Genomic DNA, 71,079 nt, shown 5'->3' on the forward strand with positions numbered 1-71,079 from the left:
TAGAGAAGAATAGGGACCATCCATCCATTTTTGGAGTGAGAAGAATGCTACCTATGCACACATGAAGCTTAGCACATCTAAAGCAGAAGCATCAAAAGCCAAGAAGGCTGACCTTGGGCTTGGCACTTCCAGGTCCTTCAGTTGGTGTCTCAGTGCAGAAATACTTTGTTTGGTGAGATATGGGCTTAGGTGATGATGGAGGGACATGCCTGGTGCCTTGCATGACTTCTCACTAGCTTGCAATACAATCCTTTCTTCCATTGTTGGGGACATGCTCTGTGAGGCTGAGGAGCCAGAATATACTTTACTAGAAAAAGTTAAGGATTCGCCATGAGCAAATCAAGCTGTGGGTGGCAGGATTTCTATGCCTGGCAGACATACTACAGCAACAGGAGGATCATGAAAAAGGTAGTGGTGCTGGACAAAGCTGTCAAAACTGTGAATCCTTCTGAGAGAGCCTGTGCTGGTCACCTGGAATCACTATGACCTTTCTTTAGCTTCTGGAGAGCTTCTAATGGGAGGGAAAGAAATGTAGAAAGACAGCTGCACATTCTGTGCCATGATGGTGTGACTCATTCAGACTACAAGGCTGGTCTACTAGCTAAGGCCACAGTCTTGATATTGGTTCATGTTTTTTTCTGGTGACAGTCTAAGGGTCCACAGCAAGTCCTTTCAGAGAAGTCCTTGCTGCCATGAAAGGAAGATTGCACTTCCTCTTTTCCAGGTACAGTAGCAGGAGACATCCATTAAACATTGAATTACTTGAGTACTCTGGGAATGTGGGCTGTCTAAGTACTAAAAATAAGATTTGACATCAAATAGCAACTGCAGATCCCCACAGCAAAGAAATTAAATAGTTTAAATTCTCTGCTGTGCCCTGCAGCAAAAACATCTTTCTGTTCCCTGTTTCGGGAAGGAAGAGAAAAGAAAAGTCCTGCAGATTGCTAATCTCAGCCAAAGAATCTCAATCAGACACTCCAAATTATGGATGCTTCTGAATTTTTGAGTCTGAATGTTCAAATAATCAAGTTATGACTGCTTTTGGAATTGGTTGGAAAAAATAATGCAAGAGAGCACTCTATTTCCACACTTGCATTTCCCCTTATTGATTTATTTGTACATGAAATTTCCCAATTTATCTTTGCACCAAAATTATTTAAAAAATGCTTTTTAAAGAGTAATTCATTAGGATTAAGAGTTTGCAGCAATTGAGATTAATTGGCAGTTTGCATCACTCTTACAGCTGTTTCATCCTGTTTGCAGAAGCAGCAGGGAAATGTATGCCAGTAATGGTTGATGTTTTCAAGGTTTGTTTTTTCTTCCACAGCCTTCAGAAGGCCAGACATATTCCCTGCTCAAAATAAAAACTGATTCCTCAGTGTCTATATCAGCCATAAGACTCAAGGGAAATAATCCAGGGGAACTGATCTGTCTGGGAGCTGGTGCCTGAGACTACAGTGCTAAAGAGCAGCTTGTTTTTACCTCCTGGGACTGCCTGAGTAAAGCCAGAAATCCTGTGCTAACTCTTTCTTTCCTGTATTATTTCTACATTTTTCTTTCAGCATCTACCAAGCAAGAGAGTCTTAAAAAACCTCACTGCTCGCGGTAGAATCATGGTTTGTGTGCCAGCCTGACATTCAGATGATCAGCTGTGTGCGTGCAAGGGAGGCATTCTCCCCTTGTTCTCTCCGGGTAATGCTCATGAATGGTAATGCAGTTGTGTGCAGCAAGCTGGAAGAGAGCAGAATCCACTCTGTGAGTGGGAAAAGGTTAAGAAGATCCAGTTAATCAACATAATATGAAATCACGGATGGAAGCCTTGACATAGCATCTTCACAGTCTTGCAGTAAATGATACTATGTTAATATAGTCCTGCTGTGTGGTGTGATCGTATTTTTCTCTGTCACATAATGCTTGCCCCATCTAACTTACCCTCCACAGTGCCTGTAACATCCTTGAACCTGGTAAATTAAATAAATTGTTCTTCCAGGGCATCCAACACAACAGTAGTATAGATATGACTTAGTCACATCTGGCACCCAGATTTGATACTAGGGGATTACTGCATGGGCACTTTCAAGTTCGCACAACCTCGAGTACGTAACAAGAGTTCAGTTACCTTAACATGTTGGAAAAGGAGACATGGACATAGTGGGTTGGGACTCAGAGCATCCCCTAAACTTGTCAATACTTGATAAATGAATAGTTCAATCAAATCATTGCCACTTCCCCATGACTGTTGCTTTTTTTAGCCCTTGTTCTACCAGTTTAGTTTCATGCTGAGCTCTCTTGGAGGCAAAGAAGGACGCCATGGATTATGGCAATGATATTAAAACACATAAGCTAATGCAGAGGTTGGGAATAGAGCTTCTGTCAGTGGCTGATCAGGACTGTTTACCTGGAGCGAGGCTGTGTGTTTTCCTCCCCCGTGGCATCAGCAGTGGGGCAGATGCAAGAGTCTCAGCAACCTTTGCAGGAGAAATCAGTTTTCTGGAGCTTCTGTGGGTATCATACTAATGGAGTACATGAAGGCTGGTACACCAAAGGAATTTAGGTACCTCTCACTGAACTGATTTGGAACATTATGGGGCTGCAAAATCTGTTTCTAAAGCTAAATGTGAAGCTAATATTCAGACTGCTCCAGACATGGATCTGTGTCACCTTGTGCAATTCAGCCATGGTCAGAAGACAGTTCATAGTGCCAGGTAAAAGTCTTTATGTTACTCTTAAAAGGCACCAGTAGTTCAACTTCTGGATACAGCCAAGACTGGGAATTCCGCCTTGGCAAAGGAGCAATGCAGTTCTTCAAGGGTGAAGCCCATGTAAGCTGGAACCAAAGCATTTCCTCCACAGGTTGTGGCCATGAAACACTGCTAGAGGGGAAGGAATGGGGAGACATCATCAAACTGCAAGTTAAACCAGCTTTTTTTTCTCCATTGAGGACTTCAACTCTCTTCAGAAAAGCAAACAAAAATGGAGGGAACTATTTACCTTGTTTTGCTTTTAGTAAAAGGAATTTTACCTCCAGCTACTCTACTCTGATGCTTTACTTACTCGGAGCTGCACCTGCTCTCTGCAGCTCTCAATGTTTGTGTGAGTGATTTCCGGTCCTGACCTCAAGCTCGTTGCTCAGTGTTCACTCAGGTTCTTCAGACTTCCTGTTTTTCTCTTAAAGCTTTCATTTTACCAACAAACTGTTTCCTGCTGTAAGACTTCTTGTGACTGAAATCCTGGAATTTATCCTCAGCAAGACGTAGCTGGTAAAGTCTTTGAATGATCTCCCTTTTACTAACACTATCTTCCTTTCTGTCAACTTTCTGGATGGATGATGTGAAGGTCTGCAAAAACTGCAACAATGTTTCACTAAGGTCTTTATATCTTACAGATTCTCTTTAGAAAACAAGGGGTTAACTGGCTCTGATACAGACAGCTTTTCAATTACATTCATGGAAAGTATTGTGCTTTCTTCATTAACTTATCAGGGACCAGTGAGCCCTCTATTACTTTGGCTTTCAATCATTTTCCTTCAGTTGTTGTTCAAGTGCTGTTATAAATGTATTAGTGAGTTCAAAAGCAATAGCGGGTGTAGATAGTCTGATCTCAAGCCTGCCATCCTGTCTACTGCTGTAGGTGAATGTGATCAGAGAGACTGAAAAGCTGGCAGCAACGGAGAAACCAAGATAACCTAGTGAGGGACTGCATTCAAAGAGATGCTGTGGTAACAGAACCATTTTAGCAGCAAATTTCTTTCTCTTTTATATGGAGGGAAAACAGTTTAAATGATTATGGATGTGATTTCAACTTTCTCAACTATATGGCTGTGCTGAAAGCTCCATTGCTGTCTAATGAAGACAATTTTGGAAGGTTTCGTTTCAGTTGTTTGCAAAGCAACCATGTTGGGTAACAGTAAATTTCTCATAGAAGACTTTCAAAGTCAGTGTTCTTAAACTCACTGTTTTCCTCTTGTATATATTTTTATTTATTCTTATTAATGCTTATTAAAATATTTGCATTAAACGCAACTATTCAGTCGTAGCCACTTTGCTTATTCATTCACCACTTAGATCAAAGACCATGATATAACTACTGGTTGTTGCTGAGTGTTTATATAGGCATTAACTGATGTCTCCTCCCTGCTAGTGTTGAGTTTGATTTCCAGTGAAAATACAGGTCCAGGAATCTTGCGTCTGATTAGGAAGATGTGTGGGAACTTTCCATTGAGAATATTTTGGATTAAAAAAATGCAGTTTGTGAACAATCAATGCACTGATTGACTGAAAACGTTGCTTCTGATAAGTTGATCTGGAAAAACTATTTCCTTCTTGTGTTGGGCTGACCGAAATCAGAACATTTTAATATATCAGACTGAATCAAGTCATTTTGTTCCAGCTTGGAATGGAGAAGAGTTTGCCTGAACATTTGGGAGGTTGTAATTGGCCATCTTTCTTGCCCTCTGTGGGCTGGACTTGGAGGCCCTGTATCTGAGACTGCGTCTGTAGTACTTTGTTCAGCTGGACAAATCCTCTTGATTCAATCGCTTCCTTACCATACCTTAGTTTCCTCGTCTGTAAAATGGCCATAATGTTAATCTTCTCTTGCAAAATGTCTTGAGGTCCTGCAGTGGTTTAAAGCTGGACATTGTGATTTCCTCAGGTGGTTTTTAGTCATGTATATCATAGCCATTCTTGGTCTGTTGAGAAATAAGTTGAGCTACATAAGCAACGTGAGTGGGAGAAGTTGTTTTTCCTCTTCTTAGACTGAAAAACCAACAACTTTGCACTTTTAACTAGGGAGAACTTTTGCATGCATGCACACACCTGTTATTAGCAAATACTTGCTAATAACACACAGGAAGTGAATACAAACATGGCAGTCTGGAGGAGTAGCTCCAACTCCATGACTGAAGCTATACCTGGGCTTCTCATTGCTTCTGTATTACTTCCTTCTAATTTCATATTTATTAGCTGATTAGTTTGGCCACAGAGCAACTTAAAAGAGCAAGAGAACAGGGCTTTCCCTGAGAATTTAGGAGCTGCCTGCTCATAATATTAATTTGCTAATGAATCAGAAAGTGGGTCAAACTTGGGAGGCATCTCCTCAGTTCTGGCTCTGTGCGCTTTCCACAACTGTCTGTTGGCTTTCCAGTTTCACACTCTGCATAGACTACAGTCTTTGCATGGGAGAGGCAGTACAACGTCCCTTGCTAGGCACGTGGCTGAGGCAGTGAAAGTAGCCCTAGGCAGAAGCACTTGCTGCCTTTCCCTCCGTGCCCAGGCTGCCTCTGCAACCTTGTGAGCCTATCTGAGCCAGGGTCATCCAGGCAGGAAGGCCTGGTGAGGCTCATCTGGAATAATCAGGGCTCTGCTTTCGCTCTTGCAAAGCTCTGGGTCCAGCACCACCCACTGTTTGGTGAGTGTTGTGTCACAGAGTTACAGATCCACAGAATAGTTGAGGTTGGAAGGGACATGTGGAGATCAACTACTCCAACACTTCTGTTCAAGCAAGGTCACCTAGAGCATGTTTCCAAGGATTTTGCCCAGACAGCTTTTGAAAATCCCAGAGGAAGGAGACTCTACAACTTCTCTGGGCAACCTGTTCCAGCACTCTGTTACCCTCACAGTAAAGAAGTTTTTTTCCCATGTTTGGGTGGAAGAGATATGCCTGAGCTGCTTGAAAAGCAGAGAAGGTTGCTTAGCTCAATTCAAGCTGCAGGCAGCTGGGCTGGCAAGCTGATTTGACCTCTGAGGGTTACTGTGCATTTCTGCTGAGTTAGAGCCCCTGGAGTCCTCTAAGATGCAGGACACCCCACAGCCATGCTCCCAAACCAGTGCTTCTGTGCCTATTTTCTGTAGCCCAGCTCCAGCCTTCCCTGCTGTACTGACTTACTTGGTCATGGTATGCCCAGCATGTGCTGATTGCAGGGCACACCACCTTTGTTTGAGCGTTGTGCTATTTCACTCAGTAGGGTGATTACTTAAGCTGTAAATGCTGGTATGATGTGTGCCAACAAAAATAATCACATAATGACTTGCTTGTAGCTGATAATCTGTTTGGCCTGCCAATGGACCTGATCCTGTTTCTCAAAGTACTTTACTGAGTTGGAAACAAATATTCTGATTAAAACTTTTTTTCCCCTTTGGAAAAAGCAGCTCTCTTTTTAAAGAAATAAGAATATATGTCAACTTTCTAATGTAACGTTCATTAAAGATAATAGCTGATGTTTGCTCTAGAGCTTTTCAGCTTAATTTTTTAAAAAGTCTTTTTCTATCACCAGTTTTGATATTGTTTTCAGTCGTTGGAAATGTTGGTGTCTCCAAGTCCCACTATACTGTGCAGCTATTCCCAAACAGACTAATTCAGCCTTCCTCCATCACTCACAGCCATGCCCAGGAGCAGCCAGGCCTGGCATACATGTTAGGATTCAACTGACCTCCTTCCTGCTCACATTTGATAGCAATGTAACTGCACTGGTCCGAATATCTTCATTGCTGATATACAGTCACATAAATGCCACTGCCAGTCACATAACAGATGCCTTCTGTGAGAAAAGATTCACTTTTGTCAGTGAATTGACATGTCAGGCAAGGGTTTGGAGCATGCTAAAATATGGACCCTGTATCTTGAACAGGAGCCATGTCTCTTCAGCAAGCTGAACTTTGAGGTCATTTCCTTCAGAGTTAACTGAATGGAAAATTCTCCAGGATCTCCAAGTGGTGATTTGAACTGTGATACAGTTTCAGTCTTACTTCAGGCCTTCTGGGCTGTTTGCACAGGACAGAGGGCCTCCTCAGCAAGTTTGCTGATGATACCAAGCTGGGAGGAGTGGCTGATACACCTGAGGGCTGTTCTGCCATTCAGAGAGACCTGGACAGGCTGGAGAGTTGGGCGGAGAGGAACCTCCTGAGGTTCAACAAGGGTAAATGCAGAGTCCTGCACCTAGGGAAAAATAACCCCAGGCACCAGTACAAGCTGGGGGCTGACCTGCTGGAGAGCAGCTCTGCAGAGAAAGACTTGGGAGTGCTGGTGGATGACAAGTTGACCATGAGCCAGCAATATACCCCTGTGGCCAGGAAGGCCAATGGTCTCCTGGGGTGCATTGGGAAGAGTGTTGCCAGCAGATCGAGGAAGGTGATCCTGCCTCTCTACTGAGCCCTGGGGAGGCCTCATCTCAAGTACTGTGTCCAGTTCTGGGCTCCCCAGGACGAGAGAGACATGGAGCTACTGGAGAGAGTCCAGTGTAGGGCTATGAAGATGATCAGAGGGCTGGAGCACCTGCCCTAAGAGGAATGGCTGCGAGAGCTGGGCCTGTTTAGCCTGGGGAAGAGAAGACTGAGGGGGGATCTTATCAATGTGTTTTAAGTACCTGAAGGGAGGGTGTCAAGGGGACGGGGACAAACTCTTTTCAGTTGTCCCGTGTGGCAGGACAAGAGGCAATGGGCAGAAACTGAACCACAGGAAGTTCTGCCTGACCGTGAGGGGGAATTTTTTCCCTGTGAGAGTGACAGAGCGCTGGAACAGGCTGCCCAGAGAGGTTGTGGAGTCTCCTCTTTGGAGATATTCAAAGCCCACCTGGATGCAACCCTGTCTAACATGCCCTAGGTGACCGTGCTTGAGCAGGGAGGTTGGACTAGATGATCTCCAGAGGTCCCTTCCAACCTTACTGATTCTGTGATTCTATGAGTGTCCTGCTTGCATTAGGCAGGAATTCTGACCAGGCTCTTTAGTCTCAAGTCTGTGAGAATTGCTTAACACTCATGTCGGCTGTAAGACAGGATGGGGGTGGCAGTAATATGTTTTACCAATGTGCCATGAACTTACGTGTGAATCAGTTCTCCAGCAAGTTTCTGTTTCTCAGGAGCTGCTGCACAGTGTGTGGTGACTGGCAAGCATCAGTGTGAGGCACATAACTCTAACTTGCTGTTGCATGCATACATCGCCATGACTTCTCTTTGGACCTCACTGGAAAAAGATGTGTTCAACCCTCAGAACAAAAAGCTGCTGGAAACAGTTCATGTCTGGAAGACGGGGAAGAAGAAAAAGATGTCTATTCTCTGTGTAGTGGGTAAGTAACCTGGGGATGGCTGGGAGACAGGTTGAGTTGCAGAAGCATCCATAGATGCTTCTTGCAGCTATATTCAGAGACTTTGATCTCTGATGAGTCTTTTCCTAATCTTGGAGAAGATGTTTGACTTCTATTTGGAATGCTGTATTTTAAGATTTAATTAAGGAAATCTGAATCCAAAGACAGAAGCTTGTGTCGTATCAGTATAGTACATCAAGAACTGGTAACAGAAGCACAAGCTTCCTTTTGGACACATTATGACCTTTACCTACCTAGAGAGAGTTAGAATCTGTAGGAGAGCCCCCTCCTCTATTGAAAGATTATTTTCATTTACATTTGTATTAAATCTGTCTTTAGAGGTCAGGAACAAACCTCTTCTAACATAATACAAAATTACAGCTTCATTCTCTTTCTACATAGTTTTGCTGGAAGTTTCAAAAGGACACAAATGTCTCGGAAATATATAGCTATTTGATCAGGATCCAAAGTGCTCTGGGAAATTTTACATCTCCTTTGGTCTATATATTTGTAGTTTCTTCATAATGCTGCAGTACGTGAGAAGTTCTTGGTGTAGCTTTTTTTGACTAACTTATAGGGGAGATGCTTTCCTGCCAATGAAATTCTGGACAGTATAGTCACCTACTGTAAGATTAATTTCAAATAATCTTAGCCATAGCGTTTGACCTAAGTGACTTAACTCCCTCTGTAGTCAATGAAGGACAGGAGGAGTCTCTCTAAGGGGTGATACAACTACAGTATGAGCAGCATCTAAAATATATGAATCACCTCTGGAATTGCTCATGTCTCTCCATTAAAGCCATCTAGTTCAGAAAGGATATCTAAATCATAATAAGCAGAATTAGGTGCAGGGAATCCTTCCCGGATGAACCAAGAGGTGACTGTGAGCTCATTGACACCGTTATTGAATTTTTACCAGTCAGCTCTACCAGGAGGGCAGGCTTCATTGATGGTATAAATCCGTAAGTGTGGGTATCAGTCAAGCAATGCAGTGACAATGCAGAGAATGTGGTATGCAACTATCATAAATTCTATTGCTAGGACTCTCTTTTCTAGTTACATTTGGACCTTGCTGAAATATATGCCTTGCACATGGCACAATGGCATAATGTAAAACTCATTGGAATTATCGGGAATCCCTCCACTGACTGCAGTGTACTCTGTATTAGACCCTAGAGACCACTTCCCATATGGAAATATTCAACAAATAGAAAAGTAGCAGAATTCTCGTATCATCTCTCAATACAGTGCCCTTTGCCCATCTGGCAGTCTCAATGAAAAATCAGTGTCCATGTGTCTGTCTGTACCTGTCCAATCACAGTGAACAGCTGTGTAGTGGGCTAACAACAATACCATGCTCTTGTTTTTTTTTTTGTTTTTCTATCCTCATCCTCAGTGGATGCCTTTAGGCCAGTGAAGCCGTTTCTAGAGAAGGTCAAGGTAGACCGAGGAGAACAATACAAGATAGCCAACAGATGGACTTTAGCAGAGCTGAAGCTGGTAGATGGCAAGACTCTCAATCAGGTAGGATTTATCTTTTGCATCAGGGGCAGAACTGGTCATGGTGGGAAGGAGAAAAGAATATGAAGCTAGAGAGACACAGGCCCAGATCCATAAGGGGTTCTGGGTACCCAAGTCCCCTGGAGGTCAGCCCATGTGTTTGGATGGAGGGAAGAGGGCCAAGAGGGTCTCATGTTTAATCTAATAATGAACTAGACTGAATGACGCTAATCTTGAGGAAATATTCACCAAAGAAAAATTTAAAAGCCCTCTGCTTTTCCTCAGAGCTGCTTCCCAAACCATCAGGAACAGAGGTATCTCCATCCCTGGACAGTTCCTCAATCCTACTGCAGTGCTCGTTTCACTCATTTGCTCCAGGGAGAGATATGTGCCAAAAAAGGGTGGAATGATTTCCTCTCTCCCGATTCATCCCTGTTTTTCTCTAGGTTAGGAAATGTCATACTGGCCGGATGCCAGAGTAGGGAGATCAGTGAGTGGGTGACTGTTGTGTTGACATAGCTTCCATTAAAATCAATGGGAAGACTCTCCTTATCTTCAGGGGCAGCTGTCTCAGGCAGGGATCTTCCAAAGCTCTTTGCAGCAACCCTCATTTAGAGACTGGAGAGATGGGCTGTGTACAGCACTGTTCTTGTCAGGTCTCCAGCATTTGCAGAGCACATTGTTAGGCCCATCTGTCGATCCATGTTGACAAAGCTTCCTGAGAGATATTTGCATAGGGTATTTAAAAATTAAATGAAAGCATTTAGTGAAAGAAGGATTATAGAGAGATGGAGTGAGGGAGTGCTATGAGTTTGCACTTTTAGGATGACATTAAGTTGTTTGGGAAAGAAAGCATGGACAAGATATCCTCTTTCTCCTGCTGGGGCTGGCAGAGTGTCGTTAAAGTTGTTATAATTAGTTTTTTTTATTAGTGTGAATGTTCTGGGGCTTTGGCAAAGTGCCTGGGGCTTCACAAGCATAGAAATAAATGAGTAAAAGAATAGCGTTTCAGCTCTACATCCAGGACAAATAAAGTACATCCGCACAGCATGCTTGAAAGGAAAATCACTATTGCAGGTTTGCAGGGCAGATGCTACAGGTAGAACTAAACTGATACTCCATTGTCTTATGTCTTTCCATGCACAAAGAAATAGATACTCTAATCCTGCCTGAGCTTTCTTTCAGGAGATGAGTCTGGCTCCATCAAGTCTTTTAAACTACCTGGGCTCCTGAGAGATTTACAACAGATATCTCCAGGTCTTTCAGTCCTCTCCCCCTTATTTGCAAGCTTAATAACATAAAGTGATCGTATTTTATCTTAAAGTGTTTTATATTTTTGAAACCCCTCCTACTAGGAGGTAAATGAATAATTTTGATGTCCTGATGGCTAAAGCCTTCCTATGACTTCCAGCCTGTATTCCTAGCTACATCATCCTTATTTGTTCTTGTGCCAGGGTTGTCCTTTAGATTAGAAAACCCTTCTCCCTTGCAGATGTATTTTTAGATTGCAATCACCTCCTCTATTAACCTTCGTTCTGGTAGGCTAGGCAGACCAACCTCTTAGTCTCCTTGTCTGCGTTAACTTCTCTGTTTCCTTCATCAAGACAGGAACCCTCTTCTTTGCTTCTTCCAGGCTAAATTCATCTTTCTTGAATACAGACAATCAGAATGGTCCCTGTTATTCCTCAAATGAGATCTACTCTCCAGCTGCAGCTACTGCACAAGATCCTCAGGTGGAGGAGAGGCTGGAGCTGTAGGCTACAGCCAGGATGTGTTGACATCTCTCAGGGCCCCAGAACAGAAACTCCAGTGCAAAGCAAACTCCCCAAGTTAGCATAGTCCCTCCCACTTGCATGACTTGACAGGTCCATTAATGAAATAAGGGCCCTCCACTGCTGTAACGCAGACAGTAAGGACTACAGCAAAATGCCAGTTTATGGGTCAATATTCAATACGCGTACATCAAGGGCTCGGTCATCAGGCCTGCTTTGATGTACCGGGAGCTCTCTGTCCCCTGGGACCATCAAAGGCCTGATGCTGCAAGTCAAGAACTATTTAAAGCTGCAGCTCCCATGACTAAAACAGTATTAATATTTATGAAGCAATTAATAGATGCCTCCCTGCTTTAATAGCTCCTCATAAGGCATGCTATAAACCACACTCACTATAAATTCCTCCCCCAGACATCACAGCTCCATGCTGTTCCAGGGGCTGCTACCAAGCCTGCAAAGCAGTGTGGGAGAGAGATGTATTGCTTTAAGGTGTTTAGAAAGTAAGCCTCAAAGCATTGTAGGACTGCACAAATCCTCATAAAGTCTGTGTCTGTTGTTATGATTAGTATCAACAGTAATAAGAAGTGCTGCTTCTAAGTTCTTCAGAGGAAGAGATCAGGCCATGTCGCATTGCAAATGAGGTGGTGTGAGAAGGCATTTCTTTCTGTGGGATGTTCCTTCTTCAGCAACCTCCCTTATTCTCTCCATGCACACACCAGTTAGTGGCAAATCCTAGGTCTCCCATGGCTGGGGTTTGCTTGCATGGGGCCATATCCTTTGGGCATAGATACATAGATATCAACACACAAAAATGTAAATGTAAACGTAAAACAGTGTAGGGAAATACCAAGGGCACTCTTTTTGCAGGCCATGCTCCTGTTCTTTTAGGTGACCTTCTGGAGAAGCCAGAGCTGGGGTGCAGCTGCTGCAGCACAGAGAATGGGGCAATTTCCATTGTAGCAACTTCACTGACTGAAAGAGGGTATTTTGAGGGACTGGCTTGCTTTTTCCTCTCCTGCCTTTTCTTCAGTGAGGCCCATGCCAGACAAATGCCTCCAGAGTAACTCTGCCACTATAGAGAGAAAACACTTTCCTACAAAACTGCCCTTCTGCTGGTAGAAATGGTACCACTGAGAGATGTTGTGTGAAGCACACATGTCAGGACAGAGCTCGTGGAGAACGGTTTCTGATTTTTCTCTGGATGTTCTCAATTCTTTGGTGAAGAAAAGTTTGAAATTCCAGGTTGGATGAGGATTGTAGAAGGGAATTTCTGCAGAGGCAGACAAGGTGTGTCTTGGGTTTACTCTGCATGCTTAACTCCAAATACTTTGAGTTTTCTCATTCAGCACATCATTAAACTGCAGAGCTTATTGCCACAAGATGCTGTAGATGCCAACACTATGTATGAGTTCAAAAAACCATTAGATGAAATCAGGGACAGTAGGCCCTTCAAGGGTTGTTGAACAGAATGCTATAGATACAACCTCTGGCTCAGCAAGCTGCTAGGTCACAGGCTGCTGGAAGCTGGCAGGGAATCGTGAGGGCAATATAACTGTGGACTCGGCCTTTGAAAGCATTTCTCCCAAGCATCTGCCACTGTCAAAATACATCAGTGTTCATTCACCAAAACCTGCTGTAAAAGGTGAGAGATTTATATAATCTGAAAAGAATCCAGCATACTGGAACAGGATATTGGGACTGGTTGAATGCTTGGTCTGACACACTATGGGTGTTCTATTGCCCACTTCTAGTGTCAAAATTTATGTGCATCCTTTTATTGTCAGTGCTTTTATCATCCCTATCATTGTGTGCAAAGTGCCGTGAACACAACTCTCAAATCCTATTCAGTTACCCTGAGATACCCTGAGTCCAGGGAAAGAGGACTTTATCTGCAAGAAAGAAACACAAGAATACAGTTAACTGCTGTTAACTAGAGAAATCATCTGCAGTCAGTTGGAAGTACAAAACATGTCAGCGAATCCTTTATTTGAAAGAAATCAGATCAAACATTTGCCTTCAATTACACTGAGCATAATGCAGCTAGTGTCTGTCATATCTGGTGTTGCTGGGGACACTAAGGACAATATCTCATTTTTGCCTCCAGCAGATCTAGGCCTGACTAGATCTGACCAGAAATGCTAGCCTTTCTTCCAGCACCTGATCTCCCTGTAGGCATCGTCCTAACACGTGTGGGCCAGCCTCTGTACCAGGTAGCCTCTAGGAGGTGTCAGGATTGTCTCTGTAGCTGAAGGGGTCAGAGCATCATCGAGCTATGCAGACAGCTGACTCTCCTGTAACAGCTAAACGCTGTGCCAGTCTCCATTTGCAATGTGTCCTCCCAGGGCCACTGAAAACCCCAAAGCTTGAAACTGTAACTTCAGGGTGTTGCTCACCCCCTTCCACCTCCCTCAACATACAGGTACATTTCCTCCTGATGCCCAAGTTGTTTTCACAATATTTAGTGGCTGCCATTAAAACGGGCTGCAAACCTATTAAGTCTATGCAGTGTGGCAAGTGCCTTCTAATTGCTGAAGTAATTAACTGTTGACATCTAGGCAAGTCTGGATTTTGATCTGCAGTTTGATAAGGTTTACAAGTGGACTGCCAGCAGCTTTGATGAGAAGAAAGCCTTTATCAGATGCTTGTGGAAGCTGAATCACCGATTTCTCTCCAGTCGTATCACATTTGTGAATGTCCCATCCTGTACAGTAGAAGGTAATTACATTTCCTTATCACTTTCACTTGGAGTGGGCTTTTTTACATCATCACTATATCCCTCTGTCCTGTCAGTATATTTGACTGGAATTGGATTTGATTGATTGTCTCTGAAATTTGTATCAGCTTTGTTTGGCAAACATGCAAATGTGTCCCTGCATACACCCCCTGAGAGGTCCACAAATGAAAGCATAGCCAGAACTCAAATTAAACATCCATTTTGTGCCTCTTACAAAGCTAACCCTTTTTTCCGTCCACATCTTTGCCTTGCTTACTGCACGCCATGATTTTTTTCTAACTGATCAGCAGACTGAGACCACTGGACTCACATCACTTGTGACCCAACCAGAACTTGATGAGACTGGGACTGCAGGACTAATAAAAAAGTCATAACTAGAAGTCTGTGGTCACCTCTGTCTCTTCCCCATCCATGCAGGGAGACAAAGGCATCAAGAAGACAGGAAGGACACTGCAGAGACTGAAAGTCAGGAAGAGCTCAGCGCATACCAGGAGATGACCGCAAAGGAAGCAGCTGACATGTTGAAGCTGATGGAAGAGTATGAGCCCATTGTGAACAATTCTGTGGCCTTTGCAGAGCAGCTAAGCAATGATCTCCATGTGCTGGATGAGGTAAGGGGGTCAAGGACTATGATTCAACAGGAAAAGATTTGTCTGGCCTAAAGGGAAACTAGACTGGTCACTGGCTGTCAGCAGCTCCTGTGTTTAAGCATCTGATCAAGAGAACGTCATCCTAGTGGTGTAAAATTTCAGCTCAGAAGGCATATCACACTGCAGTCCGGAGGACACCACTACTCACTTGAGGGTCAATTCTGTTCCAGTGTGTACTGCACTGGGGCTGCCTGTCTCTTGTGGGAGCTAAGCCAGTAACTTTTTAGGGACCCCACAAGCCTGCAGCAGAAGCCATTCAGGATTCAAAGGCACGTCTGCTGTAGCCTGCAGCTCCCAGCAGGAAAATGCTGAATCTCAGCCTGATCTCAGCATCTGTATTGCAGAAAATGAATGCAAATTGCTATAAGCTATCAGATCAACATTGGTGAGCTTTTGTTATATCCAGCAGGGAGATTTTGGGGACATACTTCCCAGACACAGCCATCCAGACAAGTCTAGGGGGGGCTCAGGAAGACCTGAGTGCATTCTGTAGGAGGTAGCCAGGTAATAAGCTGGGGCTAACATATGCTGCAGCCTGGCAGCCAGATACCAATCTGTCTCTCTCTGCTGAGCTTAACTGTCCTTGGACACTAGCTTGAGTGGCCTCTTCCCAATGACTGCAGAGGGAATATAGAGACTGTCTGACTCAGCTGTGGACATCTCAGGCAGATGAAACTACTGTCACTTTTGCAAAGAAGGAAAACAAAAATAGTGGCACATACCCAGCTGTGGGGCAGGATATGAGCACCAGTCTGTACACAAACATGTGCATGAGGACATCAGAGTCTTTGTTATGAGAGGTGACAGAGAAGTAATACATTACTGAAAAGAGAGGAAGAGAGACAGACAGACTTTTGCTCAGCAGCAGTTTTTCTCATTTAAGAGTCTAAACAGAGGAAGCCCAAGATGTAGAATCCATGAGATGAGGAACTGTATAGAATTATAATTTCTGAGGGCTGTACACAGATGGGATAAGGACTAAGAGTGGAGAAAAATGACGAGGAGCTTTCTGGGGTTTGCTGAATAAGGAAGATGAAATTGGGGAGTTCTAAGATCTCATTCTGATTGCAAAGAAGGTGTAGGCAGCCCACTCAGGCAGCATGAATTAGGCCCATCAATTCTGCAGTCACCAGTGCAAAAGGAAGCTGTCCTGGGGCACTGCCCCTGGTCCTTACTGTTGGATCTACAACTGCGCGTCCAGCAAGGTCAGTGTTCAGCAGGAGCTGGAGCAATCCAACAACCTTAACCACATCTGGAAATAATACACAGATACTGCCTTTAGGTGAAAATGTGGTGACTGTATCCATGTTGTGTGTGTTCTCCTTCCTGTCTGAAAAGCTGCAGTCCAGCCCGCAGGTCAGGGTGTCGCCTGGGGAGGGCTAGCCTGCCAGACACATCTGGCAGCTCCTGCCAGATCCCTGCTGCCTGTGTCCTGCTCCACATCCCTGGGCTCCTGCCAAACCCATGGCCAAGTCTGCAGCTCATGGCGCATATGGTCCAGTGCAGTCCTCAGCAAGCAGGATGCATGGAAGCAATGGGTACAGTCTTTGACTTTGCCATGAGGAAAAAGAAATGAGGGCTACCACAGATATACCAGAAATTCTTGTCTTATCTGTGCTCTGCTTGAGCTTATGCACATTAGTTACCTTGGGAAGCTCAGGACAGAGATTAGCTGGGTAGGAAGGACAAAGCCTGCTGAGCAGGGAGGGAGGGGATGAAAGTGCATGTGAAAAGTGGGGGATGATGAAGAGCAGAAAGTCTGGTCTGACAGGCAGGAACTCTTTCGAAGAGAGGAAAGCAGCAATGATGATCCCTGATGAGAGAAAGTCAGCAGCTGGAGAGGAAGAAAACAGGAAAAATGAAACAGAACCAGGAAAAGATTAAAAAAAAATAAAAGATAAACTGTAACAGAAAGGGACAATGGAGAAAGAGAGAGAACACATTATTTTCAGACTAGTGAGCGCTCTTACCTTTATTGGAGTTGCCATAGTTTATTACATTTTTCTGGAAGATAACTTGCTTCTTTGAGTGATGGAGCAAAGCTGCTTTGAGATCTTATGTTATGTTAGTATAACTGGTTCTAGGATTTTATCGTTAGACCACTAAAGAACAAAGGGCAAAAATAAATACCCTAAAGAGGAAATACCCTAAAATGTACTAGAAATCATAAACCCTAAATCGTACCTCTTTCAGTGCCAGTATTGCTCTACCCCCAAAATGTACTTTTATATCCATTTGGAAATGTAGTAGCTAATCTGAAAAGCCAAACTCATAGCATCTGTTTTGAGATGGACTTACTTCTTGCTCTCAGCAAGTCGTACAGGCACTTTGCAGCTTGGTTTCCAAATTGTAAAATACCCTATGGGGGTAAATAATAAATCTCTTTTAAGTTCTTTGAGATGAAAGGTATTGTCAAATACATTGTTTTAATGCTCTCTAATGAACAAATGTCACTTACAGTTAATACAAATTAATTAATGAGACATTTCTATTTCTGAAGATTAATCTAGGATATTAAGTGTTATTAATGCTAATACATTAGACTAGGACTTGCATATATTTAAATATTTTTCACTACATCACAGTGATAACACCTAGCCTTCTTTTACAATACTAATAAGCCTCTGCTAACTGATCTCTTCTGGGGATTGCAAAACATTTTGCAAACAGTAAGGAAGTGCTTATTTGCTTCGGAGTCAATAAAAGCATGGCCTTTGCACCTGGGAGGCCTGGAGCACTGATTTTTACATTGGTATTCCTATGAACTTACAGGTTCCCAGCACCCGCTGAAACGCACGCAGATTTCTGCAACTTTGCACCATATCCAGCAGGAGAGTTATTACCATTATCTGAGCCATAATTCTCCGGGGAGCCCTTTCTGCTAGCAGTTGCCCTGCCAATTTCATCGGTGCTACTTTGCTCTAGGCAGACCCCCCTGTGGGTCTGTAAAGCCCTAATAAGACAATCCGAAGGCATAGCAGTGACAGGTTTGTGGCAGGTTTATGGCTATAATTTAGGAGCACTCTAACAAAACATGGAGACCCAGACTGAACTTGTGGTCGTGGGCCAGAGTCCCTGGTATGAAGCTGGAAGGCAGCAGGATGGGAACAGAAACTGTTTGCACCCTGGCAGGTCCTTCATGATGACCTTTATAAGAGCTGGTTGAGCTCTGAGCAAAAGGAACATTTACTTAATGTTGTTATTGCTTTTTGAAATAAATATCTGCATGGATAAGCAAGTCCAACTTCAAACGTGACTGCTGATGCTGTTGGCAAGTGAAAACTCTGCCTGCTGTCCTGCACTCCTTGTAGAATACCTGTATGTACCCTTTTATAGTGATCAAAATGTTTGCTAGATTTCAGGCTTTTCTTTTCTACAGAATTCCTCTGACCTTTCCAGATGTCTTGTGAATCTGCCATTCTAAGGCTGAAGCCATTTCCTAAGGCTGAAGCCACTCCCCCCAGTCCTCTCTCCATGCTTTCAGCTATGTCTTTCCTAAAATGGCACCATATTTATCATGGTAAAGTGTAATCCACAGTTCTGGGCTGCAGAGCAACTCTCACGTGCTCCAACAGCATCTCACCTGGGGCCAGCCCTCCCCAAGGCATGGCACTAAAGAGCCAGTGGGAGCTCTTTTTTTGTGAGACTGTCTTTGTACCACCTTTAGATCAGGGGCTACCAGCAGAGCAGCAATGCAGGTGGTGTCTGAAGAAGAGAAACTTGTTATCACAGGGATTATAGATCCCCAGCATCTATTCTGCAGAAATCCTGATTGAAGGGATGGAGATATATGCTTAACTTAGAGCACAGGGCTAGATCCAAGCCACGTTAGCCAGGCAGTCATGAACGATTCTTGCGAATCACCAGATCATCATGTCAGTTATGATAGCAAATAACCAGGTAGCCACCTCAGTGAGCAGAGGTTACTTGCCACGGAAGCAGGAGCCTGTTTCAGAGAAAGGCAGATTGTCTGGTCAATAAGCCCTCTTTTTTTCCCTTTGGAAGTGATGAACTGTGTCTTTGTCATCATAAGATGCAGCACTTGGAAAAAGAGGCCTAACTTGGGTTGATAGGACTTTACTTTCCTTCCAAGCATTCTCCATCGGAGAGCTGAGCATGGGATTTACTGAGAGTACAGATGCTTCTGTTGGTGTTGTCTTTCATTTAATTAAAAAGTCATCAGCTAATGGAAATATCAGCAAAGACAAACTTGTTTAAAAGCTTTGTTAACAGAAAGAAAAATAGCAGACTGGAAGCTTCAAGCCTCCCAGGCCCATGTCTATTGATTACTTTCTTTGATATCCTGCTTGGTACTTAGGCTCTGAAATGATACAATTAACGTTTGGAAGTCTTTAGTGGAGCCTGTCAGCAGTGATTAACATGCAGTTATATCTCTACTACAGGTCAAAACAAATGTCTGAGACCTCCCTCAGCAGATAGCACCTTCAGTTTTATTATTTGAGACATGTATATGTGTATGTTTCATGCATGATTTAACTGTTTATTAATTTCACTGCCAGAGCTCAGCTGAGCAACAAGCTAGCAGCAGTCTCAATACTTGCGTTGACTGTTTAGTGTGCTGTGACAAGCATTTTTATGATCTTTGGCTTGGCTCTGGCCCTGGTGTTGGTAAAAAAATTTGTTACATATGTCTTGTGATTGACAAACAAATGTTAGATCCCTCTCCAGATTCCTTACAGGACTTCACCAGTTGTGAGAATTAAGGGTCAGAGACTCCATCCAGTATCCTCATGGTACGTCTCCAATGCACAGAAAGAAAGGCGGGGGTGCAGAAGTCAGTGGGACCTGGTACCCTTTCCAAATCCACAAAGACTGTTTTCTGTTCACAGCGGGATTCACCTGGAGACTCAGCAGTAGCCTCTCTGTCATGTCAATCAGAAGTCCTCTGAGAATACATCTTACTCTCAGGGAAGGGTCTTGTTTTGACCTGGTGCTTGACTTGCAGACCTTTGCCACTGTAGGGTTTAGCTGAGTGCCAAGATAAGACTGATCTTTTGCAGGTAGCAATGCAGAACACGTGCAATTGTAGTAGCTTCTTCAGCTTTACAATAACAGGAGCTCTGATTTGACTTGAAAGGGTGATGGTCAGGATCTTTGGCTCAGTTTTATATAACAGTGAAAGTCCTGTGGGAGATGGCAGTGATCAAACCACGGTATGGTGCTGGAGCTCTCTTTTTCTGCATTTTACAGGCCAACCTTAGGGCCATTATCTCCTCTGAGAATCAGGTGACACAGCTGATGCACTCCATTGATGAGGCCCTGGCAGAGGTAGCCAGAGTGGAGGACACCCTGCAAATCTATGATGAGCTACTGGGAAGCGTGAAGCAGCAGATGGATGACATCTACCAGGAGAACTCCTTACTACATCGTATCATCTCCAACAAGACAAAACTGATGGATGAGATCCTCTTTCTCACAGTATGTGGATTTGCAAATGCACAAATCTTCAGCCTGTTGAATCTATCAGAAAAGCTTCCAGTGAACCTCAAACACCCTGAAAACTATTGTCTGTCTGCAAAGGGTGTACAGCTCCTCTGGCCTAGAAATGAGGAAATTTTTTCTCTTGATACTACAATGATGGCCACATAGGTGGAATGGGCTGCAGATAGACTGGCAGAAGACATGAAGTATAGTACCCTCACTGTGGTCCTTTGCTGTCGAAGGGTCCCCCAAAACCATTTTCATGGGTATATAAGCCTTAACATATGTAGCCAAGGACCCTTCATCTTCAGCTCTGTCACCTTTCACTTGTGATCCTGCAATCCACCTTTCACTGGCATCATTGTGACTTTCCTTTTACACCCACTAAGGCTGCTGGTGCAGTGCTTTTATCCTCTCATCCAAACTGCTGATACCCTCATGGCCTCGTACCTGCCAATTCCCAGACTCTATGTCTATGTTCCCATGTCTGGTTCCTGGGGTTTCTTGTGGGAAGCAATAGCCACTGATGGTAACTGCTTTCTTCCTCGTTTTGTTTGGCAGCCTTGAGTTTATAACATTATACTAGGGAAAAACAGCTTAGTAGATGTTATTAATAGATAATAGTCATTTCAATAGCCAATAAGCATTACCTAATAATATGATGTACAGAACTTAATGGGCAATTAGAGGTAGAGCATGCAACATCTCTCCCTGATGAAAGGGTGCTGCAAACAGAGCTGCATAATAAAGTGCATCATGAGCAGGAACATCTACTGGGGAGTTTGAGTGGGTTCTGATAAAAACTATACAGTTACTATGAGAAAAACATCCTAGGGACTCCTTGCTGCACTGGAGAGGAGCCTGGGAGAGGTTATTTGTCTAGGGACCTCATTGCTTCTCTTCTTCTTGCTTCTCCTGCTGATGAGAGTTTTTCCTTTCCTTTTCTCTCTTTCACTTTCTTCTCCTTGCCCTTTAAAAGTAGCATTATGGTTAAGTCAGTCTGCCATCAGCTATGGACCCTGAAAATAAATCTTTGTGCATGTCAATCTGTCTCAGCAGCCTTCATGGTACTTTTCTTTGCATCACCTTATAATCATAGAGACAATGGCCCAAGGATCAGTTAGTAGAAAGACTCCTGACAAGCCTTGGGAAGATAGGAAAGCAACTGTTTTCAAAAGAAATGTGCTATAGATGCAAAAAATGTGTTACAATAGTACAGCTAACCCTCACTTCCCCTTAGTATGGTGATTGCTATGCCATTAACCTTTCCATTTCTGAGTAGCACAAGCTGCTTTTTCCTTAACTTTTTCTTGGAACATTTTTCTTATTTCTAATGGGCAATGCTTATATTTCCTCATCCTTATGGGCTGCAGCTGTCTTTGCCGAGTTTGTACCATATCCAGAATTCTGGGGTTATAGTATATGGATGGGACCTTGAAAGTGAAAAATTAGTGTCCTCATGAGCTAGGGTGCACCAGTAGGCTGGTGTTGGTGTGCAGAGTTACAGTGTAAGTTACAGCCCCTGTGGGACAGAAACAAGATGTTGGCCTCACGTGGGACATCCCTGCCCAGGTCACCACATGCCTGTTTACAGCTAGATTTTGGTGGAGGATGAGTATGGAGTGAGACTCAACAGTCCTTTTTAGGAGCCACATCAGGACACTCCACATGCTCCACCTCTAAATCCTTTCTCCTCCCCACCACTTTGCTTCCAGCTATGATACCAAGGATGCCAGCCCTTTGGGAACTCATGCTGAGGTTCATCATGCTCTAGGATCTCTGTTATTGTTGCTGTGTAGACCTTTGTTTTGGTGGGGAAAGAGCACCCCAGTGTTCTTGATGGATAAATGCAACCCAGCAGCTTAAGGTAGCACTTGGCCATTTGAAGCTGGAACAGTGCCTGGAGATCCTCTTGCACCCTTCCCCTGCATATCTGCATCCTCACAGTGTGGGACATCCCGCAGAAGCTGGAGGGAGGATTGAGAAGATGGATATGCTATATTTACTCTCTTATGGCTTTGTTGTTAGACTCACCTTGATCTCAGCAAGGAACACTGTGAGGCCCTGAGCCAAGGAGATCTTTCCAGTCCCAGCAGAGTAAAAGCCTGTATTGCTGCAGCAGAAGCTTTATCTGCCTGCATGAACATTCAGATACAGCCTGGTAAGTAGAGGGCAGATATTTATGTCTGCAAGCAGCAGAGCCATAGGCTCATCAGCCAGCTATACTGCACACACAGCACCAGTACTGCCCAACCCTTGCAGGCACTCACTGAATCATTGAAATAAGAGGTCTTTGTGGAGGTGATGTTTCCAAGGATTATCTCACACATTTCCTAGGCAGCCCTAAAGGTTGCCTGAGGCAAAGTAGAAAAGAAATAGAAGGAACGCCTGCATCTGCAAAGTAAAGCAGTAGCTGTGATGCCAAGTGCAAGTTGCTCCCTCCCTTCCATGTCAGTCTTCTCTGATGGGAAACTTGCTACAGGGAAGGACCTTGCATCTTAGCTGGAGTTTCTGGCTGCTCCAGACTCCCCCGACCTGCTATTTCTCTCCTGATCCCATATGGAATACTATTCACTATTCTGCTCACTTTCTTTCCTGAAGACAGTGATGCAAATTTGTCTAGGCCCTAGGGCACTAACAGGCCTTACTGTCCACGATCAGTCCCACCTGGGACTCCCACTCTCACTCCCTGCCTATTTCAGCTCAACTCTGGGCCTTTTGTCCCTGCCTGAGCTTCTTCATAGGTATACATGCCTACAGCCCTTTCTTTGGTCCTGTCCCCTTTTGCTCCTAACTGGGCTCCCTGGTTGTCCCATGGACCTGGTTCACCATCTGCCTTGGTCTGGGCAGTCAATGGATGTTGTTATCAGCACCTGGCTCTGTGTGCTGCGTTAAGACTCTGCAGCACTGCGCTTGGTGTGGGCATGGCCTGTGCTGGGGTCACCCTCAGCTCCCTGTTCACCTTCCCTTATGGAACAGCTGGCTCTTGCTGCTCTGAGAGGGTTTTGCTTTCCCACCTAGCAAGACCTGAGCAGTGGCACTGATCTAGGGGTACCCAGGGCATATGCTGTGGACATATAAACACTATTTTCTTGCTTTGTATCTGGGGGTGCTCACAACCTCTGTTAGCTGGGAAAACAAGCTTGCAGGGACAGTTCTTTTCTGAAAATCCTGCTGAAGCTTTCAAAGTCTTAAGTAGCCACACATAGAAGCGCATTCAAGTAGGATTGGGAAAGCAAGTGTAAGATTACTTCTGTACATCCATGGAGAAAAATAGTTTGGAGAGACTGGCTTCATTCTGAGAAAAATTCAATTTATGCTGCCAATGACCAAGTGGGCGCATTCATGCTCTATCAGCAGGTTCCTCCTTGCTCAGGAGCCTCCATGCTCAGAAGCAGCCCCATGGCAGGCAGAATACAGTGCAATGTATCTGGGCACACAGAGTGCTTGTTTCCATGCCCGGACCTTATGGACCGGCTGGTCCAGTTAGTCTTAAAGATGAGGCAAGTTTATGGTAAGCCTCTAAACTCTTCCTCTAATTACATGGGTTTAAGGCATGCTTGTGAGCCATTCCTGTACAACAATTTACCTACTCTTACAGTTAGGGTAGGAATTGGTGGAAGGATGTGGAAACTATGATCTCTTGGGACAGCCCAGCTGTCTGTATTTAAATATGGAAAAAATATCATTCTTTGTAGCAGTATGCACTGTGGATATAACACTGTGGGTGTTGTTGGAGAGCTGCCTGGGTACAGGGACTTGATTTGGGCATGAAATTCCAAGCTTTTCTTGTGCAGCGACTGGGCATTTGGACTTGACCGTGGCTGATGAATGCTTTGCTATACTTTTTTAATTTAAACTCCCAGTCTCTCTAAGTGTAGTTCTATAGCAGGTCTTTCCCTTTGTTGGCTTTAAGTCATAGTATTTCTTCTAGAACTCACGCCTTGAAGAACCATCTTATTAGTTAGTGTGCTGACTGATGTTTGTCTTTGAGCACAACAGTCTGCCGCTCCATACAGTGATACCCTCTCCTTTACTTTCAAGGTTACCGGAAGCTACAGTCTGTAGCTGAGCAGCTGATCATGTTTGAAACACTGAAGCAGAACTTTGAAAACAGTTTCATCAGTCATATTACAAACATCTTTGAGCTGCAGGTAGGTTTCACGTTTTATACGCCAAACCAAAATTCTGAAAGATTTGAATATTCTGGTCACATAATATCAGTAATATAGGAAATGCTAACATAAAAGTACACCCCAAAAAGCCAGAGAGACTTTTCACATACCTTCACTCTGCAGTCCATCTCAACTTTCTGATTGCTTTTGCAGGCACACAGAAGAAAACCTAAAGTGGTTCTTTCACTTCAGCATACTTCTGCATATAGTAGGCTAATCTGAAAGGCTTCCCTCCCATGGCAGTTATTAATCCTCTGGTTATGCTGAAAAGAAAAACGTTTAGGCCTAAAGATTTTGGGGTTAGATTATCTTGTTTTGCTTTGAGAGTGGTGGTTGTTGTTTGTCCATTTGCAACATAAAACACCAGACTAAAAATCAGTCCTTGGAACCTTTGAATAAAATTTTCAAGTCTTCACCTTGGAATTAAAAAAAGATGATAGACAATATCTCTGTGGAGAATAATTTGAAAGGAAAAGGTTACCTTTCTTGATTTCAGAAGCATTTAGGTGCCAGCCTGATGGGATTGAGAAGAAACTACGTGCCAGCTGGATATAAGGGTCTGCTATGAGAAGGTTTGCATACTCTTGCAGACTGTTGGAAAGAGCTGTCCTGCAGCTAATTTCTTAATGCCAGTACCTGATGCCCTTGCTTTGTGTTGCAGCTGGTCTCATATGTAGTGTAGGAGCTTCAGTCTGGATACAGCAGTAGAGTTTGCTATTAAATGTGCTCTTGGTTTGCTGTGTGGTTCTGCCATCATCTCTCTCTAACGTGTCTAAAAGATCACAGCAAATTGCCTCCCAAGAAACCTCACCCTAACATCCTGGGCTGTGATACTCTTATTTCAGATATGTGGCCTGCGACAACAGCACAGCACTGATTGCTTGATCTGTGTCCCCTTATGGACTTGTACATACAGACTGAATTTCCACCTCTTCTTCAGCAATCCCTTCTAAGATGAGATGTCTGGCTTTGTGGACAAGGGGAAAGCAGCGGATGCTGTATACTTTGAATTTAGCAAGGCCTTTGACATAGTCTCCCACCGTGCCCTTCTAGCCAGACTGGTGAGACTTGAAGTCTGCCTAAGCAGATATTAAGGTGGAAGGAGAATTAGCTGGACTGCTGGGCTCAGAAGGTTGTGATGCAAAGTCCAGCTGATGACTGACTATTAGGAGCATTCTTCAGGGATAAATACTGAGGACAGTACAGCTCAGTGTCTTTATTAACAGCCTCAACACAGGAGAGTTCTGCACTCACCAATACATTTGCAGATGATGCCAAAGTGGGGCAGGGGGAGTGCTCAATATGCTGGGAATGACTTAGACTGGAAAAATGGACTGGCAGCAAGTGTAAGGAGTTCAACAAAGGCAAATGCAAAGCACAGGAGGTATGAGGAAAAGCCAAAGGCATTGGGTCTATTCAGCTTGGAGAAAAGAGAGCACTTAGTACTGCCTGCAGCTGCCTAATGGATGAGTGGAGATGGGACAGAGCCTGAGCTTTCCCAGAGGTGCCTGAGGACAGAATCCTGGGGCAACAGCACAAGTTGGAAGACAGGAAATTCCTGATACAAGATCAAGAAAACTTCTCCTATGATGGTCATCAAGTGTTGAAACACAGGCCAGAGAGGCTGTTGGATCTTCAGCCTCAGCTGCATATGGCCCCAGGCAACTTACTGCAACTGGGCCCTATGTGAGCAGACGGTTGGACTTCAATCTGCAGAGTCCCCTTCCCACCTGCATGACTCTGCTTCTGTGAACGTTATGTCCCAGCATAGCCAGGCCCTGACAGATGCATCACATCAGGCTATTTTTTCTGTGACTGCTCAGCATCCTTCCCCGACTCCATTGCATCCCCATCCAGAGGCACACTCACCTCCCAACGCTTGGAGGGACAACTTTTCACGACTATGGTCTGTTTAACTCTTTCTGCTATTTCTGTTGCTTTAGGGAAATGCTCAAGTCTCAGCTCTCGTCCAGCATGTTGGCAAGTTAGCTGCGCCGAGCCATAGATTCCATCATGAGGAGCTGGTGCACTATACCCCACTCATGGCCTGGCTGAGGAATGCCAACCCAGTTCTGTTCTGCGATCTCCCCAAGGTATGACTGAAACCTTTCAGCAAACCACCACTAGAAACAGATTAGTCAAACCGGTGGTGAGTGCTTGATTTCATGAAACCCAAACTGCCTGCAAACTTCCAACACTGGGAACTTCTAGGAGAGAGTCAGTCAGACCACCTTGACAACCTGATGCTGGGCCTCTGCGCTTGGTAGAAATCACCAAGAAATGGGACTTGCGGCAGACATTGTTTTGAATAAAAAATCTGAAATTCTAAACTTTGGTCTTTTAATACAGAAATGCCCAGATGAAAACAAAATGAGAGAGACATAAATATGAAATGAATATGGTTAATCTTGTATTTTATTCAACACTGCTTTATTTAAATTGTTCTGAGGAAGTGTTATCTTAATGTTCTTGTTCTCTGTTAATAGGCGCTTGTTAAGTAATTGAGATTGTTCTTTGTATTTCACTGAGGTTTGATTTCTATTTTTCATGCTGGTTTTTGCCTTTTCAAAGGTCTCACACACAAAGACCAGCAGGTCTGTTTCAGTTGCCTTCTGCTAACTTTTGTTGTAAGTGGGAGAGTGGAGAAAAAGCTATGAAAGCAGTTGAGGTGGGGGCTGTTCACAGACAGATGATGTCTTCCTTGTTTTTCCAGGTCTACACCCAGAACCTCGGCAGACTCTATGATAGGGAAATCAAAGCCTTTTTTGAACAAGCCAAAACCCTCTTGTTAGGAAGAAGAAAGACCAGTAAGTAATTCTGCAGATATGACCTTTGTGCTGCTGAGCAGTGTTTTATTTGTAAGTAGGCAAGAGTTCCCCATCACATTTTCTTTCCCCAGATTTTGTGTGATGAATTTACTTTCTCCTCTATAGATTGAGCCTCCAGCTGGCAGCAAGTGACAAAGTGACTCTGATTTACACCAGGCAGTGTGTATGTGTGAGCCTTAGCTCCATGTATTATTCAACATAGTTTATATGCTTCTCAGAGCTGTAGCTTTTGTGTGACTTCCACTTTTAGGACTCAAAAAATATGCATGGGTAGCTGAGATTATGTCTTGAGGAGTCATAAGAGAGGGGGTAGGTGAATACCAGTTTAATGTCTGGCCTTATTTCATGCTAGCAGAGCTGGTCACAGACTCCTTAGACACTCTTTTCCCCCATAAGGAGATGGCACCAAACCTGTCCCTAACGACACAAGTGTATTCATAGCAGTATTTGTGAGAGCAGGATGATTTCATAGTGAGTTGACTGTGGGACCATGTTGTCCCAAGCTGATCATTTCAACAGTAATCTCTGCATCTGACTCAAAATATTCCGGTCAGTCTTTTCTGAAGATAAAAAGAGAAACTGATCTGTTGCCTCTGGAAGTGTTTGATTTTGCAAAAATCACATTTTTCTTTAGTAAAACAAAGTACTGTAATGCAAAATTCCCTGCCAGCTTGGCCCAAGTTGAATGTCAAAAACCGATTTGCTTTGTGTGTTTAGTCTAACAAAATGCTATCATTGCTTCTTCCAGCTCTTCATCTATTTTATCACTGTGTCTATATCCCAGGAAACACTGTATGGTCTGGCTGGAGCTGGAGGACTAAGCCTAGGGAAGGAAACAGGACTTATGCCTAACGACTGAAGGATCCAAGCAAAAGGATCTGCCTCACTGTAATTGCTGGGCTGATCACATAACAGTGATTTTACCAGTGGCCCCTGTCCAGCTGACACATGGTTTTCATGATATTTGCCCCATCTTTTGTCTTCTGGGGTGAAAGACATGCCATTCCTGTGGGGTATAAAGGATGGTTATTGAGCCTGGATCACAGGAAGCTGGATCAAGCTTGCCTGAAACTCACTTGGCTGCAGGATCAGATCATTGTAAATCACTTCCACTTCTATATGCCTCCTAAGGCATTTTTCCTCAGTTTCCGAAATGGCTGTAAAGGACAGTGGTAATATCTGGGTGTCTTGCTGTAATTTGCTCTCTGCTCTGTGGGTCTCTGAGGAACTTGGTGAGTCCCAAGCAGAGACAGGGAGAACCTATGCTAGAAGCAACTTGCACAAGAAAGGATACAGGACAGAGCTTCTGCCAGCAGCTTTTCCCACTTTGAGGACTACGCAGGAAGCTTCCATTGTGTCCCAAGTTTTGCTGTTGTTGACTGGTGCTGTGTTCCACCCGGTGGGGGCACTCATTTTGTTCTACCACTCATTTTACTCTGCATCATGGCTGCAGGAAGTCATCCTTACAGTGATAAAGGGTCAGAGCATTGAAAAGCACGAACTGGACAGAGTGCTGTGTCTACTCAAACCCCTTGCTACTTTCTCAGTACTTCCTTGTGGGTTCCTGTCTGGGGTGAGCCCACAGTTTCAGGCTGCAAACCTGAGGTGCTAGGCAGCAATGGTCCAGACAGCAGCCTGCAAAGTCCAGTTTAAATTCCCTAGAGCTTCCTGAGGTATCTCCAGTCTTTAGAGCAGAGGCGATTTAGGTCATTTCTAAGGGCTGGTGTCATTTTTCCATTCCCAGGATTAGCAGTCCTATCTGGTGTTTTTCTGCAGAGCAGCACAGACCTGTCAGCCCATCTAGGAGAGGTTGTATATGAAGTGAGGGACACAGGAGCACCTCTCAGCTCCTCTCCTTGAGTGTACCTCAAATCTGTGCTAGAATGACCCAACATACCTACCACTTTTTCAGGCTCCCCCTGTTCTCTATCCATTGCCCAATTCCCCGGGAATGAAAAACAACCAGAAAATATACCAGAAAATCAGGGAACTTCAAGACAAGGGGATCAAATGATGATGTGCCGTAGTACTTTAGGACTGCAATTTAGACACAGCTTGTAGTTTAACAAGCGATCAGCAAAGCTGAGACTTGAAGAACTTATACCAAAGTAATTGCTTGCCAAGGAGGTATTCTCTCTATAGCTGCCTAAATGCATTTTGAGAGGGGGGATTATATCACTACAATATGCTTGGTTTAAAATATAATCCTTTTAACTATTCACTAAATTATAAGTAACATGTAAAAAACCTGCTGACATAGTTCTAGTTGGAGCACACAGTCTTGCTGACTATGAAGGGTGATATTGTGTAGAAAACTAGCCTGGCCGCTGCCACGGAGCACACACCAGCTGTTTTATATTTGGGCTCAGAGCTGCATTACCATTCACAAGAGTCAGTGCTAGAAGTGTACATGTACCTGCAATGGAGCACAAATGTCCTGAAGCCTTTTTGTTTAAAAAAAAAATCACTAAAAATATTTTTCCATTGGAAAGAGGAGGAAGGGAAAAGGAAGATAAGTGGGACTTTTTTCCTTTTTTCTATTCATTTATAAAAATGTGACCCCCCTTTTTTTTGGGAGGGGGGGGAAGAGAAAAGTGGAAAGAAGAGAAACAGAAGAATTTTACCACATGCTCAAATACTAATTCTTAATTAAAGTTTTTCATTTTGCTAGAAATAGAGAAAATTAACAACCCCAGAAAAACTCTTTATAGTCACCAGAAACCTATTTTTCCAGGTCAGAATGATTTGCCAAACTAGGCAGACAAGTAAGGGATAATTATGATGAGACTCTGAAAATGGATCAATGACTCTCTGCTATTTCCAGCAGAAAAGGGATGATATGATAAAAAGCACTAAAAATGAGATATATAGGAAAAGTGAATGGGACATGTTTACTCCTCCTTGTAATTTAAAAACAAGGTTATAAAAGGCAATAATAAAGGTAATAATAAAAGACAATAATAAGGCAATAGAATCAAAGGGATGCTCTGAAAAATTATTAGGAAATTTTTTCTTTGTAATGCTGTTTTGTATTGTACCAATTTACTTGTTGCTACAAGTTGTTACTGAAGCTGGAGGACTCAGGAAAGACTACAGTAAAAAGATAACAGAAAAATAAAATCAGACTGTAACAGTAATTCTAGGCTAATACTGGGATAATGAACTATCTGATAAAGAAAAGCATTTCATAAGAACTATAAAGTAACATACTTCCCCCATGAGCCTGTTAACAGATTGTCAAAATAGATGGTGATGGGCTTGTGTTGGGTTGTTGCACCTTGCAAGGATTTATTGTCCAAGATCGAGGGTCCAGAGGAGGACCAAGTCCTGTCTGTATGCTTCCTGGGAGGCATGCCCTTCCTCTTCCTCAGATCTCCCCAGGTTGGTTATGCAATAACAGATCAGGGCAGGCCCCAACACACAGCAGACAATTACTCAGTATCGAGAATCCACCCTGTCATGCTCCAAATGTGTACCTGATCATCACCTTAATTCACTCTCTAGGACCACTTAGTCCCGCAGATAACTTAGATTTGACAAATTCATGTGGCTCTCCAGCGCTCACCTGCTTTTGCCCTACCTATGCCGACAGTCAGCTGTGGGTGCACCATTGGCATTGATTGCTCGTGTAGGATGAACTCCACCTCCCCAAGTACTTAGCATCTTTTTTCTCATAGATCCACCCTATTTGGAAGAGGGGATCTGTGTACCAACAGAGCAGTCACTGTAGCGAGCAGAAAGAGATGGTAGAGTCACGGACTCACCTTTGCAGTGCTTGGATGAACCTACGAGAGGACACTCATAGAATCACAGAATCAGTAAGGTTGGAAGGGACCTCTGGAGATCATCTAGTCCAACCTCCCTGCTCAAGCACGGTCACCTAGAGCGTGTTAGACAGGGTTGCATCCAGGTGGGCTTTGAATATCTCCAAAGAAGGAGACTCCACAACCTCTCTGGGCAGCCTGTTCCAGCACTCCATCACTCTCACAGGGAAGAAATTCCCCCTCACGGTCAGGCGGAACTTCCCGTGCTTCAATTTCTGCCCATTGCCTCTTGTCCTGCCACACGGGACAACTGAAAAGAGTTTGTCCCCGTCCCCTTGACACCCTCCCTTCAGGTACTTAAAACACATTGATAAGATCCCCCCTCAGTCTTCTCTTCCCCAGGCTAAACAGGCCCAGCTCTCGCAGCCATTCCTCTTAGGGCAGGTGCTCCAGCCCTCTGATCACCTTCGTAGCCCTGCACTGCACTGTCTCCAGTAGCTCCATCTCTCTCTTGTCCTGGGGAGCCCAGAACGGGACAGAGTACTTGAGATGAGGCCTCCCCAGGGCTGAGGAGAGGGGCAGGATCACCTCCCTCCACCTGCTGGCAACACTCTTCCCAATGCACCCCAGGAGACCATTGGCCTTCCTGACCACAGGGGCATATTGCTGGCTCATGGTCCTAGTTTCCTGAAGCTTGTACTCTGACTGTTCTGATACGCACCCCATTATTCAGTTTGCCCTTTGGTGAGATAGCTATTTGGGAAAGCTGGGCAGACAGCTGATACACCTAATATTGTGCTGGCAACCTGTGGCAAAACTGCAGTTACAGCTAAGGACTCCAAAGTCCTAGCCTGCTTTTATCACTGTAATTAGTACTTTAGTCATCCTGCCAGGCTGCACGGCTCCTTGCCCCATCTGTCTGCAGGACAGTGTTCCCTCAGTGTCCCCCAGAAAGTGTCGAGGAGATATTCTAGTCAGAACCAATTTGCCTCCAGCCGGTTGCATAACCCGTTGCAAGCTGTTTTGTGCCTCACAAGTAAGGATACAGATTCACAGTGTGGTTTCTGCACTCGGCCCAGCAGAGACAGGCATCTGGTTTGGCTCACCTGCCACATTGTGTAAACCAAGTAAATAAAAAAGGCAATGTTCTTCTCAGGACTCCCTGATGCCTGGACACAGCACTTCCTGGGGAAATGTGCTCTTTCTTGCTTAAAAATAGGAACTCCTGATAAGCACTAATAACCGGAGTGGCAGCAAGCAAGCCCTGGGAATCTGTGGTGGGGAAGCAAACTGCGATCCATGGCTTACAAAATAATAAAAAAGACAATAATAAGGCAATAGAATCAAAGGGATGCTCTGAAAAATTATTAGGAAATTCTTTCTTTGTAATGCTGTTTTGTATTGTACCAATTTACTTGTTGCTACAAGTTGTTACTGAAGCTGGAGGACTCAGGAAAGACTACAGTAAAAAGATAACAGAAAAATAAAATCAGACTGTAACAGTAATTCTAGGCTAATACTGGGATAATGAACTATCTGATAAAGAAATGAACTATCTGATCAGGTTCCATTTCCTGAGGAAGAGTACATGCTTTTATTTAAATAAAAGGAAATAACAAAGACTGTGTATAGGATAAAGAGGCCCTCGTTCCTAGCTCACAAAGTAATTAATGGGCTCTGAGCAAGGGACTTTAATTCTGCTGGGTAATAGGAAAAAAAAAAACCCACAAAATTTGTCTCTCTGCCAAAGCACAGCTGGGTTTGCTCAGAAAGCTATTAAAACGGAGGGACATTGCAGGTGCAGAGATGGCTTGGCTATTAAAGGGTCCCTTTATGCAAACAGACTTGTTAAAAATGAAAAAGATAGTGAAAGACATGTGTTGCAGCAAGTCTGCCTAATCCTCTTTTGAATGTTAAACCAGTGATTTCCTTTTAGTGCTTTGTCTGTTTTTCTTTCATGTCTATGTTGGTCCCATAAAAAAGAGAGTAATTAAAATCCTGAGATAAAATTCAGTCTCTGTGAAACTAACTGCAGTGATGGAAGGCCATTTCAATGGCTCTGAACCTGCTATTACGCAGTTATAAATTACCCGAAAGTGGGAAGTCACTTCCCTGCTCTGCCATCTCCCTACTTGTGCTTTGTGGACTGACCAAAGGTGCAAGTCTCAAGTTCAACTGCTGACCTAGCAGATGCAGAGTGCCTGTTGCAGTACCTCAGAGTATTGCTCTGGCTCCGCATCCTCAGAAACCCTGCACTGAATTTGCTGCAGGCATTAACAAGAGGACTAATTGGAGTGGTGCTGGAGCATGAGGGGCTTTCTGGCTGAGGGAGCTTAGTGCCAAAGCAGAGGCCTGGGAAGTCTCCTGGGACAAGGATGGAGCCGGGCTTCTGGGGCTAGGTTTGGTCTCAGTGGGTCTTTCACCGGGGCTCACAGTTCTTCCTGGCTGCAGTGATCACTGGAGCTTATGTGGCTTCCTGAGCAGGTATGAAAGCTGAGACCTGCTACCTGTGAGAGAAATCACTCGGAGACCCTTACGGCTTTTCAGGCTAGGGGTAGGGTTTGAGGCTTCAGGGTTTACATACAAGGTCCAAGGCTGAGGACAGTGTTGCTCACACAGCCAGGATGAGTGTGCAGCAGGATTCCCTTCATTAGCTTCAGAGTGGGCAGGTAGGGCTAGTGAACTTGTATGGGGTCCTGAAGTAGGGCTAATGCTAATTAGTAGGTGTGTGGGTAGCATTCTTTGCTCCGTGGTGTAAGAAGAGGTCTGAGACAGGTAGGAAGTTCACCAAATACTGATTTTTTGTCATATCAATTACATTTTCCTGCAAATGAACTGCTCCACTGAACAATGCAGTTAGCTCTGCTCAGATGAGTTTTCTCACCTGAGTTTCAGGTGCATGGAGACTGGTCTGGGTGTACGATGCTTTGCTTTGCTCGTCAGTAAAGCCATCAAAGGCCAGCTCCCTCCCAGTCTCCAGTAGGATCTGTCTTAGGTTTATTTTGCAGGAAAAGACAATGTACCCACCTAAGTGCTCTCTTGCACTTGTCCTTCTCCAGGGGGAACTACCTAAAGAATGAGAACCCAGGCTACAAGGATACATGCCTCATATGACAGGCTAAGAACGTTTCTCATGCTTGTTTTAAAAACACAGATTCACACTAGCTCTCAGTGCCTGTTTCTTTCCACTCATTACTGTGGCAGTGAATTTTTTAGGGTTGCTTCTGTGCCTCATAAAGTACTGTTAGCATTGATCAGTTCTAAATATACTACCTGTAGCTTTGAGAGTTTGCTTTTTTATTTATTATGGAAGAGTTTCGAATGCAAACCCCAAACCATTTACAATTAATTGCAAGACAATAATTTTTTCTCCTCATTGTCCCATTCCCTTTTCCAAGCTGAAATTTACAGCCTTGAAAAACTCATTTCTGTTTGCTGCAGGGAGATATTTTTTCCTGATTTTTCCACTTCCCAGAAAGAAAAATATCACTCATTCATCATATTCCATTGCAAAGTGTGCAAGGAAGATTATGAAGGAGATTTTTTTTTTTTTTTTTTTTTGCAAGACTGGGGTGATGAGCAAAGCTGTCTATCATCTCTCATCTCTGCTTGCAATGTAGAATACCCCCCACAAAACCTTTCCAAAGGTAAAATCTCTAAAGATAGTAACTCCAAAACTCCGATAAGGATGTTTCAGATGTTACAAGAAACGGAAAGCTTGCTTGAGTCAGCTCAAGGTCAGGGCCACTGAAGTTGGTGCAATGGTATAATTTTTTTAAATTAATCAGAAAATTATAAGGATATTTCCTCACTGAACATTCTAGTGATATAATGGTATTTTTTAATGAAAATTTCAAAGAATATTTTCAACTTTTCAGTTGAAGCCAGACAACTAGTGAAAATGTTATAGTAAAAACTCCTAATTTTTGAAAAATGTATTAATTTCCAAATGAGCACTTATGAGTTAAAAAGCAAGTTTTTTTGAGAAGAGCTAACCCTCCCTTTCAGGGATTTTGTTTAATATTAATTTATCATAAAAAAAAGCAGAGCAACAGCCATTTTTTCCTAAAACTTACTTATGCTCTTATCACCACGGAATTTTTCATTCTCTTGTTTTTGAGAGTTGTATTAAGCAAGGAATAGGAAAGAGGTAAGTGTCACAATCAGGGAAAATAATCTGAAAAACAACAAGAGAAAGAATTAAAAAACATGTTAATCCATTAACATTATTAGAACATCTGGAGAGACCAAGAGGAACAGAGATATCTGAATGCCTACCGAAGTACTGTGCCTGTTCCAGGTCTTCAGGAAGTCTTAGACAAGCCGATGGTGACAGGGAGCAAACAGCAATCTCGATTAAGCCTCCCTGAGAGCAGAGAAGGCCAGGAGGATGTACCGAACAGAGGCAATGTCATCAAGGTAAGGAGCTGAGACTTGCTAAATGGTTCACATGTCCCACGGAGGCTGTGCACAGTGTTGCAAGCCACTCCCCAAACCTTTCTTTAGTGCTTCATGTCTGCAGCAGAAGCATGTATGTTTTGTACCTCTGGCATCTTTCACCACAGTGGCTTAGACTTCATTTCAAGTGGACATGGACATCCACTCCAATGTCCCCAGTGTGTGCTTGAAGAGGTTTCTAATGTTCCCAATGGTTTCTGAGCAGATGCTGGAGCAGGTGCTGAAAGAGCTGCAACCTCTTTGCACTGCAGAACAGCAGTTCATTGAGAAATTCTTCCTGCTAAGCCAGGATGCTGCAGATCTGGAGGTGCTGGAGGTAAGTCTGAGGACTGTGTCCTCTCCAATCCCATCAGACAGTTCTCCTGCCTGATTGGTACAAAACTCAGGAGGCACAAGTGGCATCTGCTTACCAGTACCAGATATCTGAGATGTTCTGGGCTCTGGTCTTCTAGCAACAGTCAATGTTAAGTGTAAGGAGTCAGTAAGGGGAAGGATAAGAAAACACAACTTTTTGATGGTAAAGGAGAACTGCATTGGACTTAATTGATGGCTCCAGCAAAATCACAGGATCTCTAGCGATGTGTATCCAAACGCTAAACATTGGCCTACATTATGAGGCAGCATTATTTCTGCTGAAATGAAATTCGGATCTAAAGTTCTTCTTTCTGGGGAAGGGCACAGATGAGATCTTGGCAAATGAATCATATTTTCCATTCCATTCTTTCTTTCAGGCATCTGCCACTAGGGGAGGAGAAAGCATGGCAACTCCAGAGGACCCTCCTTGCACTAAGCCTCAGAGCCAGTACGTGAGGAATCAAAGATAGCTTGCTACTCTAACAAGGGCATAGCCACACACACTCTCCACCATCCAAATTTCAGTTATATGGTCCCAAGTTTTGTGCCCTGGACAGCAATAACCAGGAGACATCTTAGCTGGGCATGCAGAGAGGCCGAGTGGAACCTCCAGGTTCTGCCTCTTCTCAGTACAGTGCCTCTGCTTCAGAATGGTCAGCAAATGAGATTTACATCTCATGAGAAAGTCCTATGTTTGATCAGTTTTATTTCCTTATTACCAATGTCATAAAGTGAAAATATGTTATGGAACAGAACTTTAAAAAAAAAGTCAGCGTAAAAAATGTCATTTGGATGGCAAAACAGTAAAAATTTGAAAATAACAGCTACATATAGAATAGTACAGACAGTGTAGCATATGTCCTATACATTTTATATATGCATGAATACTATATGATGTATATTCTATTATATATACTCTCTATACAGTTCTATATGAGATATACTATTATATTTTGAATCATAACATTGACTGTTCACAGAAAATCAAAGCAAAACATTTGCACTTTATTGAAATGAAAGGTTTCACCAGTTTTGAAGTGAAACAAGGACTTTTACTTGCACTTTTATTTGGTGAAATTGTCACCAAAACCAGTTCAACCCTGTGAAGTGTTTCGGTGTTGGTGAAACTACTTTTACCAGCAGACTACTCTTCTAGCAAAAAAGCAGCTCAAGCAAACTTAAATTAGAGGGACCTGAGCAGCCTGACTCCATAGCTAACCTGCTCTCCTGCTGGAGGTTGAGTCCACAGTCATCCAAGCAGAGACAGTGAAGAGCAGAAAGATGACCCAAATGTAAAAATGTAAACAGGCTATACTGTGATAGAGAAGATCTTGATTCTCTCTTCTCTAAATTTACCCATATTCACTCCCTCTGGCCACAGTGCCAATGGTCCTCCTCGTTTAAACGTTTACTTTTTTTAGACTAGATGAACCTACAACTCGACTGCTAAGTGAGATCTTCAGTTCCCTGGAACCAGAGCTGAGAGGCTTTCTAGATGTTTGCAATAAAGTCCACCCGTTCAGCTGCTTGCAGGTCTTGGTTACCTTGAATGACTCCGTCTTTGAGATGTGGGGCTCTTCCTCATCTCTCCCCTCATCCTTCCTCAACACTGTCCTGGGCAACATGCTACTCCTGGCCAAGAGCAGCTTCAACAAATGCATTGTAAGTGTCCCATTATCAGTAGGATTAAGCCCAAGTAGTCTGGAGGAATGTTTGTCTTCACCTAGGATCTTCTAAACTGCAACTCTAACATAAACTCTGCTGAAGACGATGCTGGTATATATCACGCAGGGGTCTGGCTCTCTGTATATTGGGAGGATTAGAGCTTCATTGAAACAATGTTTACATCAGTGTGAGGGAACTGGGGCACAATAAACGTAAGTGTCACATGCTATTTACTTCATCAGTACTGATTCATCAGGGTGGTCAAATTGAAGGGCTTTTCTTTCATTCACAATGCTAGGAGGCGGTGGGAGCAGTGACAGGAAGATCAAATGGTTGGAGCCAAGCTCTTCTGTTCTCATGTGGTACAGCAGCGAATATTCGAGGGCTGAGCTGCAAGGAGAGGAGTGTGTGAGGACTGAGATCTTGCCAGAACTGGCAGAGGATCCTGGCCTCAAGTCCACTGAGAACAAGGGAAGTCACATGTTGACAGTAAGGGCATTTGAGCCAAGACTTGGAGCTGCAAGTCTGTTCATAAACCTGTCTGAGGAGTGCTGGAAGTGGCAGTAATGAACATCTCTGGGCTAGGGGCTGTGGGTGTTTGTGTGAGGAGAGTGTAGCACCATATTTGAGGAAAGAACCAAACAGCCTGGGAGACCAGGTGTGCTAATTCCAGGAGAGCAGCTAGTGTTGCTTCATGTCCAGCCTCAGTCAAGGAGGTTCACATACCTTCCTATAGACAAGCACGAAAAGAGAGGCTGTTGCTTCAGGCCCAGAGCTGTAAATGGGAGAACTCAACAGATTATTTCAACTTGCAGTGCCAATTTGTCCCCAAGTGCCACAAATGCTGTATTTTTGAAGATCAGAGGTTAAAGTTCAGCACTGTTGGTATACAGGGTCTAATTGCTTTCTGGCATGCGTCTTACCATGCTGCAAAACGAGGCTCGGGCTACACTGAGCCTGACAGTGTTGTTTTTGTGTATCACTGCCAGGGGGCCTTGTGCAAAGAGATCGAGGAGGCAAAAGTGACCAGCAAGATGAAAGGTGGGATCCTGCCATTCGTGAGCCGCTTTGAGGAGTTTGTGAATTTCTCGGAGGAAGTTTTTAGCTCAGCTCAGCGGAGAGGTGAGCTGGACAAAGCACACGTTAGACTGGCCAGCAGCGTCTTCAGCAGCAGTAAGTACAAAGACTGAAGTCTGGACATGTAAGTCCAGTCAGGCAACAGTGTTGCTGCAACTTAAGGAGTTACCACTAATCAGCTGAGCCACAGGAGCAGGCTGTCTGGCTCCTGATCACTGCCTGAAGCTTAGATTGCCTTCACTAAGCAGGAGTCTAAGAATATCAGACAAGTACTGCAGCATGCTGGGTGCATGGCGTCTGCCTACACTGGGCTGATGCTAGTTGTAACAGAGGGCTGAGATGGATATACGTTGCTTTGAATCTAATTTCAGTCTCTCCTTTCTTGGATGGGCTGGGCAGATGAAGGATTTGTCTTTTTCTGTTATATATACACACCAAAAGACAGGTCTAAGGGTGAACTGAACTGTTGCAATGAGAGTCACATGAAATACAGCACTTTGTTTTGTCAAGAACATTCCAATATTTTAAAATTATGATATAACATCTCTCCCTAGGTGTTCGTTCATGTCCACATATATCTGAGCACCTGTATACAGACACAGTCACAGACAAGAGCTCTTCTTGTTCCTGTAGAGTAGTATCACACAGATACTCTTTCTTCCTCCTCTTCTCTGCATCAAATGCAGCGCAGAGCTGCATGCAACTGACTCTGGTTGGGGTGTTCTGGAGAATATAGCTCCTGACAAAAAGATAAGTCACTTCTTACAAGCATAGACACCCCAGGAGCAGCAAAAGCAGAAGAACAATTCTCCTGGAAGCACCTAGGCCTGCTGGGAAAAAAGGAGGGATTAGGAAAGTAAGGCAGGAAGATTTCAGTAGACCCCTGGGTTGTCATATAGTTCCATGGTGTTCATAGCTGATTTTCAGTGCAGGAGCCCTGCTTTCCAGCCTGAAGAGGACCCTAGGGGCTGCAGAGCTAACAGCTCCAAGCCTCTAAACTGCAGATCATTAGGTGGTGCGGAAAGCCAGCTCCTGCCTGCAGATAAGCTTGGGGTGACCCTCTGAGTAGCAGCTCAAAAATTAACATATACAGGCCCCTCCAGGCTCTAGGAATGTTTACAGCAAAGCAGGTGAGATAGGAAACCAAGCTAATGAATGGAGATTAGTATTTGTGTAATGGATAGTTACTCCCTCTAGTACTGGAAGAACTCAGACAGTTCAAATAAGACAGTCTAATAACATGTTTACACTGATGGGGGAGAACGACTGTCTCTGTTCTGCATACGCAATGAGCTACTCAAGCTCTAGCCCTCTCCAGACCAGCTGGCATGTAGCTGGCAGTGTGGTGAGCTGTGTCTGTGCTAGTAAGGCTGGTGAGTACCATACTGACATGCTTCTCTGGCTTTCAGTTCAGAAGCAGATTTGGACAGGGTTGGAGCAAACTTGAATGTCTCTGCACCCTTCTATGTAAACAGGCATTAAGTATCATGAACCCCAAACCTATATCTTCCTCTGCAAGACAAAGTGGCTGGAGAGCTAAACAATGTGTGATGAGAGTCACCTGAACTCTTGATAAAGATTTCTTCTGTCAGCCAATGCCTGACAGTCTCCTCACCTCATGTCTCCTCTGACCCAGCCTGGAGCTTCTGCTCTCCTCACTTGATTTGTTCCTCTTTTTAAGTCAATAATCTGTCCTCGGCAAATCTCAAGACCAATACAGATATGATCATGATGGAAAATTTCCACCATATTCACTGCTTCCTGTGCCAAAAGAAGATACGCTGCCTGGAGGACAAAAAAAGAGAAGCCAAGCAAAGGTATAGTCAGCACCTGGAGAAATACGTTATCAAGTATCTGGGCCAGCCACTGGAGAAACTCAATGTGAGTACAATATAAACTGACCTTGTTCAGCACCTTTGCTTGGGTCTCAAAGGGCATGTACTTCAAGAAATTATGAACCCACTGAACAAAGTCCAGAGTGGAGAAATTATAATCCAAATGTTCCTGTAGAAGAAATTTAGAAAACATGACCTAAGGAGTGGAGGTGGTCTCCAACAGAGATAAGCGAGAGGTGATATGATAATTTTAAAATATATAACAGACTGTTGCAAGATTAAGGGAACAAATCCTTTTCTACAACCGTGATGGATAGGACAGGAAATCAAATGATCAAGTAATACCAAGGGACATTTTGTTAGACATCAAGAAAAACTATTCATGATAAACCTGTCTCAGGACAGACTACCTGAAGAACTTTGAAACTGTGGAATCCCCACTGTAGTTTTTTTAGGAACAAGGTAGGCACATATCTGCCAGGAATGTTTAAGGTAGAGTTTGTCTTGCCCTGGGGTCCCCTCAAACACCTTTTCAACCCTGACGATTACAATCGTGTATAGAGTGACTCCATCATAGCTTTACACATTCCAAGTTTTCCACAAAATCTGGCTGAATGAAATAGCCTTTTCCCATGCAGAAACACTGCACTTTGGTTTGAGAATAGGAGAGCTTCTGGCCTTTAGCAATTAAAAGAACAACCCAGGAAGAAGATGGGACAAATTGCAAATAACCCTTTTGTACTAAATTCAGACACCTCACAGAAGAGTAGGGTAGGCAGTGATGCCAGACAAGTTTGCCCTAGCACCCTTGGTTACTTAACACTTTCATGGAGCAAAACTCCTGTCTGATTGTCACCCTGCTACTCTCACTGGGATACTTTCTGCAGTTTAGAAGGAGAATGGAAGTGGAATGACTTCTGGTTCCATTCTGATCTGGATTCAGATGTGATTAAACCTGCTTCAGTTTGATTTTGATTCATCCAATTGATCCATGACTTATTATCAGTGTTTCTTGTTCCGGTTTGTGGGCAAAATAAGAATTTGAATTAATTTCCGGTTAGGGTGTGGATTCACTTCCAAGCCATAATACACTTCTCAGTGCAAATAAGGGTGTTGAATTCTAACTGGCGTTATAACATCCCAACACCTCCCCTCCCTTCCCCTTCCCCAAATCCAATTATCCAACTTGAAATTATTTTATTAGTATACTGTCACTTCCCAAATGTTTCCACACTGCCTTTGATCACTTACTACTTTTTCTACTTTTTTTTTTTTTTTTTTTTGGTACAACACAGATTTGGCTCCCTGTATAAGAACAGGATTATGTTGCCTTAGACGTTGTTACAGGCTCAGATGTACCTATGTGATTCATAGCCTCAGTGTGGAGTTTTGAGGACCTGTTGAGACCCCTTTCATTTCTGATTGCATGCCTGTGTCTATCAGATGCTAGTTCTTCTTGCATGGCTGCTTGGGCTAATAAATCTAACATAGCTTCAGACTTTCCAGGTGGCTGCTTTGTTAACTGAGCTCAAAGCCTCTGGAACAGGTTGCCCAGAGAGGCTGTGGAGTCTCCTTCTCCGGAGATATTCAAAGCCTGCCTGACTGCAACCCTGTCTAACATGCTCTAGGTGACCGTGCTTGAGCAGGGAGGTTGGACTAGAGGATCTCCAGCGGTCCCTTCCAACCTTACCGATTCTATGATTCTGTGATTTCCCAACTCAAACAAGCATTCTTCCCAGGTTGATGGCTGCTCTGGAGACCCCTCCTAATTCTGTTCCCTATCTATGTGCTCACTGTCCAAAAAACATCTAATAAAAACTGAGTTCAGCTTGAATCCTTTATAGAGCCTAGCACTTTTGATTTGTTTCCAGTCTTTGCTGTCAAACGTCTTGCAGATTTGACTGGAAGATAAGTTCAGTATCTTATGCTGCCTTCAGCCCTGCCTGTATTAACAGCTTCAAATCCCTCTTATGCAAGGGAAAGTTTAATTTTATTGCTGACAATAAAACAAGGTGACTAGTACATGAAGGCACTTCCATTTTACTCTGCTCAAGGATTTTCAGAGTCTTGACCTGGTCTTGTCTTGCATCCCATGTAGCTCTTCAAGTTTGAGCTCAATTCACTAATATGAAGAAAAACTGCAAAAATGCCTAAGTAATGTAGGAGCCCACTTTTAATTTTAAAAAGAGCTCTTACATTTAGGAACCCCTTTTTTCCCTAAAAATCCTTGATATTTAGGATATTTCCTCAATGAGAATTGCAGTAGAGGATAAAACACAATTTATTGTGCTGTATGAACAGAACAGTGGCCAGTAGGTCTCCCTTTATTCAGTCTGCATTAGACCACATCTGCAATATTGTGCCCAACTATGATAGGAAAGATGTTGATAAACTAGAGAAAGTTCAGCAGAGGTCCACCAAAATAGTCGGGGGTTGGAGCACTTGTCCTGTGAAGAGAGGTTCAGGGAGCTGGGATTGTTTAGCCTGGAGAAGAAACAGCTGTGGGAGGACCTAACAGCATCCCTTCCCATATCTAGGAGGAGATCACAAGGCAGACAGAGCCAGACCCATTACTGAGGTGCACGACAGGATAATGGGGCACAACAGTCATATATTGAAACACGGAAGGTTCCAACTAGATATAAGGAAAAATAATCACTGTGAGGATAATAAAGCATTAGAACAAGCTGCCACTACAGGCTTCAGGTAGGTCTTCGTTTTAAAGACCTACCTGAACAAAAGCCCCAAGCAGACTGGTCTGAATCCAATATTGATCCTGCTTTGAGCAGGTGTTTGGACTAGAAACCTCCCAAGGTCCCTTCCAGCCCAACAGATTCTGTGATTCTGTGCCTGGAAAAGCTCATGCAGAAAAAAAAAAAAAAAAAAAAAAAAAAAAAAAAAAAAAAAAAAAAAAAAAAAGAGCTTCACTGCTGCTGAAAACTAGCTGAGACACATTTACCCTTGTCTGTTTCTCTTTGGGGTTTCATGTACCCCTGGGCTCTGAGATGTGTCAGCCATGCTTGAGGTGGGATATACGTTCTTTTGAAATTCCTCCCAATGGACTAGCCTTTTCTACTTTCTTACAATATCCTGGAAGAACTGAGAAAACTTGGGTTTTGCCACTTAGTAGATTCTGGGATTCCCCTGGCACTTTCTCTGAACCCTCTCTAGTGAGTGAAGCTATATAAAGCAGCAAGGAACATGAGTGTTTTTTCAGCAGCCATACTGCTCCATGATCCTTCTTGCCAAGCAGAGAGGGAAAAGAACTGAGGAAATTCTCTACAGCATGCTAGGAAGGTTGTCCAGAGAGGTTGTGGAGTCTCCTTCTCTAGAGATATTCAATGCCTGCCTGGATGCAACCCTGTCTAACGTGCTCTAGGTGACCCTGCTTGAGCAGGGGCGGTGGACTAGATGATCTCCAGAGGTCCCTTCCAACCTTACTGATTCTATGATTTTCATGATAGGACTGTACAGTGTCCCTGGTTCCCTAGAGGACAATAAGAAATCCCTAATACCTGATTTCTACTCAATTAGACATAGGAAGGGAACTGAGTAAAGGGGTCAGGTTTCAACCTTTACACATGAGTCCACTTTATGGCAGTCATTACTGAGTGTCTCTTTGCATTTCTAGCACTTCTTTGAAGGTGTGAAAGCCCGTGTGGCTCAGGGGGTGAAAGAAGAGGAAGTCAGCTTTCATCTGGCCTACAGCAAGCAAGAGCTGAGGAAAGTCATTGAAAAATACCCTGGCAAGGAAGTAAAAAGAGCCCTTGAGACCCTCTACAGGAAAATCCACAAGTATCTCTCCCCTGAGGAAAATCTTTTGCCGGTAATTGCAATGTGGGCCTTACATCTGGGTGCAATGCTATGTTTTAGGGGTTTCAGGCCTGCAAAACAACAAATATGGAAGATGTCTCCTACCCATTGTTTCTGTTCACCTTTCCAAATGTTTCATTTTCTCCTTGCTGTCAATATTCTCTTATCCTGTTCCTTAGTGATGTCTCTGCTGTCTTCTCAAAGACTTGAATCACTCTCCCTTCAGGCAGCAGAAAATGAGATTAGCACCAAAGCATGGTCTAATACTGCCCTGTATAGCACACAGCTGAGTTTTCACTAGGATCTAATTATTACTTTTTGTGGTGATGGAGTTCAAAATGCTTGAAAGAATATAGATCTTCTTTATGGGCCACCAGGGTGAGCAAGAAGCAGAGTATATGTTAGTGTACAGGTGGATGGCACGTGGGAGGTTCTTGGCACACTCAAGCCCAGTAGAATAGTCCTGGAGGCAACAAATGTGGTCTGTTCTTGCCTGCTGTCTCAAATGACCTACAGAAACAGTCCCTAGGGCAGGACAAACCACTTCAGGATTTCACCTCAGGGAGAACTGGTTGGTCCAAACCAAAAAAGAAGTCAGGAATGAACTAACATCCATGCAGTGTGGATGGCCATGGAGCCAACCTGGGAGTTATTTCACAGTGTATCTTCTCCTGATGATGCCCAAAGGTGTTCCTTCTGGCCTATCTTACTTTAGTGTGGCAGAGTATGCTGGATTTGTTTTTCCTCTGCAATAAGCATCTGCGTATAGCCGTCATGGACTGATGAGGAGACAGCTAATGATCTGTGTGTTTTTCCCCAGGTGGTGTGGCATGCTATGGAACAGGAGTTCATACAGCAGTACCAGGAGTTTGAGGATCTCATCCAACGTTGTTATGCAGGATCAGGGATCATCATGAACTTCACCATGGAAGACTTACTGAGCTACTTCAACTCAATCACTCTATCCAGCATGTAAAAGCAGCCCTGCCTGGATGTATCTCTGTTGAGAGTAGATCAGAAACCCCCTGCAACTACACCTTTAAGGAGCAAAACTCAAATGCAAACCCCTTCCCAGGCTAATATTTGATATCTGGGGTCTCATCCTGAACTTAATGCCAAATTACCTTTGCCTTGTCAGTCTTCCTGTGGGGAAATGGAGTTTCCAGACCCAAGCCATAACTTTCGCCTTCCAAGTAACCTTTCTGCAGCTAGTAATAAATCCTCAAACCTTGAATTTCTGCCAAAGTGAGTGCCAATACTGTGGCTCTTCAGGAGACCACTTCCCAGGGCCCTGTGCAGCTGAACAGTGAAAGCCATCTTCTCGCCAAGAATTCTCTACCTTTTTAACTGTTTCCAGATTTACAGTGTCTGTGCTAAGACAAGAAGGTGCTTTCACTGAGTCACCTAAATGTGTTTTCACCTAAATGTGTTTCTAATGGTATTATATCTGAGCATCAGAACATATATGGCTACTCCACCAGCACTTTAGCACAGAGAGCTGAAAATTCAGAGTTACCTTATGTCATAGTGTTTATTACTTTTAGCTGAGGAACGTTTTCCGTGAATGAAAACTGGAGTAGAACAAGCTCTGTTCTAGGGATCCAAAATGATTTCTCAGGGAATTTCCTGTTCTTACACCATTTTCTCAAGAAGCATCCCACAGCAATGTCACAAGTTGTTAATGTCTTTTTGTTGTTGAAAATACAGCCTTTGTGTAATTCTTGTGTCCTGTGATGATGTCTCAGGTCAGATTTACTACCCAGAATAGCCATACCATTAAAAAATGAAGACCCTGAACTTCTTTTTTTCAATACAAGTAAAAAATAATGCAAATGAAAGCACTCGTTAAATTTCTTTCATACTTGATATTGTGGAATCCCCTAAAATCTCAAAGCAGGCTAGGGGCCAATTTCCTTGCCAGGGTATTTTCAGATATTTCTGCATATTGGAAATGTTCACTATATGTGAAGCATTGCTATACCATGCGAAGTGCGGGCAGTGTGGGTGGAGAAGGTTTGTGCCGAATATTTTTAACATAGCATGTCCTGAGCCTTGAACCACTTCCTCCAGCAGCTTTTCCTCAGCCTGAACTCCATGCCTTGGAGTCAAGTGTCTGGAGAGCTTCAGAGCTTTCAAAACTCCATTCTATTTTATTCAGATTTACTTTCTGTAGAAGAAGAAAATAAAAAAACTTTGCCCCTGGTCACAGATCATGTCCATGGACATGGCAGCTTGTTTCTCCACTCCCTTTCTGATGTCCAGAAATGTGAACACCACTCCGGGGCTCTTTTGTTGTTGCTCCTTGTTGAATGTTTGGTTTGTTACGTGGTGCCTGTAGTTCACTCATTTTTTTTGCAGAATGAGAGCACTGGTCAACAGTGCTTCCAAGGACATCAAGTGTCATATGTTGCAGCTGGCTGCCTCAGGTCCTCTTCTCTAGAGACATCCTTGCTGTCTTTTTACCACTTAAGTCACCCTGGAATAAGCAGTGTGCTTTAATAGAGCACTAATACAGTTTTCCCTTGTGAGGGAAAGATAAATGGCTAAACTGTCCCTGGTCTTTACCGGGGATGTTTCAAGCAACTCAGTCTGGATGGACTTTCAGGTCCTTCCAGAGTTCAGAGCACACATTCCACAAGCAGCAATGCTTACAGCGCCTGTTTCTAATCTCTCTTTCCCCCCCTCCCTCTCTCTTTTCCCCCCCTCCCTTTACATCTACCACGCTGCTCCCAGCACAGCTCAGCTCTGGGCAGAGCAGGAAGTGAATAATCATAGGGGTTGGCACACTCCTTCCAGCAGCAGGCTCCCAGCTGCTCTGCCTCTCCTGCTTGCAGGTACTCAATTTACTTTTGTAATCTGACTTCCCTGTGGTTGTTTACTAAGGGGTCACAAAGCTTACATGTTCACATGGGCAATGAGAGTTAGGCTGGGAGGTTTATTAAGCAGGAGGTGGGAGCTGCAGGCTGTGAAACGAGGGCCCTGCAACTAGAGAGCACTTGGCAGAACTTCCTGGGTGAATGTTTCCTTCTATTTCAGAAGAGACAAACAGCTACAGAAAAGCAGTAGGGTTTTGCAGAGGGTTGGAGGCCTGGGGTGTGCAGAGGTGAGGTTGTTTAACACCAAACACCATCTGCGACAAGGATGAGGGGTGCCTTTTAGCTGCCTTTTCTTTGCCTCTGCTAACAGCTTCTCTCCCTAGCTGGTGCAAACACTAACAGGGCGTATTTAGGGGAATGCTGCATGTCCGCTCTGGCTTGGTGACGGCGGGGTCCTGCTCCAAGCGAGTGCTTCTGACTGCAGGGAAGAGATTAATGTTTTACCCTGGTGAAACCCTGCCTGCTTTTACACTGACCTCACTCTTGGGTCAGCAGACCTTTGAAGTATTTCCTTGCCAGCCACTTCCCATGCGCTCCGTTGCAGCAGGGCAATGCCAGAGGATAAGAATCCAAATGTGAGAAAACGCTAGGAGACACACTGTAAATCCAGGCTAGGGAGTTCCACATACCCTGGTGCTGGATACAAGCTCCATGAATCTCTGGCATCAGCCTCACCATCTGCTTGCTATTGAGTCAAGTGTTTCAAGGTGAATGGCAAGGGCAAAAGGGGTTGGTTTTGTGGCTGTTTTTTCTGATTGGTGTCACTTGATATTGGGTTAAAAGGTTTACTTTCCATCTGCCTGTTTTCCCTGATAGCCAGCAGGAATGTATCTCCTATATGAGGGTGTCATTGGAAAACTTGTTGAAGGTCTCAGAATAGTGGGACATCATTTATCCCAGAATCTGGGACTTTTTAACAGAGAAGTAAATATATGTAAGTACAGAGCAGTTAGTGATTTGAAGGAAACTTGACTCCTTTTGTGAGGGGTTTGTCACAACCTTGACTTATGCCAGACACACCGTCCACTCTTAGTGTACACAGATTTTTATTCGTTATGAGCTCAGCACCTCAATGACATCAGTCCTCAACTCAGTCACCCAGATGGTGCTCCAGGACCTGCCCCAGCCCCTGGGCTCTGGCATGCTCAGATCCCACCAGCGCTGAGCTGGGGTCTGAGGCCCTTCCAGAGAGGAGACTATTTTGATTCTATACTTGTGCCACCTGCAAGGTAAAAGAAAACCTATTTGACCTCCATTCACAATTCAGTTCACAGCTATCTGGACTGGCTCACAAAGGATTTGGTTGCCCCTAAATGTCATCTTCTGTAGTTTCATGGTGTGGTTCCTATCTCTGAGAAAATGTCCTGGAAGGAGGAGTCCATGAGTCCACCTCCTTGCTTTATCCAGCGACTGGACCACCTCGTGCTGACTGTGAAGAGCATTGAGGACACTGTGGCCTTTTATTCCAAAGTGCTTGGCATGGAGGTGGTCACTTTCAAGGTAACAGGGACATAGGGGAGGCTTAGGTCTAGAAGACCTGAAAGCAGAGTCCTGGGCCAGTGGACAGCCACTGTGGACCTCTGACAGTGCTTCTTGGGACATCTTCTTGGGGTGGGGATGGCATGACCATCACAAACTGTAGTCCACAGAGGTCTGAGTTTCAAGAGGGTCAAGCTGAGTCAAGGAAAGGTTCAAACTACACTGTAGAAGGTGTCAAAGTGAGAAAAAAGAAGAGGCTTCATGAAAAACGTAGGTGCCAGGACTGAAGGAGGAGGAGAACCCTCAAACCTATAAATCCTCTAATGCTGTCTGGTAGACTCTTGTTTTGATATTGCCACCGATAAACAGAAAAAAGATGGGTAATCTTTTCAGGACAGCCCCAACCCGTCCTTTGGCCAAGTTTCAGACCACTTTACTTGTTTTGAACATCTGCACTGCACCTTTATAACTCTCAATTTTATTTCCTCCCCCGCTGCCCTACCAAGTTTATGTAAAGCAGTTGCACTCACATCCCAGGGCTACAGTGGGCACGTGTGGCAAGTTGCTATACTGCATTTTGATGGGGTTCAGCACTCAGCTGCTATATATGCCTGCAGAAATCTCCCTGAGGGTCTGCAAAGAAAGAGGTGCCAAAACCTTCTTCCTCACTCTTTTCCCACTGTCTCATATTTGTTCTCTCTGCAGTGCCAATCGCTGCGTTATTTCTGTGGCTGCCCACAGACAAGTGTCCAGAGGGTGTCCAGAACTGAACACTGGCATTGTTCTGGGCTGGAAAAGTAGCTGTACCCAGTTATAAGTCTCATGCTACCTTTCCTGAGTCACTTCACATATCCAGAAAGGTAGTGTAAATGTTGTAGTGGTCGGTTCTTATCTTGGGTTGTCACAGTGGGAGCCCAGAGAAGATAGCGAAGATACAGTCAAGTTCCCAGGTGTTAGGACTACACAGGTGAATGGATACTGAAGACTTCAAGGTGAGAAAATCTTACAGGACATTGATTCTTCTCTTTGGGGACAGGGAAACCGCAAAGCTTTACGTTTTGGCTGCCAGAAGTTTAACCTCCATGAGGCTGGGAAGGAATTTGAACCCAAGGCTCGATGCCCAGTCCCCGGTTCTACAGACGTTTGCCTTATTACGCAGACCCCCCTGGACCAGCTGCTCAAACATCTGAAGGTGAGGAAGGTGTATAGCATGCATATAGTGATGTGAGCTGTGGCTGTAATGAGAGAGCTGAGGGGCCAGCCTGGAAACAGAGCTAACGAACTTGCCTTCATCTGCAACTTCAGTTGCAATTGTACTTTTATGGGCACAAATCAAGCTCTATTATTGAAATGGCTGCAACTGAACAGTGTAGAGACACTAAGTTAAATTTGAGAAGTGCATGGAAAGGAATCTCATAGCTTTTATTTTTCAACATCTGACAAAATAAGCACCAGTTTTGTTTGGCATACATGCGAGCCAATGTGTGCTGGACGGAAGGCTTATGTAAAAAATCAAGACCTCCCTGCAAGAATTAGCCATATAGCAGAGGTGCTGTGCGTTGTGCCCAAGGCTGAGTATCAGGACCCTGAGGTGGTGATGAAAGGTAGTAGCTGAGTTGTTTCAGGGAGGACAAGATGTAACTGTCCAGGAGAAATCTACTGAGCCTCACAGGCCTTCCATTACAGGTATAGCAGTGCTCAGTAACTGCCAAAATCTTCTGTGATCAATACAGATATTCATGTCTAATCATGTCAGGACAGGCCATTAGTACTGGCCCTCCATATTACATTTTTCAACCTTGTTTCTCTTCCCAAAGATCTCATAGTCCAGTCTAGCTTGATTGTGTGTTTCTGAGCTGGACACTTTTTCAGTGCTGTGGGATGACATGACTGAGAGCCAGAGAAGTGACAGCAGCACTGCTTGGTTGGCCTTGCCATTCAAGACGCTGTTAGTGGTCTGAAGAGACTTGGCATTTTCTGAGTGTGAAGCCAGGGCCTCTCAAGTGACGTGTTCAGGGTCTGTGCCTTGGGGATGTCAGAATTTTGTCATCCAAAAGCTCATATTTTCAGGGCAGGGGGAAGAGCACACAACTCCTTAAGCATTAAATGCTGGCTTTTATGTCTCCTCTCAGGCCTGCGGGGTGAAGGTTGAAGAAGGTCCCGTGGCCAGAACTGGTGCTATGGGTCCTATAACATCCATCTACTTCCGAGACCCTGATGAGAACCTGATCGAGGTTTCTAGGTATGGCACAGATATGACAAGCATGACTGCAGTTAGCAGAGGGGAACACTAACCACAATCTACACTCTAATTGAGTCCCCACAAGAGACGGGACACAGAGGTGACAATTTTAATGGCCAGTTCACATTCTGCAAACTTAGAACAAGACTCAACTTTCAGACCTATAGAGCAATGAAAAATAGGTCTGCATGGACTCTAAGAGCTATCCCTCAATCCTGCTTTTATAAATCTCCAGTGATGGAGACTTCATGCCCTCCCTGGAAGATCTGTCCTGCTACTGCGCCTCTCTTGCTGAGACAACATTGTTCCTAATGTCTGAAGCCTCTTTTGCTGCATATGAGATGTGATTTCTGCCCTGTTCACCATGAACACAAAGAACTCGCCATTCCTTTCCTCTTCATAGCCACTTTTTTACACACTTTAAGATTTCTGTATCCCCCTTCCTCTCAGCCTGCTCAGTATGACCCAGACTAACTGTCACTGGTGGCTCTAACACCAAGTCACTGGTTTAAATCTAGCTGTGGCTATTGAAACTCACCTCCTGCCTGGGAAGGGGGAGCTGGACCTCAGTATTTGACACATAAAGCACTTATGGGGCTCTGTGTCTCATATTCAGCACTGCATAAATACTTGAATAGTCACAGTGCTTCTGTCACCGAGGCAAGGAGCAAAGTAGAGACAAGGTGGCTGCATGGAGGGGAGAGTGACTGAAAGTCAGGGAGCTCAGCTAGATTCTTTGCAGGGAGCAGGGTGAAACGAAGTGTTAAAAAGACCCTGGAATCAAGCATGAAACCTCCACATTGGATCCCCTATGGCACCTCCTTGTTGCATAGTTTTACCAGTGCAGCAACAGGGCTTGCCTCTGGCTCTGAGTCCCTTGCAACCAGCTGCATCTGTCTGGCCTGTGCATTCCAGGTACCAAGGGAAGGGAGCAACCTTGTACTAAAGGCATTTGCTTCTCCTGTCTTTCCCCATGGATGACACATTCACATGGGCTGTGAGTCTTAGTCATTGCTTCTCAGAGCAGCAGCCTTCCTGCAAACCTTGGATCCGCATAGCAACATGTTTGGTTGTGGAGGAACCTCTGGGCCAAGGAGAGGCTAGCAGATGCTCTTGCCTTCCTCTGTTCATAAAAGGCATACAGAGTATCTCCAGTGCTTAAAGGAGTGTTAGCATGGAACTGCCTGCACAGCATGGGAGACCTGGCACATCCCCTGCAAGGAGGAAGGTGTGTTGGCAGAGCTGGGCAGGGGTGTATCACGGAAGAGTGTACTGTACCTCTGACTGACTGCGTACAGTTACTTAGGGAATTATCATCTCCTGAGTTTCCTCCCTTATTTAATGCTTCAATTATTTAAAAAGCTTAGAAGAAGAAAGAGAGACTTGTTCTTTTTTTTCACGGAGAGCAGTTCCCCAGCTGGCCACACTGGGGTAGCAATGTTATCATCTGAGAAATAGCACTAGAATGTAGATAGAACTCTTCTGACCTCTACAGCTAAAATAATCTCTAAAACCAAAATAATCAGTGGACTGTCTGTACTTTTCTTTTCCCCTGATGATATTTCCTGGGAAACCTAAAATTCTTCTAGATTTCTAGATGAAAAAATCCCAAATCCCTAATAAATTCAGTGCTTCAGCTTATGAAAAGCTTGCGTCCGTGCTGGTAGTAGGGATGGAAGCTGTTTTCAGTTTCAGCTGAACCATTCAGGGAAGCTAATGACAAAAGCTGTCATGGGAGACAAGCCAGAGGGAGCTCACAGTCTTTACCTTGTAAAGGTGAAGTGAGTCCCTTAAATTCTTGCAGGACTGCAGACACATCCGTATTGCACCATCAGGTCTAGTGCAGATTTCAGGGAATAATGATGCAGCATTTTAACAATGCTGTAGCACAGCTCTGTTTGAGAACCTACAGGAGGAGAAGGTGATTTTTTTTTTTTTTAGCAGAACAGATTCGGCTTGTACACGATTACATTCTCTCACACCCAAACATCAAGGTTCATCCGTCAGGCACCAGAGTGCATGTATCCAGGCGGTCTGTGCAGGATTCTTGGAATGACAGAGATGACAAGGGATGCCAGTTATCAAGTTCTACTCATATGCTCTGTGTTCCTCATAGGATGGTGAACACATACTAGGTCTGGACATGCCTTTTTGTCGCATGTAGGAGAGGACAGGGATCTGTCCTGTCTCAGCCATGAACTATCCCTTGCCTCCTAATCTGGGTGTCTGGAGAAGCTGCACATAGATGTGTTCTGGGATCCTGAGGAACTCCTACTCCAGGTGCCTTCAGCACATGCACGTCACAGAGCCCTTCTCTTTCCTTCTATTGCTTTCATACAGAGCAATTTTCACTCATTCAGCATTCAGATCAACCTTAACATTTCTACTACATTCATAAGATCAAAGCAGCATGCACTGATACTGTGAGCATCAGAGTCTCCTTAGCAGGTATTCCAGCAGAGTTAGAGATGTCTTGGACCCCTCTGCCTAGCCCTGCATATCAGGCCTGGATATATGTGCAAAGAAATCCTATCTGTAGGCCCTAACCTGACCTTCCCAAAGGCATAAGCAGGATGGAGTCATGAACAAGATTAGCTCTAATGTTTGACATTCTTGCTTTGTGTGCCTGTGGGTGAAAGTTGAAAGCTGGTCCTGCAACTACCAGTCTCAGCACTGAAAGAAAGCAACAGGCCATTTCATGAAAAATGAAAATGCAGAAAGAGTCACATCTGCCAGCACTGACACCAGAGGGCACCATGCACAGGTTAGTCATATCCAGGCAGTGATGAGTACTAGATTTCTTACTTGATCACTCTTCTGGGATAATGTGGATAGATACCATTTGTGGTGGTTCCTCCGTGTGGTGGTGTTCAGTTCTAAATACCTCTTCCTCTGGTTTTCCCACCACACACCCGTAGGGCTGTGCTGTGGAGATGTTCCCTTGGGGAAGCATGTTCCCTGTACGCTCTCCAGGAGCTGAACAGAGGATCTCAGTTTTGTATTGCCACCTTACCTGCAAAATAATACATTTTGCATATTCCCAGACAGCAGCATGAGCATCAGATAGAACCACTGAAGTCATGAAGTCCCCAAGATTGTGAATTAGTTTTCCTAAATTTGTTTCTTAGTGAGTTAAAGGGATCTAATTTTTGGAAACTGTTTTGAGTTAAATAGGCCTGAATGTTACCCATCAGGGTTATTGCCACGTGAGTGCTCCAAGTAAGGTACAAGAGTAGCATAGAGACAACAAACCATTCAGTCTCTGAACACCACTTCTCCATCCAATGGGTGAATGAACTTCCATAATGACCTGGGAAGAAGTAGAAGAAGAAATCAAAGAGAAGATCACAGATCTACGCTTGAAATAACTGCCTTCCCACCACCCTGGCTGCTATATGATAGAAGGGAGACGGGGAGGTGAGAGGAAGCTTAGATCACACACTGAGGTGTGCACCCCCACAGAGCCAAGGGGCTGGGAAGTCAGACCCTGCAGAAAGTAGCTGTTGGGACTGAGTCCGTAGGGAGCCACTGGGAAGGGGAGCGCTCCTGGACTCCCTGTATCTGGTGGCTGCTTTCCAGGATCCTGAAAGTCCAAGTCCATGAGGAAGGGAGTCTGTGGGCCTGAGCTTATGGGGAGAGGAGCTAGTGGGCCCGGGCCGATGGAGAGGCAGGATCGTGGAGATGGGAACCCGTGGGCCTCAACATGTAGAGAGGCGAACCCATGGGGAGAGGAAGCCGTGGGGAGGGGAGCCCGTGGGTCTGAGCCCCTGGGGGCGGGAGCACGCCCGCAGGCCGTGGGCCCGCGCCTGGGGCTGCTCTCCAGGGTGCTGAAGTCCCGAGCCGCGGGAAGGGACGGAAGGGGTGGGAGAAGGCTGATCGCAGCGTCTTGCTCCTGTCAAACCAGCCCAGGCTCCCCGGCCTGGGCAGGCTCTGGCTCCTCCCAAAAGTCTCTTCTGGCCAGGGCTTCTCCCTAGCCAGGAGCATTCTAACAGAGTCCAGTTCATTCTTGGGCTGGGATTGCAGTTCCTGATTGATTGCTAACACATATGCTGCCTAGTTCAGCACTAAATGTTCTTTCATTCACTGAACTTGCTACCATAAACATTTTCTTGAAGAAAGGTTTCCTTTTCTTAATTTTATTTTAAGGGTTGTTTATCTTGGAACAGCAGCAGAGAAAAGGACAAGGTCTCTTTTCTTATTCAGCCTGAGAGAACTTAAGGACTTTGGTGGCACCACGTTAATGACTGAATTACTCTCAGTGTTACACAGGGTGACCTATGGTTTTCACAGGCCATTTTTTTTCCTTCACTCTCAGAAGGCCTCACTTCACTTGCCAAGTGTTTAGACCTCCTATTTAGTTAGGGATGTTAAACATTCACTTTTTGAAGCTAGTAATAACACATGGGACCTTTTCCTGGGTTGGGAGACTGAAGGTAGTGTCAGAGTCCTGCTTTTTTAGAGAAAATATCATGAATGAAAAACTCTCATATATGCTTTAGGCCCCTGGATGCTTGGGAAAAACCACTTACTGCTTCAACTGATGAGGGCCATTACACCCCTAGCCTTCCTGTGCCTTCCCTCACATATTTTACTCATTGTCTGCTGAAAGATGTCAGGATCACTCCTGATGGGAGAGTCGAGACAACAGGTGGAGAGAGTAGGAGCAGTTTGCTATTGTGATCTTGTCAGCAACATCAAATCATCAGATCCTTGCTTTGAGCAAGGAAATGTCACTCTTCCTAATGGATCACAGGATACCATTGGCCTTCCTGGCCACAAGAGCACATTGCTGGCTCATGGTCAACTTGTTGTCTACCAGGACTCCTAGGTCCTTCTCTGCAGAGCTGTTTTCCAGCAGGTCAGCCCCCAGCCTGTACTGGTGCATGGAGTTACTTCTCTCCAGGTGCAGGATGCTGCACTTGCCCTTGTTGAACCTCATGAGGTTCCTCTCTGCCCAACTCTCCAGCCTGTCCAGATCTCTCTGAATGGCAGCACAGCCTTCTGATGTGTCAGCCACTCCTCCTATCAGCAAATGAAAGTGGAAGCTTGCCATGGGAACTTAACAGTTACTTGAAATCTATCAATTAATGGGAAGCACTGAGTAACCTATCATTCTTTCTTGGGAGACTGTTTAACCACAGCTAGGTTCTCACTAGTAAAAACATCCCCCAGAGCTTAGTATATCATTCTGGAGAAATCCTTTGCCACAGATGCAGCTTCCAAAGATACTAGCCATCTAGTTGATCTTGTCCTTAACTCTGCTGGGTTCTCAAGGCAATTATCTACTGCAAAAGCCACTGTGTTGTGTATGTGGATTAAAGATGCAAACTTCATGGTCTACATAGTGTAGTATTAAATCTTTATTCAAAAAAATATTTCATTTGTTTATTTAGAAGGTTTTGGTGTAATTATGTTAGACATTATGACAGGATAGATTAACAAGTGAGCAAACATTTTTGCTCTGGCTGGGAAATTCTTTGCACAGACCACTACCAGTAAGCTAAGCAGGAACCAGCCCACATTGCTTCTTGCCTGATTAGTTTCCATCTTGGTCTCCACAAAAGAAGGCTTCTCTGACTTTCTTTAGAAGCTCTATGTCTGTATCAAAACCATACTGGAAACAGGGCTTTTGGATCAGCTATCACAGGCATTTGTTTAACATGAAGAGGAACATTCCATAGTTCTCCATCTTGCTGTTCAGAAAAGACTAACGGAAAGGCAGCCTTTCAGTAAATGATCACTTAGGAGCACAGGTATTGATTTCATTCGAGCTAGGTAGACAAGTTAAGGGCTACAATTCATTAAGCTTTCCCTCCTGTGAGAGGCTTGTCCCAATGGGAGTCACAGCATATATGTGCCCAAATCACCGTCCAGAGGGCCCATCTCTGCACTGGCAATAGAGGCTACCTCTGGCCAGCTGGCTCTTAATAGGTGCCTGGGCTACCTATCCAAAGCCAGGAGAGGTGATGTGTCATGATCTTAGAATCGTCAGGGATAACCTTGCAGGTAGTGTATGATGTAGGTATGTGCTGATGTTGGATCCCTCACCTACAACAGCTTTTCATTCAGAAAAGACATAGGGGTTTCAAGGGTCCTTGAACTGTCTGTTGTACACAGAGGGGTAACAAACATTTCCCAAATGCTGGGAGAAATGGGAAGCTTTTACATGAAAGAAAAAAGAAAAGGGGGGAGGAAGAAAAAGAAAAATCCTTCCATGCTGGACAGTTTTGCAGACAGGATTGTTTACAATAACTCATAGATTTCTTCTTATCTGGTCAGCACAACTAACTAAATATGATCTAAACAGTGTCCAGAACAGTATTAGAAAAGCACATAACTTTGTGGTTGCACTTCCTCTTCTTTCTAGACTTTGAGCTTAGGCATTCTCTACAGAAATACATTTGAATGAAGCTTTGAAAATATCTAGACTCTCCCTTGTGAGGGACTGGCTTCCACATGATGCCCCAGAATTCTTAGAGATTTTCTTGGGATTTTTTTGGTATTTGTAAACTTTCAGCTACTCAGATAACACCAACTGTGAGCTGAAACTTAATCTGTGCACTAAGTACTCACACAGACACATCTCCTGTTTCTTGGGGTCCTTAGATATTAAAGCATCTACTGTGACTTCAAGGGGCAGAAACTTTTCTGTCATTGGAAATGAATAGTAAAACATCAATGAAGAAAGGAAATAAATTTTCACCCAGGTGTGTCCCTTAACCAAGCCCCACTTTCCTGCCCTCACAAGATGCAGGCCAGCTGGGAACTATCTGACAGATTCTCCAGATTGTCCACTGTAGTGATGATGGTTTCTATTTTTTCTTCTGACAGCACATGGGAGGCATTGGATCGAAATTTCTTTAGGAGTGATTCTCTGCTCAGAGGCTTCCTCCAGTGCCCATAGAAAGTGTCACATTTGCCTGTCAGGACATCCCCACTGTGCAGGAGCAGTGCTACCTCTCCATACATCTTGTCAAAGTTGGCCACATTATCTTCGGGATGCTCCACCACCACTTTGTCCAGCAGCTCCCTCAGTTCCTGCCGGTGGATGCTGTTTTCTGTGAATGAGCTAAGGCCCACTTCACCATCCAGCAAGGCAGCACAGGCATTGAACTGGAAGGAGTGTCTGGCCTGGTGTTCAGAGCTTGGAAAAGGCCTATTAATGTACTTTGATACTGGGATCTTCAGCACAATGGTGCGAATCAAAGAGGGAGAGAAGGACCCTGCATAGTTGATGAACAGGTTCCGGACAGACAAGGCAGCATCAACTACCCAGTGCATCCCCAGGTGAGCTGGGAATCGCTTGAAAGCAATATCCTGCTTCTCCAAGAGGAATTCATGATGGTCACTTGGTACAGAAAGTGGTTTGGGTTTATAGACACTGTAGAACGCACTAAATCCAGAGCAGTCAGGGATATCGTCCAGAATGAAAGGGTTAGCCTCCATCCCTCGGGCAGCCAGCAGTGCTGCTTCAAAGCCCAGGCGAGTAGCATTTCCCATATGCAGTGGCTTGGCTTGAGTGGCAGCATTTGCCATCGGTGCCCCTGCAAGCGAAGCAGCAATGCCCAAGGCGTGTGTGCACTGGGCTGTGCTCAGAGAGAGCAGTTTTGCTGTGGCAGCTGCACTGCCCATGGTACCAACCACAGAAGGAGGATGGAACCTAAAGAGGAAATTGTAAGTATGAGCACTCCTACCTGTTTGGCAGAACATGGCACAGGGAGTACCAAAGCAATTCCCCTCACAAAATTGCCCATTGGACTGGAAATGAACTGCCACATCAGCTAATGAAAATCCTCTATGGGTCGATTGCAGACAGGATTCACTTGACCCAGAATTAACCACCTAAAAAAGCTAAGCATTTACTTGAAACTTCTGTGTCAGTGGAGTGAGATCAACATCTCAAAAAAATTTTTTTTTAATTCTTCCTAAGAGCAAGTGGCATGGCACAGTTTGTGTCCATACAGCTGAGCTTTCCCCCTCCCAGACAAAAAAAGGTGTCCTCATCCCACTTGTCTAAGGATAACAATTCCTAGTCCATACTACCCCTTAGATCATGCCAGAGCACTGTCTGGTGAGTGGCAATGATGGGCAGGAGTTGTGCCGGGAGATGCCCATCTGTCTGTATGCTTCTGGCCATTGTCTGACCTGTGCCATTGCTTTGGATAGTTCAGATCAAAACACTGCAGTTGCCAGTGTTAGTCCTCTTGATGGTTATTTTCGAGGCAAGAGGAGGAGATCACTAAGATGCAAATGAGATAAGTGCTGCCTCATCAGCTGATAGCAGAACTGGTCTTCAGGTCTCAGTAGGGCTTTCTTCTGACTGAGTTCAGGTGGGCTTAGACTGTCATTTTAAAATTTTGAGGGGGCCTGTTAACAGATTTACCAACTCTTTCCCATTCTCGCTCTTTCTAGCCATGATGAGCCTTCAGTGAAATATGATTAGTTTCTAATTTTGTCTAGTCGGAAACCTATACAGTTGCCTAAAGGGCTTGGTACAGAGGCCATAAGTCTGCAGAGCTATGTGAGTTACCAAGAGGGGTCATATTTCATCCTTATGCTTGTTTTTCTTATGAAAATTGCTTCATCATGCTCTAACCCCGCTTACTCAGGTCAGCTCATTGAAGAAAAGGAGATTTACCTTTTGGGAATGTTGTGAGCCTCACTGGAGAAGTGCATGAGCCTTCCTTGCACTTCCAGACCCACGTTAAAGGCTAGCAGGAAATCCAAGCCATTTGGTTTGGTGCTTGGAGATAGCATCTGGGAAGCTGCTAGAAGTGCAGGCAGAACAGCTCCTGAAGGGTGAGTAGCAGGGTGCCAGGTGTCATCAAAGTCCATGGAGTGAGTCTGCCAGGGTAGTGGAGATAAGGACATGCTAGTGCAAGGTCAGTAAGAACATCCACCCAGCCATTCAGTGGCACCCATGTTACTGCTCTAAAAGCACTGTGTTCAACACTGCAGAGCAGCCCACGCTTTTTGGCCCCGTTATCCTCCCAGGCCCCTGGCTGCTTCCAGTAGCATTAACCAGTGTCTTGAAAGGACCACAGAGCTCCTTCTGGAAGAGCCTGCCTTACCGCAACTCCATTGGTGAATGCAGCTAGTGTTGGGGAGAGCTTCATGCCTGGCTTGCCGTAGACAGAGCTCACGGCAGCCGAAGGATACAGATCCTGTGAAAGAGAGGGAAATTCAGGAGAGGACCTGGAGAGAAGTAGCGATTGTGTGAAGCCAGAAAGCCCCCTTCTGCAAGACCAAAGTCCTACTTCAGTCACAAAGTAAGGCTTTGCTGGTCGTGGTGGTGCTAGAACAGGGACCACGTAAATGCATGGTAATATGGGGGTTGCACCTACCCGGCAGTACTGCAGAGCAATATCGAACACATGCGTTGTGCTGCCTACAAGGCCAACTCCAATGTTGTCGAGGATCATCCTTTTGCTTCTGTGACAGACTGCCTTGGACAAGTGCTCCGGTTGAACTGCGTGGATGAAGGAGGCAAAGCTGCTGGTCACGGTTTCCTCTGGAGCACTCCTCGCCACCACTGCAGCACCAAGGGAGAGGGGAGGAGTAAGACTTATGTGAGCTGTGTGCTAACAGCTCACAAATCTTCATCCTTTGGTCCCAGTGAATTTACTTGAGGGTAAAGAGAGCTGGAGAACACAGGACTCTCCAGCACCTGCATCTCCCTTGGGTCAGAAGGGTAGGTACAGCCCTAAGGATTTGGGAGGTGTGGTACAGCTTCCCTGTGCTTTCCAGGCTGTGAGTCACTCCTGGGACATGCTGTTTAGGTCCAGAGCCACATCTCTTCATGCCCTTGAATGAATCTAGGAGAGAACTATCATTGCTTCAGACTCCTCCTATAGTCAGTGGAGAGATGTTTCTGGAGATGGGGGATTGCCATCTTGTCCAACTGAGGTGCAATTTCTCTCTCTAAGCCAGTACAGGAAACCCCAAGATGAGCAGGCTAGTGTGACTCCTGCCCCTTGCCACAAGTTTCTCAGGGCCACAGGGGTAACAGCATGCCTTAGCTCTTAATGCCTTTATATTCTGTAAGGTCTGCAAAGTGCTATGGTCTTCAGCTAAGGATAATCACAGAAAAATCTTGAAAAGCTGTAGTGAGGAAGAAAGAAATCATACAGTATCTTAAATTTACCTCCTCAGGAGGTTTCACAAGGTTGCAAGTGAAGCAGTTGCAGGGCTCAGCCACATACCCCCACTTTGGGCTTCAAGCAATCACGTTGTGGGGGGGTCAATACAAGTAATGTCCCTATATCTGGAAAAAAGTCAGAGCAGGTGCCCTGCTACATTGCTTGTGGTGTGTTATGGGGAGTGAATTTTACAAAAATAAAACTAGACTTAATCTCAATGAGCTCAGGTGAAGCTTCCGTTATTTTAGGCAAGCAGGACTAGACCCAACACCTGGATTTATCTATAAGTTTGGTCCTACAATGTGCAGAGGTATATAGACTCAGACAGCAAACCTCTTAAGCTCAAAGGTACGTTAGTGCTTAAAAAAAGGCCTTTGTGGAGTCTTGATAGTTCAGCTCAGCATATCAGAGGATCAAGCCTGTGCTTCAGGAACAGATTAAAGTAGATTTCCTGTACTCAGTGTTTGAAGGAAGGTGATTTCCTGCCTCTGAAATCACCTTTGCTGTTAGACAAGGAGCAACATAACCACCTTCCCAAGGCAAAGTCAGTGTCTGTATTCATGTCATGTCAGGTAGAGCTGGACAGATAGCAGAAAATATTAGCATTTTTGTGTCTAGGGGCTACCACCTCCAAATTTTTGGAGGTGTTATAATTCTGTGGAAAATATCTAGGTTTAGACCACTGAACTGCTTTATTTCAAAGACAAATTGCCTTGTTTTGATGAATTACAAACAGCATTCTGAAAAAGGCACATAGTGAGACTAGGGAAACTATAAAAATCAGTATAATCAGTATGTGCATGATTGCAAATCTTTCTATATGTACATACACATATGCACACTCACACATGCACACAGACAAATATGTATGTGTATATGTCCAATATACAGCGTGTATGTCCAAATCACAAATCACAGAAAAACAGAATGGTTGAGGTTGGAAGGGACCTCTGGAGATCATCCAGTCCAACTCCCCTGCTCAAGCAGGGTCACCTAGAGCATGTTACAAGGTTTTGAATATCTCCAGAGAAGGAGACTCCACAATCTCTCTGGGCAACCTGTCCCAGTGTGAAATGAAACTAACCCCATGAAAAAGTTAAGATGAATCAAGGAAGAAAATAAAAATATTTTGTTTCAACGTCTTACAGGAAACCTCTTCAACATCAGCAGGTACATAGGAGACTTTTTAAATCAGAAAATGTTCCAATTAGTAAATGACCATCCCTAATTTCACTAGGAAGTATTCATTTTCAAATGTCATGGCTACTGACTCACAGTTTGCTTAGAGCTGTATTTGGACTCACCTAAAGTCTAGGAGTCTAAAAACTGCTTGTAAACACAGCTGAGAATCTCATCATTGCTGTGATTCACTGAAATAAAATTCACATCTTGCAGTAGCACTATGAAAGCTATTGCTATAGGAATCTGTAACACTCAGCAGTTTGGAAGTCATCTGCCGGCAAAATCTGTGTTTTCTCTGTGTACTTTGAGAATACCTTCTGTAAACCAGAAACGAAAGCACCAGTGCCTTCAGCAAGAGGGAAACAAGGAAGTCAAACTAGACTGGACGAATGGAAAGAAAATCGGTCTGAATCACACAGCACCCGTAAGAGTCTGCGTGCTTCCTTTCCATCATGAAATGCTCTTTGTCACTTCAGCAAACAGTGACATTTTTAACCCTTCTATTAAAGATATGTCCTGACATCAGTGTTTTCATCCTGGTATGACAGCTGTGCAATAGAACTAACTAACTAAATAAAAATGACCTTGTATAATAAGTTTGTCCTGGAGCTAATAGACTTACGTGGCTTGTTATTATTTTTGTTGCTCTCAGTTGTCCATTAAGTTCTCTGCACTGCATTAGTTTTGTTAATAATAAAAACAAAATAAGCTAATATGCAAATTTATAAAAGATCAAATGGCTACACAGTAAAATTATGCTTAATTTGATTTGGTAGAGAAAATTCAGATGTGCAATACTGCAGAAGACAGTACACTGCCTATGAGACATTATAAGAAAAGTCATTGACAAATTACTCTAAGAAATGTTAATAACAAGATGAAATGTAGTAAAGAAGCAAAGACAAATAGAGGAGCTGAGAATCATATTTAAGCAATCTAGTAACTGCTACAATTAAAATATTTTAAGATTATGGTCAAAATGTAAGAATTTGGAAAATCTGGTTCATAATCAGGTAAATATCCTATTTTAGCACACGGCTAATAAGCAACGTTTTTACCTTGTGTTACTTTTTTCCTTGACCTTTGACAATCAAGGAAATAATTAGCATAATAAGACCCTCAGGCTTGCTTTCTCTTCCAAGAATTTGAGAAGTTTTTCTCAGTATGCTAAGCCCAGCTCCCATTTTTTATAATTAATAACACAACTATTCTGAGATTTTCTTTAAAAAAGAAGAGAGAATGCTGTTCTGCCGAGAGATACAAACCGTGAGCAGCAGTTTTATGTACTTGTCGGGAGCTTGCCAAGATCTTCTGGGATTTCTAGAGCAAAGACAGAGAAAGATCATTTGTCATCTAAAAGCTGCCTGAACTTTCTCAGAGCCGTTTTACCATTTGTGCCTCTAACGTGGTACAGTGAGACTCACAGACCAAATAAGTGGATAAAACTATATTTCAGAGCCTACATGCTTGAGTAGAAAAATTGTTTTCCAAAGCCCGGTCCAGCAGGGGTGCCAAGAATAGCCAGAAGGGAAATTAATACAGTAGTAGAAGGGGCTGCATAGTCCTCTAAGATCTACCATGCAGCCCTCTTACAGCTGTGAGGAGGAACCAGCTCAGAGTGGACATGAGGAGCAAGAAACATGCAGTATTTCCCAACAGCAAAACCTCCGTAGGGCATTGCGCAAAACACGTTTGGGATGCACGAAAGGAGTAGGCACAGAAGGAACAGGTTAGTAACTGTGAAAAGTGTCTGTGAAAACAGTTCGATCTGGTTAATTTTAGGGCAGATTCCCATTTAATTTCATGACAATTTTGACTAGCTGAGGAACTGCTCCAATAGTGAAACTATCTCTTTAAAGCAAAAAGGAAAAGACAAGAGATGGACAGATTTTGTACACGAAGTAGTATTTACCTGCAAAGTTAAGTAGACCATTCTGATGGCTGTTAACACTGCTTAATCTCCAGCTCTGAACTGCTCTATTCGAGTGATGGGAGAGGTGTCTGTCTGAAAGGTGCTTTGGTGTCAGGGTTTATATATGCTTCTGAAAGGCAATTTGCTTTTTGTTTTTTTGTTTTTTTTTTTTTTTTTTTGCAACTGAATTTCAAGTGTGATGACATCAGCCTCTGGGGACTGAGAGGGTGGGGGGAATGGATGAGGGGGGTTGGTTTTTCTGTGCTGAACAGAAGGGAAACCCCTTTGGTTTCAGGAAATAAAAAAGATCTAGGACAATAACCAACAAAGTTCAAAGAACTTCTTGTTTCCAAAATGCCACAGGTGCCAATGTGTGAAGCAACTGGTCCTAGGCTCCTCCTACAGAGGAGGACTATAAAAATGGTACTTACCAGGAAATGAGAGGGACAAGACCATCCTCCCATTGAGCTGAAGTGTCACCAAAACAGGTAATCCAAGCAGCAGAGATGGGAGTGTGGTATCGGTGATTTTCTTTGATGCTTATTTTAAATACATTCAGTGTTTCATCATTTGACTGAATCTTTTCATAAGTCTCCTTCTTCTAAATAGTCAGATCTGCAATGTTGCCTTCTGCGTCTTATAGATTGACTGAAATGTTAATATAGAAGTGAAATCTATGGTGTAGGTTCCAGGAGACTCTAGAACCCTTCATTGATCCCTAGGTGAATGCCTGGACTTTGGGGAAATGCTTGGGGTCATTTAATATTCTGTATTTTGTAATTGTGTGCAAAATATCAGTTTAAAGTGATATATTTTGCAGCCAGCCATATAAAAGCAGCTTGAATTTTCTACTAAACATTAGCCAGATCCTTGATCACTGTGAATGTAGCAATGCATCTTAGGCAACTTCATGCTGATTTTCACCAAATGAGATTCAGGGCTGTGATATGTATTCCTGCTGTGTAGAGTTCTTAATCTTGCAGTGTGCTTATCTGAAAGGGATTGCATTTCATTCTTTTACATGTTTATCTTGTGAGACACATTATCTTCCGAAAGCTGTGTAAACATTTGTTGTCATTAAGTGGGATGGAAAACTAATAGCAAAATGCCACTGGGGAATAAATGTCTGAAAATTTAGTTTTGTTGGTGTTTATATATGTGTGTGTGTATATATGTATGTATATATACACACAATGGCATTCTAAGCCTTGGTCCAGCCTCCCATGGAAACAACATCCATAAACCAGCATATTCTCATTTTCTTCATTAATGCTATTAAAAAAGGTGAAGAAACACAAGCAGCAGATGCTAGCGTTGAGTAGTTGCACATGGTAATGTTGGCAGTCTTGTATCATAGTTTACACTGAGTTCATTGGAGCTGCCAAAATATAACAGTGAGATGTATGTGGAAGGAGGACTTCTCTGGAAGGGGTGAAGGAAACTTGTTGTGAGCAAGGTGGCAGGTAAAGTGAAAGGGGCTTAGACACTCCAGGCAGACTGCCACACTGACCACACGGGTTTGGCTCATAGGCCATGCTAAGTGGAGAAGAGCCAGGGCAGAGGGAGGATTGGTGTGCTCAGAAGCCTTTTTTGCAAGCTCCAAGCTGCCAGGGGCAAGTGGAAAAGAGAAAGAAGATGGAGGAGGCTACCTTTGCAAGGGAATGGCTTTTTTCCTGTCCTCACTGAGCAGTTCATGTGCGGGAAGGATCACCCCGGGCTGCCCCATCTCTTTGGTAGGACCACCCCTCTGTTGTGGCTGTAAGACCTGGCTGTGCCCCAGGATACCGGATGCCTCTCCACCTTGGGAAGGCCTCCTTCCTTGCGGTTTCCTGGACAGTAGCTGGGCTGGTTGGTAAGCTGTGTGTGTAGAGAGCTGGTAGCCTCCGTAGAGTGGAAAGGAAGTCCTCGTTTGTTCCTCTGCATTGTTCAGTGTTGCCTGCATAATCTCTGCCTAAAAACCTACTTTGCATCAGTACAGCTGAGGACACAGCTCATAGGCTCCAGGGCAAAGGAGAGACTTGGCAGGAACTCCTTCTTTGCTCTGTTGCGTTGAATAGGGAGCAGAGGTGTTATCAGTCTTTTACAGTGCATGCAGAGAAACAAGTCCTTACAAAGTACCAGCGGCAGCAGCTGTCCTAAATGGATAGTGACAGCTGTGATGAGTGATTTTATCCTAGGGACAAACAAGATCTAGGCATACGTTGAACAGAACATGCTTCTAAATGCTTCCACACAGACCTTTGTTTCACTGTGTCCCAGGGCAGCCCAGGGCATCACTAGCGCTGTGATCCCGGAGAGAATGACAGGAGGGAATTAATTATTAAAAGTGTTTTTGCATTGCATGAAATAGAGGGGGGAGGCAAGGGACTCCACCTTCCAAATGCTGAAATGGCCATAAGAGAGGGAGAACAAGACTCTGTTCACAAGGTGAGAGGTGGATGCTGCAGGTATGTGTGCAGTAGAGCAGTTTGCCGCCGTGGAGAGACCATTCCATTTCGTACGATCCAAAGCCCTCTCCCTCGCAAAGGAAGCTCCTTTTCTTCCTCCTTTCCCAGCTCTTGGTCTAAATCCTCTCACTTCCTTTTCCTTTACATTTCCATAGGCTGACACGGCACATTCTGGTGCCTTTTCTCCACTTCTCAGATGCCTCTCCAAGCCTTCACTGCAAGCAGAAACAGTCCTGTTAATGTCATTATGTCTTTTACAAAACTAAGCTGTCTGTCATAAGGTCTAAAACCGCTAGCACAGCTAATTATGCAGGAACTGCAAACCAAGTGAGTCTTGTCAAATTGAAAATCACTTCTGCAAGCAGTCCCCTGGCCAGCCAATCTTCCACCAGAAAACCCATCTCATCCTTCTCTAGAGAAAGACTCAAAACAGGTGCTTCTTGCAGCATGCCTAGAAAGTTGCTGCCGGAGCTATTTCAGAGCAAAACATCTGGAGGAACTTAATATTGTGGCCCTACTCCAAGTATAACCATCTAAACTAAGCTGCTTATTTATATCTGGATGTCATAAAAAATGCCAACATCATAGACTCCACAGGTAGCTACCCAACTATTTCTAAGGATGTAACGCATCATTTCCTAGGACCTAATCCAGGTCAGTACTTCATATAGATATAGTTTTTCTTGCTGAACTGTGATTTGGTGAAGCTCTTTCTGACCGGAAAAATCTAAACTTCAGCACAACTAAAAATTGAGTGAAATAACTGATCCCCAGATATAGGATAGTTTCAGTTTAAAATTGTTACTTGATCCAAACATCATGAAAGTTTAAGTTGTTGAATCAGTTCAGAGCTGTTAGGAGTCAGTATTGCCAGTTTATCCTTCATTCTTGATTTCTGTGAAAATTTTATCCTTTAGAATAAACAGGTTTGAGAGAAAATAGGTATGAGAAAACAGTGAAATAAGGGAATCCAAAGACCATGGGTGTTTGCAAAACAGTGTATGTCTGCCCAGGACAGTGTATTTAAAAGTAGGGCTAAACTGGGGTTTAAGTTGGATATCAGCTAATCAACACTTACAAAACTACTGCTTGCCAGGTAGAAGCAGACGCCGTTTCTTTGCTCTTCTTCACTTCTCATATCAATAGTAGCTCTGCATTCTTTCCTCTCTTTCTGAGAGGCTTTTTGGAATGGCTAAGAACAGAATACATCACTTTTTCCCTTTCCAGCTCCTTTAGGTCATAAAATGTCCTTAAAAAAACAAAATAACAAGAACGTTGACATTTTATTTTTGTCTTTGTTTCCTAACAAAAACCTCCAGAGAGCAAACTTCAGCTCATGGTACCCAGGAGTGCAGAGGAATGGAAATGTGGGGGCTGCTTGCAAATAGACTAGTTAATGGTAGAAATATGAAGGGTTTGAAAATAGATTATTTAGTCATTAGGATTTCAAGAAAGGGATGGAGCTGGAAAATTCCATCTGGAAGGGAGACTGTGTATGTGAGTGCAATGCCTGTCTGTTTGTAATAGTGGATAAGAAATGTCCTGGAATGGCTCAAAATACCTTGTGGGTTTCGTTTGAATGTTTGCTCATTTGTGTTAGACTATTCATTCCTCTCCATCTACAGCAGCCTGGAGAAGAGGAGGCAGGAACGATCACCACCACCTGCAGCGATCTGGGGCACCTAAACATGTTTTTGCCAGAAATCCATGTAGCCTAAATAGGTTGTGTGTGTTTTTTCTGGATAAGCCCCTGGAAAGTAGGCACCTAAAATCTTGCTTTGAATTGGGCCTTTGTTTAGAACTATGAGCAGGGAGGCACTGTGGAAATACCTGAGTCTGTCACCAATTTCTCCCCCTTGGAGCAGGGGCAAGGCTTTGAATGCTGGCTAAGTGCCCGTGCCAAAGTAGCTGGTCTAGACGTAGACACAAGGGGAGAGACAGTGAGGTTGTGGGGGGTGACCACTGACGCTGTTGTTTTGTCTGGAAGGGAGAGGGCCATGACGAGCGCGGCAGGCTTTGCGGCCGTGTTTTACAGCGAGCCATCGGTGCTGGGGCTCCTCGCTAACGTCGTCAGTGCCTTCCTCCTCTGCCTGCAGAACTTTGCTACAGCTCATATTGGCATCAGGCCCACGGGAGCAGAGGACATCCTCGCAGGTAGGTGAAGGTGAGGCAGTACCTTCTGCAGAAGACATTTTGGCTGTTGGTTGGAGGCTCTAGGTGAACTCTTTCCCCTGAGAGCACCAGTCAGATTAAAGTCCTTATAGAGTCCTCCCTGTTGGCCAATACACAGAAGTCATGGGACAGGTGAAGAAACGTGTGCATTTGCCAATGTATAGAAGCTTCTTGTGATCCCTAGGACAAGAGTTCCTCCTTTCCTCGGAACTCTGCCATGAATCTGGTCTAAACCCTTCATGTGCTTTTCCCCTTCCACTTACCTTCATAGATCTAAACTAGACTGGAGCGCTGGCAGATCCACTTGCTATACTGAGCATACCAAGGGGCTCATTTACCCTGCTCCAAGGCTCAGCATAAAAATTTGTCATAAAGGTAGGAAGAGAGAACAGAGGGCATAGAGCCAGTCACAAGAAGGCTGTAGGATCGGCAGTGAGATGTCCCCCAGTGTTTGGAGACACAGCACTGGTTCCTACATCTTAGGCTTCTCTGTGGCTTGTTTCCCTCATGGCTTTGTATTCCTCTGTCTCTCAGGTGTCCATCTTGTGCTGATTGGAGGCTTTGTCCAGCTCCTGGCAGGATTCCTTGCCTTCCGGAAGTATGATCACCTTGGAGGCGCAGCCTTTCTGACTTTTTCTGCTCTATGGAGTAGCTATGGGGCTACACGCATCATTTCAGCTGCATATCCCCCTTGGCAGAACTTAACTCTGGCCTCAGAAAATGCCAGTCACCTCCCACCTGCTGCCATGGCCCACTCCTCTGCTAGTCAAAGTGCTGTGGCTGGGCTGGTGGCCTACATTTCCATTTCCTTTATCCTCTCCTTCTGCTCAGCCACAGTGAACTACATCATGCCCTTCATATTTGGGGCCATCGCACTTGCCCTGGTATTTGAAGCAGCTGCACTCTTTGGCCAGTGGGCTCTGGTAGTGTCAGGTGTCATTGAGCTTGTCATTGTCATGTGTGGGTTGTACGGGGCAGTGGCTCTCCTACTCAAGGGCATCACACAACGATACGTTCTTCCAGGCTTTGGGCATCCACTCTTCAATGTCTTGCTGCTGGGGTCAGCACAGAAGAGTTCTTCCAAGGCCATTGGGGAAGAGAAGAAAAAGAATACGAAGTATGCTGAACCAATGGCTCTAGGCAACATCTGTGATACTATCTCTCCCTTTATATTTACTTTCTACTTCTTTGGGTACGTGAAGAGCTTCTGTGTTGGAGCAGCATGGATATCCATCATCTCCAGCTGTCAGTTGCTGTCCAGTTTCTACAGCTATCTGAGAGATGATGCCTATTACACAACCAAGTTTGGTGTCCATAGCCTGTACTGGCTGGTGATGTCTTGGGAAGAGTTTATACTAACCACCTTCACTGGGCCAGAGAAGGCTCAGGAAAGCAGGCTGGGAATGTTTGGAGGCTGGTTCTTCCTGGCCGTTGCCTGTTTGCTATTTCTGATGTCATTCCACAAAGATACCCTAGAGATGCTGCAAAATGCCTCTTTCATTGTCCTCACAACTGCCAGCATCCACCAGATCCCAGCACCAGGTGCCTACCTATTCCTTGGGGCTGCCTGTAGCCTTTGCACTGCCCTCTCAATGTATGCCACTTTTGCCAGCCTTATCAACTCTATTGGGGAGAAGGCTTTGATACCAGTTGGTGCCCAGGCTATGTCTAGCTCAGCTCTTCAAACTACACTTACGATTTCCAAAGCCTGCTTCACAGGATCCAAGAATATCCAAAGCAGTACAGATGCTGAAGTGCCAGATGCCTTGTTCTATATCTGTAATGGCCTGGCTGCAGTTTCTGCCATCCAGGGTACTTTAAATGACCCCAGCAGACAACAACTCTCTATACCCTCCGTGCTCATCCCAGGAACTGTAATGCAGCTGTATGTGTGCAGGATCCAGGTTCAACGAGGGAGAAGGTTTGGTTGCATTCTTCCATTCTGTTATGCTGCCTTTTGGGGAGCATGGACCTGGCTTCGATTTGCAGGTAATGCAAGAGTGTGCTTACTGTTTTGCTATTCAAAACAAACGGATATTTTTAGGAAATTTCAGATCGCTTTCTCCAACAGAATACATTCTCTCAGGGGATTCACTGATACTGGGTCTATCAATATTTTTCTTTGTAGAAAGATACAACAAGTGATAATGACTAAACATCCTGGTTTGTGCTCATGTAATTGATAGCCATCGATACAGTCACTTGGTGCTCTGACAGCTACAAGAGTCTAGTCTGTCTCTTTGTAACACAATCTCGTGACTTGTAACTCTGATGGAAGTCAAGATTTCACTGCTAAACTGTTGTGAAACAGCACTGTCTCAGGATGGTTGTTTTAGAATAATAGCTTAGGAGACACTTCCCAGGTGGCAAAAGACTCTGAGTTCTTTTTTTTTAATGCTTCAGAAGCTTGCTGCTGTTGTCCTAATTGGTTATTACCATGAAAGGACATCTCAGAATGGTGAGAGTGGGCATTAAAGATGCCT

The 71,079-nt window shown here is 44.3% G+C and overlaps 2 protein-coding genes and 1 pseudogene across 2 annotated transcripts; 2 read left to right on the forward strand and 1 right to left on the reverse strand.

Annotated features, from left to right (window-relative positions):
- The first annotated feature begins 7,938 nt into the window (after nt 1–7,938).
- LOC134145253 (exocyst complex component 1-like) lies at nt 7,939–45,846 on the forward strand. Its single transcript, XM_062584604.1, has 17 exons — nt 7,939–8,062; nt 9,477–9,604; nt 13,908–14,067; nt 14,504–14,697; nt 19,948–20,175; nt 22,207–22,339; nt 24,223–24,332; nt 26,297–26,446; nt 27,067–27,160; nt 35,246–35,364; nt 35,606–35,723; nt 36,154–36,205; nt 37,179–37,419; nt 38,412–38,595; nt 40,181–40,380; nt 43,966–44,160; nt 44,968–45,846. The coding sequence occupies exons 1-17, from the start codon at nt 7,939–7,941 to the stop codon at nt 45,121–45,123; spliced, it is 2,586 nt and encodes an 861-aa protein (XP_062440588.1). The 3' UTR covers nt 45,124–45,846.
- Nucleotides 45,847–48,370: 2,524 nt separating this feature from the next.
- On the forward strand, nt 48,371–51,022 carry GLOD5 (glyoxalase domain containing 5). The gene is made up of 3 exons (XM_062584841.1): nt 48,371–48,523; nt 49,539–49,694; nt 50,635–51,022. The coding sequence occupies exons 1-3, from the start codon at nt 48,383–48,385 to the stop codon at nt 50,794–50,796; spliced, it is 459 nt and encodes a 152-aa protein (XP_062440825.1). The 5' UTR covers nt 48,371–48,382; the 3' UTR covers nt 50,797–51,022.
- A 6,463-nt stretch (nt 51,023–57,485) lies between these two features.
- LOC134145505 (cis-aconitate decarboxylase-like) lies at nt 57,486–64,433 on the reverse strand (annotated as a pseudogene).
- Nucleotides 64,434–71,079: the final 6,646 nt, after the last annotated feature.

Source organism: Rhea pennata, chromosome 11, assembly GCF_028389875.1.
Source record: "Rhea pennata isolate bPtePen1 chromosome 11, bPtePen1.pri, whole genome shotgun sequence".
Taxonomy (NCBI): Eukaryota; Metazoa; Chordata; class Aves; order Rheiformes; family Rheidae; genus Rhea; species Rhea pennata.

Excerpts from the sequence above, each read along its gene's own strand:
- LOC134145253 (XM_062584604.1), top strand. The coding sequence starts at position 7,939 with ATGACTTCTCTTTGGACCTCACTGGAAAAAGATGTGTTCAACCCTCAG. Across the intron at positions 14,068-14,503 it reads CCCATCCTGTACAGTAGAAG|GGAGACAAAGGCATCAAGAA; the intron begins GTAATTACATTT and ends CCATCCATGCAG. Across the intron at positions 35,365-35,605 it reads ACAGAGGCAATGTCATCAAG|CAGATGCTGGAGCAGGTGCT; the intron begins GTAAGGAGCTGA and ends ATGGTTTCTGAG.
- GLOD5 (XM_062584841.1), top strand. The coding sequence starts at position 48,383 with ATGTCCTGGAAGGAGGAGTCCATGAGTCCACCTCCTTGCTTTATCCAG. Across the intron at positions 48,524-49,538 it reads TGGAGGTGGTCACTTTCAAG|GGAAACCGCAAAGCTTTACG; the intron begins GTAACAGGGACA and ends CTTTGGGGACAG. Across the intron at positions 49,695-50,634 it reads AGCTGCTCAAACATCTGAAG|GCCTGCGGGGTGAAGGTTGA; the intron begins GTGAGGAAGGTG and ends GTCTCCTCTCAG.